Source organism: Pieris napi, chromosome 3 (assembly GCF_905475465.1).
Source record: "Pieris napi chromosome 3, ilPieNapi1.2, whole genome shotgun sequence".
Taxonomy (NCBI): Eukaryota; Metazoa; Arthropoda; class Insecta; order Lepidoptera; family Pieridae; genus Pieris; species Pieris napi.
Window position 1 is genome coordinate 7382032 of NC_062236.1, and position 72089 is coordinate 7454120.

Sequence of the window (72089 nt, forward strand, 5' to 3'; positions counted from 1 at the left end):
AAATGATTATTTGTAAGGTTTAAACATAGTATCTATGAATCTAATTTTTTTGAAAATGAGTCTGAATTATTTAAAAACGAATTATATTTTACGCAAGCTACTAGCAACTATGACTTCAAGTGGTTTATGTCAATAGTCTTAAAACCCTTTTACCGAATTAAAAAGTTTTAAAAAACGTTACAAAAATCTTTAAAAGTAAAAATCATTCTCTTCTATAGTCTAAGAGGGGATGTACCGGAAGCAATACCTCAAAGATTAGCATACGTCTGGAATCTACTTCTAGTTGTTTGATAGTACCTACTAGTACCTACACTAGTATACTAACACCGGGTCTGCAATAAAATAGCATCAAAATACACCCAAAATTCAATTTAATTACATAGCTTGTTCCTTTGAATTTTAAAAAACAGGTTCTCTTTAGAACTCCGATATCATTGTTAGGGGGTAGTGGGTGTCACCCAGGGGAGAGGGGTCGAGGGCACGAGGGTCGGCTTAATTACCGCCGCTTTTATAGTTTAAATGAGTTCATTTCGGAGCCGGCCTAACAAGCGGCGTAATACCTATTTAAAACAATTTTGAAATTAATATACAAAGTGATGTTCAAATATCGATACAATAACAATCATTTATTGTACAATTTATTAGTATTCAGTAATATTAACACTTTAAAAAAAATAAAAATCAGTCTTGCTGTGCTGTTATATTTAATTTCAATTATTAATTAAAATTAATTTGTAAGCTCAAAGTACTTTACAATTATTCATTCAAGATAACTCAAAATTAAAACTGTACCCTTACTCTGTAACTCAATAATGAATTTGATAATTTCCAAAATTCAAAATTGGCCAACTTGTATTGCAACAATAATTGTAAACGCATGTTTTTTCAGAAAAATTGTAAGTCATGACAAAAATATTAAGGAATTATTAAATTACACGTTTCAGCGTCGTCTGTTTTCATATTGTTAAACCCCAGGTTTCAATTATTTAATTCTGTCAATGATTAAGTTGATTTTAGATTTTTTAATATTGGTATCGCTATTAAAATTTACAATGTACTTCCACTGGTTTGTAGACTAGAACTTGAAGATGCATAAGGCAAATGCGTAGTAAGTGAGTTTTAAAATCTAATTCAATATTTTAATAATACTATTAATTTCGAATTAATTGCCATAACTAAACTACTTTACAAGTAGCCGGTACAGTTGCACGGCAATATTTATCGTAAATTACTCGGAGTTATTTAATTCTGTATAATTTCCCATCACTATTTATCAAGCAAGCGCGGTCGCCTAACTATTTTGTAGATATTAATTAAAATCCCTACAAGTTAATATTAAAGAAAATTACGCAATCTCCGCTCTGTGAGTTTAATGAATTTTCACAAAACCATTGTTTCAATTTCTCCCGATTAAAAGCGGCCTTGTTTTTATAATTAACAAGTTAATTTTGGTTTGTTAACTAGTTTTTAATTAAAAAATATTGGGTAGAAATATTCGACCAAAATAATTTTTAATAAACAACGTTGTTCTTTATATAATATTAACATTGTAGGTTTTTTAGAGCAGTGTAGGTCTAGTACCTTAAGTGTGTAACTTTCAACATTGGGGTCGTGCGTTCGAATAACGGCTGTGTACCAGTAGATTCTTGTCTCCATTTCGTAACACTCGTACGGTGTAGGAAATCATCGCGTACTCAGGCACACATGCTCTTAACTTGCCCATTAGAAAGACAAATGTTAACGAAACAGATACAGATTTCTGAGGCCATAAAAGGCCACGTCACTGGTAATTATGTTTTAAATAGAGGTTTTCATGTCTCAATAGTGACAGTATCACTATTGCGTCGAAAACTTGTAGAAAACTTGCATCAAACTTATCGAATCTTAGATCCAACAGCGATATCTAGTCGATGGATGATTGAAATATCATTAAGTGTTTACGACAGGCCTGTCTTAGACATTCAGGCTATTTCAGGAAATGATTGTCCACGTTATGAAATAATAAATTATACAGCATCTTTTGTTTAAAATAAAAGATGCAGTATTAAACTGGGCCTTAACAGACATGTTTTTTTTTATATTCGCGTCGGCTTTACTTATTTTGTCCTCATTATTTACTGAGATTAATAAGTTTAATAACTGGTTAAAAAATATATAAATAAATATCAGTTCGTACCTTCCAATAGCGATAGCGACGGTGTTATGTTTCGATTTATTTCTATTTATCCGTAGCAATGTCACCACATTGGGATCGCGCAGGAGAAAAACTCAATATTGAAGTCGGGATGGCAATCGCTATTGCTATTGGGAGTTATAGAGTGTGCAGACACTGGCAGAGGCTAAAGTTTCCGGTCTTGTTGGTATTCTCTTATATCTGGATCTTCACTAATCTACTACACTTAACGTCCCGAAATGTTTCTTAAATATTCAAAAGGAATTCTATAGTTTCTTCTAAATTATAATTGTAACGTATATTTAGTTTAATATAGTATTTAGTTTTCGTGCTAATAACTCAACATTCAGATGCTGATCCCAGCTGTTACTGAATATTGGACGAAACTAAAAGTCTTAAAGCGATCAGAATCAAAGTTCGAAAAGACCTCTCACTCAACGTAACGTTTCAATAAACGCGCGCACTCAGTAAACGAGGGTGGGGGCGGTTAATAGCCCCCCAATTATCACCCTATTATGTAGTTTCAAACAGCCATTTAAGATGATGGCCCTGCTGGGAGCTCCAATACGATATTTACTATATAACCACGTGGATTTACTTGGTTATATTTACAGCTTTTGAAGCTTTTGAAGCTAGTAGAGGAGACTACAGCAAAGCTAATATTGAAATAAATAATAGTTTAAAAAAATTAAAAAACACGCTTTTAAAGCACATCAAACTAAAAAGTGAAAAGTAATTCCTAATTTAGCCTGAAAATGGTAATAAACAAAAAATACTGGTATTATTGTGAAAAAGCGTGGGTTGCTCGATAGACGAAAAATATGGCACAGAGCGCCCCACGCTTTTTTATTTTTTACTTAAATTTTTTTATTTTTTTTTATTTTTTTTTCGGATTACTGCATTGTCATCGATCTTTGACAGGTGCGCAAAGTTTGAATTAAATCTGTCCGTTAAAAGTGGGTCAAAATCGAGTCCGAAGGAATCGGTTACATACATACATACAACATTGTAGTTGAAGCTAATATAAAGCGTGTAAAAAGAAAATACATCTTAGTTCTATTTCTTTGGAACCTATTATTCTATTTTAATTCAGCCCTTGACATGATAAAATACCTATTAGGCTGCACAGATTCTTCTTAGCATACAAATGTACACAGATGAGAAGCCTTGGGGACTGCAATTTGCATACAGAATTTTTCACGGAAAATTGACCTTTGAGTCAAAAGCAATAGGAGCCAAATTCTCTTGTGTTGCCTTACCTTACCTTGCCCATTGTTATAACTTCATTTGCGAATGTTTTTTTCTTATTGGAATATTGATTTAAAATACCTCGTAAGTGGGAATGCTGAGAATTTTTACGATTTAAACGGAGAAAAACGATAAATACTGCGCCGTGCGATTTGTATTCTTAAATGTATTTATGGAATGATTTAACTCTAGTTAAATAAGTTCTTAACATACATTTATCGATTAATTGATGTGTCGCTAAAGAGCAGAAGAGTCTATGAGGATTTTATCAATCGTATAGGAAAAAGAACAAGTCAAATTATATGTTGTTTTGTGTTGACTGTGAGGCATGGCAAATATTGCCCGCTACTTTGTGCTCAAAGAGAATGAGAGAAAGAGAGAAAAAAAAAATGTTTTTGTTCTATACGACCTCTTTGGCCTTTCTAAGCACACGTTTTGTAACACGTACAATCTCTAGATCCACAGTGGTCAGTGGGGTAGACAAAAAAAAGTGTGTGTGTGTCAACTACGTCGCACGATTGGAGTTTACTCCTTACGAACGATAAAATGGCGATAATGTTCTGTTGCTGTCGACCATATTTTCATATTAAAGGTGGTAAGAATATATGTTTTTATAATATAAATATTTGTAGTAGTAATAAAACGTACCTACATCATCTATGCCCAAATAGGATTTTCTTTCTGTGACCAAAGTTACCTTTATAGTAAGAGAAGAATAAGAATGAACAATCTTTTTAAGTTTTAATTTCACTGACCATTACTATTGACAAAACTCTATGGCACGCTAGACAATCTACTTTTATTTTTTACACCTGTCAACACTGACAATATTGTAACGTGGCTGTCAAAACGTTAATTCAAAATAGAAAAGTCTGTGTAATGTATTCCATCTCATTCTTTTACACGTTCAATCCATTTGTCTCTTTCTACATAAAGCCTCAACTTTTCGTGTTACACATAACGCCTCAACTTTTCGTGGTACACATAACGCCTCAACTTTTCGTGTTACACTTGATTTTACTCCTCATAAAATTTCCGTACCGGGCCTTATAACTCAAATCGTTTCTTAAGGAGTAAACTCCAAAAATAACTAAGTTTTTTCAAACATTTATTTGACGCATTTAACATAAGCGTTCAGCCCTAGCAGAGATTTTGATACCAGCATTATAATTTCTTAGATATGTTATCTCTAACTGCAATATTATAAACTAAACTTTACACAAACCACAGCATGAACCAATTAACTTAATTTTATATATCTGTTTATCCAAATTAATTATTGTGATAACATTTTTATTGTTATAAAGTATTAATGCCGCGGGGGTCAACATACACTGGTCGCTCGGACGTCGTGGTGAGACAAAATTGAGTCAGAATTGGACCCCTGTGGTCTCAATCACCGCCCATTAACTTTATTACATAAATATCACAAATAATGTGTAAATATTACTTGCGGTAATTTTGTATGGAAATTTGTGTATTCAAATGGGAGTGGTAAGTCAACATATGGTTTGATTTTATGTTGTATTAGACTCCATACTAGCGCCGTAGTTGAGCCTTAGGCCTAAAATTCAAATAGCTAGCGATAGCGATATTTATATAAAGACTGTCGGTATTTCTTAGAGAGCGATAATATGTTGATTTTCATACATTTCGCTAGTTTCTCGCTAAAACACCCAATGTTACCTACTCATAAATCTATTACTTTTCGCGAACTTTGTGTACTAAATCTCATCGGAACATTGTTTTACATTACATACGACTTGACGAGAAAGTTGTTCTACTTGTCATAATGGATTAACCTTTTGACAGCAGTTTAAAAATATAAAATTCCGTTACCAAACAAGCTAAATTACCAAACGTACTACACCGTACAATATGACAATAATTTATTAACTACTCATCAAAACCCGGATAATAGCAGTTTAATAGACAATTTATCCATTTTATTAAAGTAATTATTGAATTAAAGAACCTTATAGCGATGTGATAAGGTTTTATTTTAGTATGCAGGGGTCAAGTTATAGTAGCCATCAGTTAGTAAGGCATAGATATCATTGTCATATTTGAATCGCGTGCCATGATTCGGCGTTTTCTATCAAAGCATAGCAGACCACCTATGCATTAGAGGGCATGGTGATGTGTAAAGTCGATAATAGACTCTGCTAATGACATAAGTATTTAAAACTTCTACGAAATTAAAACTTAAGTATTTTCTCATAAATCTTTCTTAATCCGCAAGTGGGGCAACCAGCGTAGAAAACCAGCCTGGTCGGTCGTGGGCAGCACTCTCAATTTCACTTCACGTCATTTCAGCTTCCTTCGCCTCTGCAATGATGGTTCGTTACTAGGTCTGTTTTCGGTGGTCACTATTACCTTTAGGGTTTTCAGGCGATGTCTTGTTTGGCAATGTGACTTGGATCCCTCCGGAGCGTATGGCCCACTTCCCCAATTCCCCTTTCAGCCTTTTATAATCCTTTTAATTGGCACTTCTATGCATAACATCTTAGAGTTAATGATTTTACCATACAAATAAAACAGATATGTATGTAAAGAATTAGTTTTACTGGAAATAATTACATGAAATTATAATTACCTATAATAATCAAAACAAAACGTTAGTCATTTTACGAATATAAAACTCGTGAACTTATAACAAACTTGCGTTAGAGCTATTACGCACTGTCGACTTGTCGCCGGCGACTCGGTCGCCTCGGCGACCAAAACATAGGCAACTAGGCAGGAGACCAAGCCGAGCGACAGTATTCCAAGTACATTCGTATATATACGTCCAGTCGTTACGACAGTTGCACGCAGTGTGAATGCTTCCATTTGAAGCCGTGCTCCTATTGGTCGCCAGCGACCGAGTCGCCGGCGACAAGTCGACAGTGCGTAATAGCTCTTATGATGACCTTCTGTCGTGATCGATTATACGAAGTCTGAGGTAGAAAAAAGGTTAAACTCTAAAGAACCTGAAATTAGCTCCTCAATACAAGGAATTATCGATAACGATACACATCACTAGCGGCCACTAAAAAGCATTCCGAAGAGGCACAATCAACGCACATTGAATACTTATTTATTGTCCGAGTGATTTATTGATTGCGTTTCTGTCAACACTGGCACTTTATACTGAATACTTCATTTGATACGTATTTTTATCGATAGCCCGATCATGAGTCACATCACTCGTTAAGTGTATTTAGTGTACAAATGATTCGATTGGCGGTATCCTTTAAGTTTAATTGAAAGTATTTAATAATCGAAATGCTATACAATGTTCGTTAGGTTAATGTACCCTAAATAGGAACGTGGGCTCAAGAAAACCACGTAATATTATTAAAACGTTCTCTATCCCTCTAATTCAGTGAGCTTGAGCCTAATGGATCCCAACCTTGAGGTTTATCGTCCAAACCTGGTTTCGTCAAAGGATTTTTCTATGTACGAATTACAATATTTCTATATACAAATATAGCCGGTGTCAGGTATTTATTGATTGCCGTTGTCGTTAAAGAAAAGATCATGAAGACAGACAAATCTGTGACCAAAGAGTATGGATTAAGCTTTTTTATAGTAAAGGGTTCAAAGAGTATTAGGATTTAGTATTGTCTTTGATTGACATAACTTTTACACATTTAAAGAAAAAACTTTTTAACCGGATTAAAGTTATGTATTTTTATAAATTTACAACTATTTAACATAATTTTAAATTTATCCAACGTTTCGAACAAAAGACGTTTTAGACAAAAGGTGTTGGATGTCAAAAAGTATCACAGCTGTAGAGAAAGTTGCATTATCTGTATTTATTTCCCCGGAGTTGGTATCGACTAAAAGATGGAGGGTTTTTGGCAAAAATGGCTCACGGTGTCCTCTATTTTCGCGGATTGTTTTTCTTTTTGAGATTTTAAATTATTAGGATTACAAATACAACAGTATCCAATACAACAGTCAAGTGCGCTTTCTTTTAAAATATCTACATGTACGTATTACTACTCATTCATTGATTTTGCTCACTTCTACCGTGCATGCGTGACAGTTTTTCCTGTTATGCAAAACTTAACATTAACAAACCATAAAGAGTATAATCGTTTATAAGAGCCTTAAATAAAAATAAATAAATCTATCTAATAGTGGATTTGTATCGCATATGCAAAAGTGTGTCTGCCCCATGTCGCTTAAAAGCCTATCTACATATAGCTAAGAGTTCATAGCTTTCTTCTCTGTTCTTCTATTTATATCTTTTAATAACAGTAAACACGGCTAATTGAAATTATGGCCTGCTTCATAATTGCTTGTAAACTTTTTATAAGAATAATTTATATTACTGTTGAGTTCATGGCTTGATAAATTGTCCATTGCATAATGGCATTTATTTTTAAATTTACCTTTTTCAACACCAACGGACGAATGAATTATGGGTGTATTAATGTACGTTTAAATGTCCGTAATAATGAGCTTAATTAATGATGGATATTATTATGTTTACCTGGTATTGTTTTCGCCCTGACTTCGTCTAAGTACATAGATAAAATACTTTATTGGATTAACAGAAAATATGTGTGATCAGTTTAACAGTTTTCTCATAATATCTTTATAATCGACGACTCATTGGTCTAGTTGTTAGTACCCCTGACTGCGAATCCATGGGTCCCGGGTTTCTAGCCCCGGCTTAGACGAACATCGATGTGATAAGCATATGGTGTTGTGCTTAGGTCTTGGGTGTTTAAATATTATGTATTTATATGTCTATCTATCTATAATATGTATGTATAGCCGTTGCCTAGTTTAGTTAGTAGTTTTCTGTCCGCGATGGAAAGCTGGTGACCACAAGACTTCTATATTCCTATAATAGGCTTTCTATTATTTCCTATATACAGCCTTCAAAGATGATAAATTCTTCCTAAACTCCACTCAGTCAAGAGAGAGAATATCTTTCCTTTTTTTTAAATTAATTTCTTATATACATTTCTATGGCTTTCTCCTTATAAATTTCATCACCCTGAATAAAATAATATCATAAAATATAGATTATTTTGTTCTATATTAATGAATTAAACACATAGGAATGGCATATGCTGCTCCAAAGGCGTAGCACATACACTTTTTGTAACTCTATGGTTCATAAATCATCATAATTTGGTTCTTATATACTCTATACAGACATAATTACCAATATTTTAATATATGATCTCTATAAGAACTTAATGATACATGTAAATATGTGAATAAACTCATAAATTATGTATTAATACATATCAAAGTAATTTATTCAATGCGTTTAGTGGTAAGCTTTCTGGCTTCTATTTGTAAACATCTTGGCCATGTAATATATTAAGGCGAAAGTTCTTTAAAAGCTAGACTCTAGAATATAGAATGCAGTATACAATAGGTAAATTTTTTTGATTTTTTGTGTCCGTCACATATCGCAAATTAATAATAATAATAATAAAAGCCTTTATTCAGATAGAAAATTTTACATAATTTTAAACTTAAACTATTATCACTAGTGAGTCGGTGACACCGACAACCCATCTGTTTGCCCAACTTTGGCAAAGGCCTCCTCCATTTCTTTCCACTCTTCTCTGTTCTGAGCTTTCCTGGTCCAAATTTTCCCAGTTACGGATTTTATTTCGTCTTCCCACCTTCGAAACTGTCTACCTCGTTTTCTTTTCTTATTTCCTGGGTACCAATATATGATCTTTTTGTTCCACTTTTCTATACCTCTTATTATGTGACCAGCCCATTTCCATTGCAATCTTCCCTTACCCTCCAAATATCGCAAATTAATACCAATTTTTAATTACGTCTTACTACTGTTTTAAAGTAAAATACTCATTCCAGATCAGGACTGGTTTAGGTTTCGTAAAAAAGGTTGGCAATTTGACGTGCATTTTACATGAACGAAAGATATTCTATTTAGACGACTCATTGGTCTAGTGGTTAGTACCCCTGACTGCGAATCCATGGGTCCCGGGTTCGATCCCCGGCTGAGGCGAACATCGATGTGATGAACATTTGGTGTTGTTCTTAGGTCTTGGGTGTTTAAATATGTATTTATATGTATATCTATCTATAATATGTATGTATATCCGTTGCCTAGTACCCATAACACAAGCTTCACCAGCTTAGCATGGGACTAGGTCAATTGGTGTGAATTGTCTTAAAAAAAAAAAAAAAAAAAAAAAAAAAAAAAAAAAAAAAAAAAAAAATATATAAATTAACACCTGCCGAAAAATCACACAGTGCGATAAAAATTTGTCTCAAAATTCAATATTCAATAGTTTTTGTAAAGGCATTGTGCCTAAACGGATAATGCGAAAATGATTGACTTCTCATTGTGAGAATTTCGAGTGCATTGTACCGAGTCTAATCCTATTTTATTGAGTCGTTTTTGTGTAGGTGGTTGGGGAATGCTTATAAATGAAAATACACAGGATTTTAGCGTTTAACACAATTTATATTGAATTTAAAATGTAGAAGTTTTTTGATTTCCCTTTACAAGCCATATGATTTCTTAATATAGCATATTATTTAATTATCCCACTGAGACAGAGGGCAAAATGAATAATTATTGAATATGCCTTATATTTATGACGGTATTACATGCATTTTGGAAAACTATAAAGGAATTCTTGTTAAAAGTTCTAATATTGGTTCCACGATTATAATGTATGAAACAAATACTTCTTATATATTATTAAATTTACTTTATTTATTTACTACAAGATGCCAAACAATAATGATAATATATAGTCTAACATAAAATTTTAACAAATTTGATTTCAAAAAAAAAAAAACATCTTACATTCATATCTCTGTCTTCCCAAGCGTGTCACAAATATATCCAGGATGCAGAACTGTGGAAACGGTTAAGCAGCGAAATCATAAGTGGAATTGGTGACTGCTGATGAAGGACAGTAAGTGAGCACCACTCAGACGTAGGGCATGTCTCCGAGATCTGAAATGCTTTTGAGCCTCATACAGTCTAAGCAATGCTGGAAGGATCTGCATCTGTTCTACCCCTCAAGACGTTGAAAAGATACATTAAAAAAATAGCCGATCAAACGCGATAAATTTTATACAATAGTTGATGAAACATACACTTATATTAAAAATTAATTATCGTGAAAAAGATTTTCTTAAAAGACACACTCATTAGTCAGGATTAGATTCACTTGCAAGGTGAAAGTTCGAAGCTCCGATTGCCTCTCTTCTACAAGGTGGCATTTGGTACATACAGAATATTAAATTCTGACAAATTCTGAAAATTAGACAAAAGGATCAAAGCGCATTGTTTACAAGTGAGCCCTCAGTTTGAGTGACATGTCTACGGGTGGCCGAATCTGACAATACCGATTGATTGGCACTTGGCAATACCAATTTTCCAAATGTATTTCTAAAATCCATACAAATTGTATTAAAGCCCTATCTAATGGTTGGAAATCAGAAGTTCCTAATTCTATTTTCAAAAATATACTTGTTAGAAAGAATTTATCTTAACTAAGAACAATTAAGCTAAGCCTAAGTTCAATGTAATCTCAGGATTCAAACCTTGTCTGGTTAGACAAGAGATTAATTTATACGTTTATGATTTAAACTTCGAGCCAGCAACAGCAACGGCAACAGCAACAGCGATAACAACACTGAACAACATCGCTACACATGGTGCTGGACTGTCCGGCGTATGGGACATCCAGGTACGAACTAGAGTAGAAAACAAACGTAGCTCTGAAAGCTGCATTGCCCAAGTTAATGACACACCTCGAACACAAATATATCTGGAGAATTTATGTGAACGGATAGTTCAGCATTATAAAATAAAAAATATTAATTATACAATTGCATTTTACGGATTTACATGCCTACTGTATTGACCATCTTTGTGAGAGGCTGGTGCCTATAATAGGACTGTAGAAGTTTTGACTGAAAAAAAAAAAAAGAGCTCCTTCAACTAATCATACAAGGCCGCAGACGCACGTCCTGGTTGAAAAACTTGAGACAATGGTTTGGTCAAAGCACCAAGTCATTGTTTAGAAGCGCGGCATCCAAAATTAAAATAGCCATGATGATCACCAACCTTCACAAGGAGATGGCACTATAAGAAGAAGAAGTCTTGACTGCGCCACCAGGTGGTTCAGCATCCCGTATAAGATATAGTCTATAATAAAGTCCCTTATTATATAAAGTGTAGAAGTCAAAGTAGGCTTTGTTTATTTCAGCCTTAATGGAAAAATAATCTTCGATTCATATCAATCCCAACTGGTAAAAAACCTTGCGGTCTTCCAGCCTTATTCTCAAAAAAAAAATATTAGTTTATATTTGTATCTACCAGTTAAATTGTCTTTACACTGTGATGAAAAGTGACAATACTTTTGTAATAGTGAAATTAAATTTAAGTCCTCTTTATAAATACTTACCATATTAAACGTCTTTTGATTTACAACTGTTTTTTTAACCTTGACACGTTAAACTATAGGTGTTAATAGATAGCGTTAATGTTAAAAATAGTAAAATATAACACAGGTCAAATACTGAATGTTTTGAACTTATTACAAAAAACTACATTGGATCAGTTTACAAGCAAAATCTTATTGAATAATGTATTATGGGTAATAATACATTATTCAATCTAATATATAAAATTATCGTGTTTGTGGTTAAACTCCTCCGAAAGGGCTCGACCGATTCTCATGAAATTTTGCGTGCATATTAGGTATGTCTGAGAATCGGACATCTATTTTTCATTACCCTAAATGTTTTATTTTAATTTTTATATATTTTTGTCTGTTTTTATTTTTTATGATACAGCATTAAAAAATTCATACAACAACTTTCACCCCTCTACAATCAACCCCTATTTTTTTAAAACGACGTTTGCCCGGTCAGCTAGTATTATATAATACAACAATAAAATATTTAATTCCTATTAAATAAACAAGAAGAATTTGTATAGTTAACACTCGCCCACAACAAGCAATAGAATTTTGCCGTCTCCCATTGATTTTAACAAAGGATCTGTTATAAGTCAATTATACTAACAATAGGATTATAACGGAGTTAACGCGCGCTTATCTTGTCATTTTTTGTACTTGTAATCCGATATTTGACAGTTTAAAATGTAGAGTGACCCCGAATTGGTGTTGAAGAAAAGATATAATAACAGAATTAAGAAAGAAGTTATTTCAAATTTGATATTTTTTTCTTTATGGCTCTGGCACGATTTGTGCAAGCCAGCGTCAAGTATGAGATTTTTATAATTCGTGCTTTTGGCCTTAGAAATTCGATGATGTCCTTCATGTACGGTTTAGGCACTCGCCCGGTACCGCACAACCCTCCCAAAGGCCGAGAACAAATTTAAATTAAATTAAAACTTGCCTTCGAACCGGGAATCGAACCCGGTACCCCTCACCTAGCTGCCACTTAATAAGACCGCTAGGCTATGAGGCCCCTAATTTGATAATTGAAACTCACTAATTTTGTATGAGTCAACGAGAGTAGACAAAAGCCATAGATGCTGTTAAAATGTCTAAAATTGTGACGTAGAATATTAATTACCTCTTCACTTACAGATACATGAAATGTTCTGAACAAAGAGATCATTTTAATTAGTTAATTTCTCCAATAATAACTGAAAAAAACATCCAATTAACAATAATAATTAAGGTAACTTAACATTGTTTCAATAAAGTAAATGTCGTGCACATAATTTTCCAATTAAACAATAATTAACAATAGCGGGAAATGTTGTCTATGATAGTTTATAATCTATTGATAGACACTCGCATACTTTTTGTTGTCATGTCATACTTACCTTCCGCGAGAAATTGTGGAAAAATACGTCATTTTTAATTGCAATATTTGTGTCTCTTACTTGGCTTTATTGTTATATTATTACTGTTAATAACTGGTCACACCTTCGGTCACGGTTCCTTTTGCGTCGATCCAACTTGTGCAATTCCTACTTCACCGTCACCGTCATTCGATGATGACAGCTCTGCCATTAGCTGTGCAGACCTTGCAGAGTAAATACGTTAAGAAACAAATAACAATAATATAGATAAACATTTTTATATTTGCATGTAATTTTATATTAAGTAGTTAGTTTAAGTTCTGTGTGAGTTTTAAAGTTTTTTATAATGTATCGGAACTTTACGTCAGGGTTGTCGGAAAAAAACTGCTTTAGTAAGACCGTGTATTTTTCCGTGGTGGTTTACTGGTATAATGTTGTCTTGTACGAACGTGTACCTACTTATGTACACGCCTTAGCGTATTAAGATAAAAATCTTTTCAAAAAATTTATTCTACGTTTGTAGAAAAAACTACACTAACAATAGATAATACTAAAGTGTTAACTATATCGGACGGTGGCGCGCGCATCGTAAAAATTTACTCTCATAATTTTTCCCTAACGCACCAAAAGCAGTATAACTTCAAAAATCAACTTACCACGGCATTCATAATCATATAACCTGTATATTTCCATCACAACGTAAAGAAAATATGACAGAAAGGGACAAATAGTTTTTTGACTATAAAACAATGTTGACTAATTTGGATAAAGAACAATAATATAGGCTTAACTTTGATCAGAAATCGATGTTATTCTATTTAATAGATCGAAAAATAGTATACAAAAACAAATAGATTAATAATGTATAAAACAGTGATAACATATTATTAACATATTATGGTCCCATTCATTAATTAGTTTAACTATAATAAAAATATACTGATAATTTTATCAAAAAACACACACATAAAACATGGATATCTAAATGTCCTGACCTATAGATTAATGCAATAATTTTTAATTTTAATTGCAATAATGACAATTATTTTTAAGTATTTAACGATAATGGTATTTTGTTTTCGATTATTATCCGTTTATTTTCGGCGGCAACTAAGAGATATTTAAAACAACTTTATGTATTCTATATTCAAAAAGTGTCAAACATCTGTGGTTTTTCCGTTAACCCCAAATATATTTTCTACCTATTATTTTATTCTATATTCAAAAAGAGTCAAACATCTGTGGTTTTTCCGTTAACCCCAAATATATTTTGTACCTATTATTTTATTCTATATTCAAAAAGTGTAAACATCAGTAGTTGTTACGTGAGGCCCAAGTATGTTTTCTCAAACTACAGTAGAACCTCTATAAGTCGAACATCAAGGGAGACGCCAAAAAATTCGAGTTATAGAGTTTTCAACTTATGGAGGATTTCGACTCAGGCGGATTTTGATTCGACATAAAGAGTTTGAGGTTTATTCTTATAAATTTTGAGAGCAAGCAAACACGTGTTTCCATGAGTCATAAATTTATTATTGTATACTCCTAAAATGTTTTCTAAGAAACAATAGTGTACTCACATTGTCGGCAAGTTCTTAAAGTCGGTAACTTATTTTTGTTCGAACAAAAGACATAATAAATTCAAAATGATCAAGTTGTAAAGGTTGTAAAATAAAACGTTCCTATGTTCGAGATACAGAGGTCAAATTTAATTTTTCGAGTTATAGAGTGAAAATATGTACCAAAATGGCTTGGAGGGACTCGGTGATTATTTCGATTAACAGAGGGTCAAGATTTCAAGTAATGGAGGTTTTGGTGTTTTAAGTGAAGGGAACAAAACATTTTTTCGAGATTTGGAGGTTTTTGACTTATCGAGGTTCGACTTAACGAGGATCTACTGTATATTATTCTTAATTCAAAAAGGACGCCCGTTTCATGCTTATATTTTAAAAGCTTTTTTGATCAGTGTAAGTTAAATAAGGTCTATGGGTATGGGTTTTAACGGAAAAATACTTTTCAATATTCGAAAATCCAAAGCGCTTTTTATTGCCTGCCTTTTATACTGGTTAAAAGGATGGTGTGCGGATGTATAGATTGACATGACTGAATCACACTAATGCGACAATTTCTTCAATATAGGATTAGAAAAGATCTAAAAATCCCTCTGTAGTATGAATTGGCGGTTCGTTTATTTTAATACTATGTAATAAAAGTAATTCCTTGCATTGCTTTGACGCTGTCTCGCGATCAGTATGTAGAAGCGTGTTTATCGTGTATGTTGAAATCTGATGACAGTTGTACAGATTTTGTTGCTAGTTCTGCATGTTTTTTTATACGACTTTTTGGTTTTTAAAACTGTGATATTCGTGAAATTGATGATTTTTAGTAACAGCGACCTTGGTGTTTTTGCAGTCTAAACTAATTGAGAACAAGTTTTTGGTATTTTTGTAATAACATATTTATTCATATAACGTAGGGTAGGGCGGGGCTAGTTGAGCAATTTTTCACTTGCTTGGATATAGCTCCTCAATGATAAGTCTCAATGAGTTGTTATGTGTCCTAATGTATTAGTAATTTATCCCTTAACAAAAGTGTCCATAGTATTTTTTTGTAACAAGTCCAATATAATAGCTACAGATGTTTAAATGCAGAAAGTCAAGTATGCTCAATGTACCCCATAGGTGGGGTAAGTTGAGCAAGGGTATGGGGCAAGTTGAGCACTAAGAATGTCTAGGTCAAACCATGGGTTCTATGTTAACTTGAGATGAAATAAAATATGTGTTAGACAGTCAGCTTTTTATTTATAGTCTTTTATTGACAGAACAACAAAATTTAAAGAAATTTTCTTTGTATAATTAACCGAAGCTAGAATCAACAAAACATGAGCATCCATATCTATCCATTACTTCCGATAATTTCTAAAAAAGATTACTATGGCTGGGAGGTTCTGGTTTCTGTATGGATAGCTACGATTTTTTTTGTTTTTAAAACATCATCAACCATTCTTTTCCGGAAATCTTTTTTGCAATTCAGCTTGGTGGAATTTCAGCACACTCTTAGGCAAGGCGATGGACGTCTTTTGGAGAAAAATGCCATTTGTAGCAAGAATTTTTTCAACAGTTCTCTTGTGAGAGAGGATATACTTCCCTCGGTGTTGTATAGCCCATAAATGAATCATCACCTTCATTTAATTTATTTAAAAGTCAACCAATACCGAATTCTTTAGCGGCGGTATTTACACTTTTTCCCTCATCATGGACAGCCTTTGCAGCATTATTTAAGTATTCAGTCGTGTAAGAATATCTTGTAGTCTTCCTCTTGTAAGTCCGCATCCAAACAAAAAATAAAAGATTCATTACTCATCAGTTGTTTAAGTGGTAGAGTTAGTTGAGCTATAGTTGCTAAACTTACCCCAACCCGGAATTTTAAAAGAAAAGTATGATTGTAAATAAATGCCTAGAATTAGACCCAAAACCTATTTACAAATTAAAAATACAATAATCTTCTGAAAGATTAACACTCTCCTGATTGAAAACAGAGAACATTTGACAAAGACAGACGAAAACTTGCGATAAACAATGTTTTTACTTTTTGGTCACAAAATAAACAAAACGCCGTGACACTTCACTCACTCGTCGAGCTGCCACTAGCTATCGTGCGATGATTACCTCTCCTACGACTCCTTCTTTTCGCTATTTGATACTCCCGCGTAAGGTGAATAGTTTCCGAGATATTTCGATTGCCCAACTTGCCCCTATGCTCAACTAGCCCCGCTCTACCCTACCTGTATAGTTGTATTTAGACATTTAAAACAAATATTAATTCTCTTAAGCATTTAAGAAATCCAGTTTAAGATGACTAATGGCCCTCAAAGTTCATTTAGCACTTGTTTACAATATGCAAGCTTTTTCTTTTGAAAAGCTTTTAGAAACATATTTGCATTGGAGACATTACTAGTGTATAAAAGAATCCTCGTCCTTTATCAGTATTAAACCAAGTATTCTTAATTAAATTAAATAATTATTCAAAAGGAAATGATTATATTTGTACGCCATTAAAAGGTTGGCCCTTAACGAGGTATCGCTACCGTGAGTAAAGAACAACTTTTTATTTCGATGCAGTTCATGTTTTGTCCTTATCACTCTTAAACGCGTTTTATATGTTTATCCCTATCGCACAGGGCAATTAACACTCTGCAAACGGTAGCGATGAGAGAAATTAGTTAAGACTCTCGGACCCAATTCTTTCGTCTGTGACATACAAAGATGTAAATTTTATGGAAGAGTTTTAATGAAAGTCTAGTTTTAAAGTAAATATATAATTTTTAAATGTAGGCGTTGGTAGTCCTCGGATATTAAATCGAGAAATATAAATTTAATTCATACAATGTCTTTAGTAATGCCTTAAAGTTAACAAACAATCTTTAAAAAGGTTTTCGTTTACAATCATTCCGCTAAATTACTACATTGTGTGAATTACATTTTTTCTTCATAATTTTTAAATAGACAACAAACAATTTAAGATTCAAACTAAAATAAATAAAAATATAAAAAACCTTTGTTGTACATAGGGTTTTTTTCATTCTTTTGTACATTATATTATTAAAATTAATCAGGCATTTGGAATCCTCAAAATCCTCTTTACTGTAGAATAAATACAAATAACCCATTGTAAATAAATATATTATTTTCATCTATTTTAGAACCTAGCATCGTTATTCATTACTCTTAAGATTTTAGTTTTTTTTATAAATTTTATTTTTTTTAATTAGTAATGCACTTTACCCTTAGTATTTATTTTTGCTTATATTATATTGCCTGAAAAATATCACTTGTCAGCGACAATGCCCGTTGCCACCTTAATTTACGATTCCCGAATGTATGAACCAAATACAACAACATGCGACAGTGTCAATAAATAAATAAAGTGCACTTCCAGTATTTTAAATCACACCCGAGCTGTGTTTTTTTGTCACCCGTTTCAATTTTTATTGTTTTTTATCTCGTTTCGTCCCGTCAAGTCATTAGTGCTCTTGTTACTCGGTTAAGTGCAACCAGTTCTGATATCAAGGGCTCTTAAATTAGATACGGGAGCTACAAAAATGCCTTTTCTGAGTAATTTTATCAACCGCAGATTGTGCCCAAAACGAGAATATGGTATTCATAAAAGATGAAGAGAGATGGCTTAATTACGCAACGTTCACGTTTCGTTAGCAGTCACTTCCACGGTGAAGGTTTAAAAAAGCCGGGATACGCTGTTCATATCTACGATATCCTCTCACAGTCAGGCACAGAATTATCAAAACGCGTGATTATGTGTATAAAGTTTAGATCAATATTTCCCATATGCCACTTTAGCCGATAGGCTATATTATAGATAGATATACATAATACAACTAGCTTAATTAGCCGTTCAATTAACAGCCTAGCCTTTTAACTAAACGGCGCCGTTTAACTAGCGTCCTGAAAGATGTTCAGCCAGTTGATCGAATAGCTAGGCAAATGACAGATCGATGGCGTTTCATTACTTGCCTAGCCTGTTGACTGTTAATGTAAATTATATCTAAAATTCATCAATGAATATTAAAAAATTAATAATTATTATTCACTTAAGAATTAAATGAAAAAAAAAATTAAAAAAAAATTTCAAAATGAAAAACTGAAAAACTGAAACTAAAATTCCAAATAATTTAAGTAAATTTTTGAACACTGATTTAGATTATGTTCAAGTCTAGATTCTGACCTGACGTATTTTTACGAGGCTACTTTTTAAGTCTGAGCAGAAAGCTTTGGCTCGCAATTCGAAACAAATTACATTTATAACTGACCTGGTTAAGCGAATTGCTTCAAAAATAAAACACAATAAACTGATAGTTTTATGGCTGACCCAAGTCTTATCAGGAACCCAAATATTTTTAACTTTATGAATTTTCCCTCTAATTGTTATGTCGAATGCATACGCGATAACCTTTGTGCAGACTTGTAATCTTTTAGATACGTCAATTTCAAATTTATAATTCAATTACGATTAGTGTAAATACTTGAAGTGGGTGTTACTGTGCAGCAGAAGTTGTAGATTGAAGAAAAGCTGGAGGAAAAATAAGATCATAAGCAATAAAGATATCATTTATAACAACGCAAACAATATTTCGTACAAGAAAATTGTATAACAACCGTTAATAAGGTTATATTACATACGAAAGAGGTAACAACATATTTTTACTTTAGTGTTGTGTAGTACGGGTAGTGGTGAGTGAATGAACCTCGCTGCGATGTTCATTTGTTTATTTTATTTACACTTAGTAGCAAAATCACTGATCCGTCCCTTTTTATATTCGCATAAATACAATTTGACAGAAAGAGACAAAAGACTTAAAACGGTGCAATATTTTTGAGTTTTTATGAATAAATGATGTTAATACGAAACGTTTATAATATGCGGAGACATTCTTAATATGTTATGACGTTCCTTCCAGCTTTAAAAACATGTATTTTCAAGGCTACTTCAAAATAACAATGACAAACTTTAAAGCTGGACGTATTTTGTATTTTGATTAAAATTTATTTGGATCGAGAAGCATTATATCTATTTAAAGAAAGATCCTTATACTTGCTATTGGTCATTATGTAAGAAAGCATTTCTATAAAAAACGGTATTTAAACCATATTTTATTTTTTAGAAATTGAATTTTGAAGAAGTCTAATCTTATTATACCTACGTCGTTTTTCGAAGAAGCCGAAACAGTTATCAGCAACAGGCTCCGATTCAGATAATTGTGTTATTTATTAGCGATAGATATATCCTAATTACACGGCTACCTCACTTCGACCACTTAACCATAGTAGAGGAAATCAACAAGCGTAAAAAAAGTAATCGACGGTACCATATTGTCTGTTCATATTTTTTGAAGTTATACTTCTTTAGGCGCCTTACGAAAAATTGATCTGAGTGAAATTTTACGATGCGTGCGCACCGTGACACAAAATTAACAGAATGAAGTTGCCCACGGAAGATGCTACCGCATTGGACATAATTGAAAAATAGAATATAGAATTTATGTTACACTTGATGTAAGAGAACAATAATAAATATTTATTTATTTAATTTTCAAATGTAAACTGAACTTTATTGACTATAATGACTCCTTTTCCAGTCTTTGATTATTTAATTGTAATTAATTATTTGCATGCAATCAAAAACTATTTATAATAATGCCAAAGAAGTATAACTTCTTACTGCAACCTCGCGGGTGTGCCGACGTTTCAGGGAATGGTATGAACTTTTCTTGAAGGCCCCAAAGTCATATCGGTTCGGAAATACAAAGAGGTGGAGCGCGGCAGAAAATAACAATTGAAACTCTGTATAATACTTTAACTTCGCGTTTGAGTTTTATTCCTTTTAAAAAAAATGAGTTTTAAAACAAATGTTGAATAGTCCAGGACCGGGTCTACTGGGCTTACTAACAAAACAGTAAGTATATAGTCAAAAACATTACGAAAACAGAGGCAGAAATATACTCTGGAGGGCTTCAGCGACCAATAAACATATTAAAATAAGCTTCGCTCTTACGTTTTCTGTATTTAACGACGCATTTCACCTTTGTCGGCAAATGGACAAATTATTTTAATTTTTTTACGATTCAAACACATCGGTTTTAAGAGGACTCAATTAGGTATTGGAAATCTTCCAAAGGTCCAATTACCATTAAGTTAAAGAATTTAAATATTATTTTTTATGTGAAAATATATTTTGATAAAGAATATTATTGAAGTTATACTTCTTTAGGCGCGTTATGAAAAATTGATGAGAGTGAAATTTTACGATTGCGCGCGCACCGTGACACAAAATTGTCAGCATGAAGCATGTATGAAGTTTTTAAACCAGCCGGGCGCCGAGCGTGCGCGAGCGAGATGGGAATAAGACAATCTACAAGTAAACAGAAATAGAATATGCGTGAAGTTAGCAGCTATGCCAAGAATTTTGAATGACCATAATGACATTTACCTTTTAAACAAATAAATTTTCATTATACAAGTGCGAATTTTATATCTGCGTCTGAATTATAATCAGAAGTGATTTAAATTGAATATTTAAATAAATACTAATTAATATTAGAAAATATTTGTGAAAAAACTATTAACTAGAAATATTCTACGACCCTATATCAATAATTGAGAACAAAGATTTAAGCACGAATACTAATAAGGAGAAAATGAAGGCTTGGAGCGATATAACAGAGAAGTAAACATTTTAATAAGTACCTGGATCTCAAAAAAATGACCACATTGTTTAATCAAAACATGTAATTTTTTTATTGTTTAATTGATAATATGTGGATACCGTCACAGACATACGATTGCCTATTACAGTGTCACATACTTTTCTTGGCCCGCGGCGGCTGAAAATTGGTACCTACTACCATTTTGGTGCGTACAATAAATAATTTTACTATCTACCAACATCTAATAAAAATCCAACTAAAATGTATTTATTCCTTGTATTATTAATTACAATGGCAAAGTTTTCATTATCAAACGGTTCTGATTGCTGGAAATCTTAAAAGATATTATATGTATTAATAGTACAGGTAACAAAATCTATAATATCAGATGTTTCTAAGTTTGTGTCACATTTATTTAAGCCTAGAACTGTATTTTCTATATACTACAACACTACTACATTGTTTTATTAAGACATTTCAATAAATTACTAAGTTAGCCTGAATTACTTGAAATTATTCCCCTTATAATGGTTAATTTTTATTTACTGGCAATACTAATTAATATCCATGACGCTCTTACCAGCCAAGAAAAGTATGTGCACTGTACAAGTTGACCTGAGATACAATAAAATAATATTGTTGACGCTAATATTTTTAAAATTTGGCGTGAAACTTTTATCGCGCGTCATTTGTCATTTTTATATCTACCTTTTTATTAAGTGTCAGCTTGTACGCATCACGTTTTTAAAATTGTTAAAAACAGTTAATAAACGAAAAATATATATTGGCCTTGTTTTAATTGTTTTAAGGCCATAGAATAAAATTAAAAAGAAGAAAGACTTAGACCTTCATGGTGAGTTCTATGAAACATCACAGATTAGTAAAAAATATTTCTCTTTTTTTTTAAAATAATTTTATGGCCTGGTAACGAGCCTTTAAGCCAAAATATTTCTCTATAATTATACCAAAAATAATAGAAGTCAGACTAATCTATGATTGACAAGAACAAAGATGTTAATTATCTAAACACGGCATTGTCCTGCCTTTTTTTGAAACCCCCTTTTTACTTTTTTTAAATTACTACTACTACTAGGACTAGAACAATGCACTCTGCTTGCTGCACAGCTCATTTAAATTTCGTTTTACAAAATGCAATAAAGCGAAGCCAGAGCGGGCCGCTATAATTTAGAAATGATTGATATATTCCGAGTTTGCTTAACATAATCAAGTAATAACATTATTGCTTGGATTAACAGTTTAATTATTTATATCCGTTGTATCTAATACAAATAATTATAAATAGAGTAAGGGATGTCAAAAGAGAGAAATTAACATTGTTCAACGTTAATCTGGTAGTCCAGTTTCCTGGCTAGGTTTGACTCTTTTAAAGTTTACAGCACTGGAATTAAGGCTTAATAAATATTAGTTTAAGGCTTAATAAATACAGGTTGAATTGTAAACCAAATTCGTATTGTAAACCTTCGGGCTTTTTGAAGTCCGTGGGGGTCTACGATTTTGAGTCTCTCATGTTCCTTATTATAAAAGTGTAATGTTTTTATCATCTTTTTACTAAGGGTTTACAGCCCTACCAATGCTTTTCGCAAGGAGAATTAATTAAAATTATAACTTATTAACTTGATTTCTTTAATAATTATACTGTAATTTATGAAATAAATCATTATTTCTAATGTGAAAGTTGGCGATAACAGTATTAATACTTATAATGTTTTTACGATAATTATTTTTGTAGTAGGTACCGTATTTTGTTTTGTATATAAACCTCAAATTGGGCACAGAGCAGAAGAAACGTTAGTGTATCTGTCTCAATGTACTTACTTTGGAATTGACGAACCAATAACATAAAAGCGTATCACTACATGGTATAAAACAAAGTCGCTTTCTCTGTCCCTATGTATGCTTAGATCTTTAAAACTACGCAACGGATTTTGATGCGGTTTTTTTTTAATAAATAGAAGAGGAAGGTTTATATGTATAATAACATCCATTAAATATGGATGGAGAAATACTGTTATTTTTTAGGTTTCTAATGTGATGTCGTAAATCGTAAATAATTACATTTTTTCCGCTTACATTGCGAACCCTACGAGATTTATCAAAATAATGTTTATGTACATTGAAAAGGTCTACAGAAAAATCCCCGATGGTATATGTCTATCTCTCATGGATATCTCACAATAATTTTTTTTTGTCATCTACTTTTTACGACAAATCATGGCTAATTTTCAAAGCGATTTTAACCAATACAGCATTAATCCTCATCCAATTAAATACCTTAAATACATTGTTGATTTAATATAGATCTATATGGCCCTTTACAGCATATGATTTAAATGAATATTTTCGAAGATATTACAAATTTAAAAATTTTGGGACGCAGCGCGTCGGAGGCCGCGGTTCTCCCTATACTCTATAGCACTTTGAAATTAGTATCAGCACTGCATCCGTGCGAAGCGGGGGCGGGTCGCTAGCTTATAATAAGTTACTTAAGTCTACAGTCTATTGACAGAAACTGAAGTGACTAATAATATAAAGCTAACTTCTTAGTTGTCCAAATTACCAAACCAGTTCTTAAATGTTATCTAAACACATAAATTATGGACGCGGCTCTACCTACAAATTGTTTCTTTCCATAAAACTAAATGAGAGTTTTATAATGAACTTTAATGGGCTCCAAACTATTAACAGCTACCGGAAAAATCTCGGGATAGAGACATAAAAATAAATAAATATGTAGATTGACTGATAAGTGTATATGTGGATTAAAATGTTTGGGCTTTGGCAGCTTAAGGCGAAGCTTTTACTCATAATTCATTTCGGTAGGTACTATTTCTAACCGTAAATATTATAATTGGGTCTAATTAAGATTGTTTTTATTTGTGGATTGTCTTTAATACGGAGTTGAGTTAAGGAAGAAGAAATATTTTTTTACTAAACTGTGCTATTTTATAGAACTAACCATGAAGGCCTTTTCATTATAATTCTATTCCGTTGCCCTACGCAAATTAAACATTTTAAGTAAAAGAATATTATTGTTGTTTAACATTGAAATAAATATAATAATTTTCGTTTATCAATTTCGTTGATGGGCTCACACACACACAAGAAACTGTAAAAAAACTACGGGTTGCACGCCGGCAGAAGTGAAAACTTGAATATTAACTTTGTGCATTTTTGATATTTTGGAATGGTTAGGGAATAATTTTGCACGCATTGCTTTAATTATCAATATAAAAGTACTATCATTTCTGTTGTAGAATACAATATTTATTTATTGCGCTATCGTACACAAACATGACAATTTATATTACATTAAATACGCCGCGCCAGCTGTCTACTCTCCATCCGTCTTTCGAATTTTCGATCAGGTCACGTGTCCTGACGCAAGTTTAACATTTTTTACCCATTCCAAAAAAAGTGTACAACGCCGCTAAAGAAGTTTTCACTTCAAAAAGCATTTTTATAGCCGAGGTAAAAAGATTGACAGATGATATTTTTTATTATTTAGGTTTCTTTAACCTTTTTCTTAGCCAAGAACTCAACGTTTAACAAACTCACGAAGAACTCAAAGAATTAGTATGTACAGCTTGAAACGTTTTCTTAATAGCATAGTATAATCATTTGTAAGGAACGCGTCAATAGCCTACCTTACTTAGGTAAGTACCTACCTCACCAATAAAAAGTTTATAGAAAATCTAAGCATTCATCCAGTTACAAATTTACATCATTATATTATACTTGAAAAAGCGTAAAGTTTTCTGCAAAGTTATATTTTACATATTGTAAAATGTGATTCATTTACCCTCGTGATTTAATTATCGATTATGCAAGAAGCGTCCCCTTAAATCATAAACACAGATAAGCTTTTCCTAGATAGTCCCAGTTAATTGGTTTAACGAGTCGGCATCTGTACATTATTTGGGTGGGCACTTACTGAAGCACCTTAATTTTACATCTCTATCAAGACATCTTAATTAAACTGTTTCTTTTTAATTAAATTTAATTGCATTAGATTCGGATTTGATTAGTCTAAGTTTATTTGACAAAGCGTGCTTAGTTCAAAAGTCAATAAATTCATTTATTTCGCGTAACTGTTTGTTCATCTGTTCAATTTTTTCGTAGTGTTCGCATGAACTTTTAGTAGGAAAAGAGCTTAATAAGACTTTATGACTTTGGCCAGGCTATGTATGTCATCGTCACTTGTTTTAAAGCTCGTTTAAGAGCATATCTCTCATTTCCATTTCATTTAATGGTATAGATTATATTATACGTAATATGCCTTAGTGAGTGGCTTTATTGCGTTACTTTGCTAGGGATTTTGTTAAAAAATGTGTGTAAAATTACATTAGAAAGACTGTGGTATCAAGAATGTAATGTCTGAACTATGTTAATTATTGGAGAACAAACTAAAAACTAAAGATATAAAGCCATGCGCAAAAGTACTTAACAATAATTATGTAAGTGCGAAATAGGTTACAACAATTATATTTTATAATAAGCCACATTTTTAATAATTTATGCATTTTATAATAGATGTTATCAGCGTATAATTTTTTTACGGTATTAAACATTATAATACATGAATTTATGTAGGTATTTCTTAGTAACACTGACATTATAATACTTTAAATTAGTAATGTAATGAAGCTATTACTACTCTACTCTTCACCAATATTAAAACCCTCAAATAGCAATAAAGTTTCCTTTCATTTTCAAATAAACAATAATGATGGTAATACCCTACTAAACCATGGAGCAGCATTGACATTTTACTTAATAGTGTTCCTACTTTACCCAAAAACTATATGGTTTCACAGAAAACTAATAACCTTCAATTCAAGCACTATAAGTGTAGTCTAGTATACGTCTAGTATACGTACTGGAGACAGATAGACATTGATAACTTTAAAAACAAATGCCTTTTATTGTTATACATTTGAAATCCAGGTACTTCCGTAATGCTCTTGTTCAACCAGTTAGCCTTTGGGTAATTGTTTGTACAGGTTCTGTCACTGTTAAATTTTTTAGTGTTATTTATTATCTTATACAATATATGGAGACATAATTAAATAAATTAATAATTTAAAAGTGTTTACATTACGTAAAATTGAGAATAAAACCGGAAAACGTATAAAATGATATCGATAACAATATCAACTACATAACTACCTTAAATTATTTTATAACGACGCTGTAAATTTTAAAAACTCTTAAAATAACAATAAACTTTTACAAGCAACAAAATTACGTTAAAATGTGTACATTAAAATCAATTTTAGGATCGGCTTACACTGAAATTTATTTTATTGCTACCGAGGCACAACTTGTCAGTAAGCGTACTACATCAAACAATTTGATGCATTTTTGGTTCCACAATGATATTACACTTGATTACCGTCAAAAAGTAGCCAGTCTTCTATCGCACATACACAACGCTCACACGACCCGTTTCCATTTTCCTTCTTCCTATCTTGTTTGGACGGCTAAGGAATGAAACTGTCTCTTTGTCTATTTTTCTACAAAGTTATAACCCTGTTGAAAAGGAGAGCCAGTGCGCATGTTTAGTCTTTAGATATACAAAAAAGGGACACATAATTTTAAACCTTAGTTCTGGTTTAACTACCATTAAAGCACAAATTCGGTTGCAGGAATGTCTAAGCTATTGAAATAAACATAAGCGAACTTTACTTTAGGAATGTAAAATGTCTATTATACATACACATCATTATCATCATCATCATCATCAATACATCCCCTTGTGGGGCTTTGTCTCCTCAAGTATATTTCGCGTTCGCAATCTATTTCGTCCATCTTCCATCTAACTTCAAATTTTTGCCAGTTTTTTTAGAAAAGATCGGACCGGTTCTTTATAATAATCTATAATAATAATAATAATCTATTTAGGTTCATAGATATCATATACACTAGGTTATCTAGATATACTATTCTGTTCTATACGAAATTGAGCAAGCATATATTTGTACTAATTATCAAAAGTTATTATCAAAGTAGCGAAAATTGTGGGGTACAAACAAGTTTTCTAAAATGTTGGTGATCGTCAATCCTTACTAAACTCATAGTTCACAGTCAAACTAAATCAGCTCATAAAATTTTACTATCCATTTTTATGTTTGTTTGAGGTCCCATATCGGTCTGACCCTTCGCTGCGGTTCGATTGCCTAAAAGTTAGCTTTTGAGACTGTCTTCCACTGTAAGCTTTAATAATCTACCCTACTTAACTAACTCATCATTATTTATTGTAACATTTATTCAGCGTATTTTACCAATGCGGGATTTTTACTGTCTACTGTGTAGTTTTTATATAAACTGAGTGCTACTAATACAATTCAAATGCCTTTGTAGGCAGATTCGCGGAACACTCTTGATCTATTTATTGCCCAACGTATCATTATTAATTTGAGTATAAGATACTATTGTCTAAATATGTTTATAAAATTATTATAATGTATGCGCTCCTAGGAGGTCGACCTAAAACTCCTAATCCTATCTATATCTATGGTTCCAAATCCCAAAAGTTATCCATAATAATATTTTAATAATTCTTCTTTTTATCCTATTTTTACATAGCACAAGAACAGAGTTCCCTTTAATAGTGACTGTAAGTAGTGTTATTGGACACTTCCTTATGTTAAAAATCCTTTTTAGTAAATTAGGTTAGACTTAAATTACTTATTTCAAGTTAGGCTAGATCGTAATGTTCCATGATGTCTTAATAAAGAAATGTGCATAAAAATCCTATTTTTACGTAAGTTGCGAGCTGTAAACAACACTGCAGGCAACTTGATCAAAATACTAGCTTAGCTATATATAGTATAGCTTTAAGTATGGCTTTGTTATTAAAAAGCCGGATAGCGGTTGCACAAAGGAGCCGAACACATAATTATAAATACACGCTCGGACGTGTAAAGGTTTACAAAGAAATAAAACTTCTGTTTAATTATTATTTCTAATTATTTCTAATCAGTTATATCCGTGAATTCACTCAGTTGAAAGAGGAGCAACTTATTTTATATAATTTCATTTAAAAAATATGGACCAACTAATGTTGAGTGATACCATTTTGCACCGACAACGGCAGAAAGCTTGTGAACGCTTTGTAGAATTAAGTTATTTTTTTAGTTGAAAAATAGTTCTAATCAACAAAATCACGAGTTTGACAAAGTTTAAAACACTTATTTACATAATGTCTGCGAAATTTGTATGATAATTGTTAATAGTAATATCTACGCCGTCATCACAAAAAAATCAAGGTTACAATAATAATGTATATAAATAGCATTTTCTTAAATTAAATTTATTTTCTTCTATACTTTTGTTACGATTTAGACAATTATACCATATTTAAATTTAGGTATATGTAAGTGTTGGCCTTCTAGATGCAGCGTGCGATTCTCATCCCTGAGGTCGTTCCACGATTTAGACAATTGTATAATTATACCATATTTAAATTTAGGTATATGTAAGTGTTGGCCTTCTAGATGCAGCGTGCGATTCTCATCTATGGGGTCGTTTGATCCCAGGCTGTGCACCAATGGACTTTATTTCTATGTGCGCATTTAACATTCGCTCGAAAAGTGAAGGAAAACATCGTGAGCCTTAGAACCAAAAAGTTGACGGTGTGTGTTAAGTACAGGAGATTGACACGTTGAACAGATACATTACTCTGAGGCCAAGACTGGAGGATTTAAAGCAGAAATGGGAAAGAAATATCATCGTAAAGACTTGGGGGCAAAAAATAGTCAGATAAAAGAGCAGCATCATTTCAGCACAAACACTTGAACGTTAGGGAATGAACAATAGCTAAGTAGCAATGCCTTATAAGAGAGTAAAGATTAATTAATCATCTTATTTCTAGACCTAGTCGATTACTAGACAGCATAACTTTTCAAAGCAGCCAGTCTATGAATATCTTTCCCCGCGGCTACATGCGCATTAAAATTAACTACCGCCTCCGCAGTTAGTCAAACTAAAAAAAGTTTATATGAATTACAAAATGATAGCTTATACCCTATTATGTCTTAACTAATAACAATTAAATGTTTTGTTATCTTCACTCTTGTTTCACATTGGATAAAAAAAGAGATGAAACGTTATATTTCAGGCTTATGAATAGCACCGAAATAGATTAGGTTAAATACATTTTCATCTCCTTCTGTCAAATTATGATTACACTGTGGTGAAAAGAGACAGAAGCAATTAGACTGATTTAGTTGTTGAAAATAGACACAATTGGAGCGTGACTAGTTTTGATCCTGAGATAACGACACTAGTCTGACACAAGACGTACTGACGAAGATGTGTACCTCAACGACTAAGAATATACCCCTCTAAATCATATCACCAAAATCATCGTTTCGAATATCCTCATAACTAATTCACCCCAAGCCTTTGATTTCACCTCACTCACCCAAGTGAAGTGATTTCTTGTTACAAGCTTGAAAAATATTTATATGAAAATTGAATTTAGAAAAATACTATGTAACTCACGCCCACTGCGTGCTGAAAAATGTATTTATCAGAATAAAGCAGTGAACAAATGAGATTACATTTATCTCGTCATTCTAATTAGAGAACATAATTGAACGATAGACCGATCATTCATTAGTCGTTCATTCATTGATGCAAATCGTTATCTGAGGAAGTCATAAACCACTCATCCCTATCGTGTCAACTCGCACTGCGCAGGAGTTGAATATGTCGATACTTGCACTGCGGTGACCATGATTTATGGATTTTATCATACAAGAACTCCTTCGACATGCAACTAAATCGTGAGGCAACTAGGGCTGTTCATTAGCATTGGGTTACCTTTCAGCCTTTGTATATTATTTCTATTGCGCAAACGAAGGTAATATCTATTAGTTCAAGTTGATATACATTCGAGTTAATTTACAGAATCTTTCCATTTGATCTGTGTAAAAAAGGCATATAATTAATATTTTAAGGCTGATTTTTAATGACATTGACACACTTAAATATAATGGAAAATAACGAATATTAGATAATTCCAAATTCAATTTTTTTACATCTTCTTGCCCTATCTTGAATTTTCAACAACTCCAGGTCTTCGTGAATCGCTGCCTTCTTCAAACCATCAACATATTCCTGCCCGAGTGAATCTCCAATCATTAATGAGAGCCTTGCAATGACATACCATTTGACAGGGCTTTAAAACAGCGAATGTGGAAGTGGGTGGCTACGCTCCGGAGGGATCTAATTCACATTGCCAATCAAGCTGGAATCCTGAAGGCAATAGGTGACCTGGCTGGTATTCTACACTGGATGCCCTCTGCCTCACTTGGGGGATAAAGGATCTCAAGTCAAGTTAAGTCAGTCACTAATTAAAAAAAAAGGAACAATTATTTAATAACTCGAAGTTGGTTGGTAATTTGAAAATATGTTTTAATTATATCATCATGGTCACCCTATTAAATCTCTAATTATAATTGTACAGATGTATCGATTGATTCACATCTTGATTCCCGTTTGCTATCAATACAAACAACTCCAAACTATGTTTAGAATGTTCAGTACTTTCAAAATCTTTAATGTTTTTATTCGATTTTTGTTTATTTTCTATTTTAAACGACGCACTGCTACGAGTTACACAAAGAGTTTTTTGCGGGAAATATATATATATTTTATTTAAGGACTGATTTAGAATAATAAGGACTGATAAGAATACGAAACTCTATACTAACTACTTTTGTATACATAATTAAAAATTTCTTGTACATTTTAAATTGGTAATATAAATATTTTTATACTAGCATACCTAGTAAAGGACCCGGGAGTGCCGGCAGAAGGGAAAACTTGAATATTAACCTTGTGCATTTTTGATATTTTGGAATGGTTAGGGAATCATTTTGGACGAATTACTTTAATTATCAGTATAAAACTATCATTTATGTGGTAGGGTATATTTATTTATTGCGCTATCGTACACAAACATGACAATTTATATTACATTAAATACGCCGCGCCAGCTGTCTACTCTCCATCCGTCTTACGAATTTTCGATCAGGTCACGTGTCCTGACGCGAGTTTAACATTTTTACCCATTCAAAAAAATATATAACGCCGCTAAAGAAGTTTTCACTTCAAAAACCTTAACATCTATCTGCAAATCTAAACCATTCTCGAATTTTAAACACACAACATTTCGTTAAAAAAGGTCTGTTTTAGGAGGACTTTAATTACAGACGCACAAAAGATTAATAAAATAATATTTTATTTTAAACAATTCCGTTCAAATTAAATCCACATTTTTCTAAGATATCTCACTATAATATTAAATTTTTAGATAAATTTAATAAAATTAAAGAAGTTCACGAAACAATTATTTCACGGGCATCGAACCATGTTCCTTAATTACTTTAAGGTCCTATTAAAATCCGCGGTATGAACTTTGCAATACAGTAATAAATATTGAATTCTGCGAACTTGATATAACGAACATAATTATTTATTGACGACACAATAATTATATTGTAACAATTATTGTTCGCTAAGAGACACATTAAGATAATATTATCTCGAATGCAAATATTTGTGTTAACGTTTTTAAATATTGTAATAATTATTTTTATGCCATTACAATTGGTGATGTCATTAAACATTTATTATTATTTGCATTTATCTCAACCGCCTCTGGGAATCTTTGATCTGTTTGAATGTTGGGAATAATAAGACTTGTTTTTTTAATAAACCGTCTTGGTGGATTGCTAAGCTTTAAAAGTGTAGGTAAAGAATTGCTTAACGAATATGATTAATTTGGTTCACTTCAAGATGAATTCAACTACTAATTATAGAGTATATTAATAATTATCTTACTTAGTAACTTATTACTTATTTTATTGTGGATTATATACCTACCTTTGTATATGGATCACTAATAAATAAGTAATATACAAACTACAGTTGGAGCTAGTTAATCAAATGCTATGTTTGAAGTTTAATAATTAATATTAGATAATAAAAAGTATAGAAGACGTCTCTTTCATAGTTATTGTTATAAAAAATATTTTTTCCAAAGATATCATTGCATTATCGAAACCCATATTGAACTGCGATTTTTTTTTTTAAATAATTTTTGGCATAGTCAAGTTGTTCTTCTGCACTATAAATATTATATCGCCGAACCCTGGACCAGCGTTATACGCAAATAAGCCGTTGTAGCGAGTATTATTGTTATTACAAAGCCGACATTAGCACATATTGAAATCCTCAACAATCACTCATATAGCTATTCAAATAAAACAATTAGCTGTATCGCTTTGAATCCGGAATGAAGCTGGCAACATGACAGATCGTTTCATTCCCGCCGCCATCTTTAACGCCTCACATGTACGTGCCTAAGAGAGTGTGTACACTGTCTGCAAGCGAGCCCCATTCGGGTCTTATATTGCTTTGATTTAAATATAATTAATTAATAAAGAAACTCATAATATATATTGGAATTATTCTAAAATAAAATTTATGTTTTTAACAGCAGTAATATATTCTTAAAACTTAAAAAAATCAAATACTCTAAAAGCATTTCATTTCCATCAAAAATACAACAAATGAGGACAGCAATATCCAGCTCCCAAAAACTTGTACAAAAAACCTAAAACTGTACTGTAAAATAAAATAAAAATTGCCTGTATTCGCGTACTACATAATAAGGATTAGGTACATAGAGTCCATGTCTAAGTCCATGTTTAACATTAGTACAGGACCTTCGACTGAGTGAAGTTCTCCAAATTTTTCCACTTGTCTCTCTTCCTCGTCACCATTTTCCAATCCATCCGCGCTATTATATTCCCCGGTGGGCGTCCTCACTTTTAACTGTACTGTATTTTTTTAATTAATAAAAAATGTTTAAATAAACTTTACTAACCCAAATAAAATCTGCACATTTCCCCATAAGGGGACTTTTCAGTTTCAAGTGTCCAATATCCCTTATCGAAAGCGTTTCAAACCGCGTAATTTAGCTCACAAAGTGAACCTCTGTGGCCTGAAAATTAACAAGCACGCAACATTTAAGTGATTAATTCATGTAATTAAGAACAAGCGCTTAGCGAAATTAATAAGTTATTTTTAATTAGAATAATTATGTACGATGTTTCAGATTAATTAGCCGCTAATGGACTTTGCATTTGCGTTCAATCGTTCGTGAATTTAAGTTTTTTAATGTTTATAAGATTATATGTAGGAATGGCGTTACTGTCAGCTGTCATTGTAATATGTCACGGATTATAAATTAACAACGCGAAAGTCAAAACAGTTTAAAATCGTTAATACTTGTCAATTCGATTTTCCAATGTTGATCGATTTAGATATACTTACTCCACTGACTCTGCGACCCAAAAGCCTCCGAAATGAAAATCTTCCAGGGCTCTCTGTCCTGTGCTTTCCTCGATTTTGTAATATACTAGCTGGTGCACGCGACTTCGTTTGCACAGGATAAAGTAAAATTTGTCCAAATGATGTAGCGTGAAAGACATATTTTGTCTAAATTAAATATCAGAAGCGATAAAATATCTATTTTCATTTAGGAATCAATTTATGACTACCAAATGTGCATTTGAAATATTTTACCTATTTTTATTGTAGTTATAGTTCACAATTTTGGCTATAATGACTTACACATAAGATAAAGTTATATACTGTGGTGGGCTTTTTTGTAGGATTATTTAAGATAATCATTTCCATAATACATTACATATGTGTAACTCTATCGATTTTGGCAGCGCACGCCAGAATAGCTCGCAGATGGTAGATTTTTTCCTACTTACTTGATATTTTGGACAATTCACAAAATATCTTTATTAGTTGTAGCCTATGTAATTGTATTCTGATGTACCTATAAGCTATATTATTGTAACGTTTCATTAAAATCAATTCGGTAGTTTTTACGTGAAAGAGTAAGAAACATCTATCCATAATTACAAACTTTCGCGTTTAACATCTATTAGTGGGATAATAATAAAACAATTTTTGTGTTAACTTGCTGATGTAGTATAGATGTACTGTGTCTTTAGCGAAATAAGGATGGTTTTTCATATTCAATGAAGCGGCTTCAAAGTATTTTCTTTAACTTCGAATCCAGTATTAAAAAAAGACGGCATAATATAGAAAACATGTAACGAAAAACACATATAAGGTGAGCGGACTTTAAGTCTCCTATAAATATAAGGTAACAAGGTAGAATGGGCCACCAGGAAAAAGAAAGAGAGGTCACGGTGCGCAGACGAACTAAAAGACGAAGAAGATAGAGAGAGATGAAGTTAGTTGGACGAGGCCTATACCTACTCTTTATTAGGTAAAAATGTTTATTTTTGTATAAAATATTAAATGTATGTAAATATGAATGAGTGTTGAGGAATAAATTAGGCTTAATTATTAGAAGAAACCGGAAGTTATAAATGATTTCATAATCCAAACTTTATAAACAAACAGATAATTTAGTAGGGGAGTGTAAGATCATGGACTGACGTCATTACACATATATGGGACAAACAAATCATCGGTGTAGGTAAATTATTCTGATAATATTTACGATCATGTTGACAAAAAATATATACAGGCTGAAAATGTAGATGTCATTTTGGTCATAAATCTATTGTTACATATGAAATATATTTAATTTGAGTTATACTTAATAACTTAGACAGTTATTAAGTGGCAGCTAGGTGAGGGGTACCGGGTTCGAAACCCGGTTCGAGGGCAAGTTTTAATTTAATTTAAATTTGTTCTCGGCCTTTGGGAGGGTTGTGCGGTACCGGGCGAGTGCCTAAACCGTACATGAATGACACAGTCGAATTTCTAAAGACAAGTACGAATTATAAAAAATCCTATACTTGACGCTGGCTAATAACAAATCGTGCCAGAGCCATTAAAAAAAAAAAACTTAGACAGCATCAGATACATGTCTTTGTGACTTTTGCAATAAATTCGTGAACGAATATATATATACGACTTACTTGTTTAGAAGGCTAAAAGTACTCGGGTATCCATTTCTAACAATATTACATATTGATAAGATAGATAACCTCTTTTTTCAATTCTATTAAAAAATTATCAGTCTTATTATTTTAATTACAGAACTGATTTGCTTTTTATTACCAAAGCGTTTTTAATAGAAAGAAATGAATGTGTTAAATAAGGCTAATTTAGGCCCATATTCTAATACGTATCTCAAGTTGCAGTCTCGTCTTGAGTGTCAATGTCTAAATACTGAAAAATGGTTTGACAACTCCTGAAACTAGATTAAAGTTTGATTGACGTTCTGAATACGAAACAGCCTTTATTAATAAGCTATTTATTAGCTAAGTGTATACATAAACAAGGCTTCCATCAGAGTTAGAACATTTGTTGTTTATAAATCGTGTTAAAGTATTTAGGCCAATTCGAACCAATTCTAAAACGTTTAACTTTATTAAGAGCTGTCATAATAGTTTATATAAGAAATAGAATTGACAGTACTCAAGACTAGATTGTGACTTAAGATAGCACTTGGCCTTATATGTTTTAACGATATATCTTTCTCGTATCTACGCATAGCTAATTTATAAAGTTTATTGAAATGATTTGTCCATATTCTAATCTCAAGTGACAATCTCGTCATGAGCGACAAACTTCATACCTAAAAAACAATTTGACAGCTCTTGAAACTAGATTTAAGTTTGATTAACGTTCTAGAATACGGCCCTTAGCATGCAAAAAGATATCTAATTCGATCATGGTGTTGACAAAATAATAGTGTCCAATTAATGATTATCCTTTTGAAATGCAATGTGTCGATTTTTTTAATTCCCCATTTAATAAAAACACTCTATATTCAGTATCTAATGACCCGACCCCACTATCATACAATTAACTTTAATGGTTAATATTTAAATTAGCTTCACGCACAGATGAAATCGTTAAACCACTATCTCAAATGGCCGTAGATAAACTAAATTAGGTCTATATTTTATTTATAATTAACTGATAAAATTATATAATAATTATGAAATCTGAAATGTGAGGGGGCACGAAATGTTACGATTCCCGTACAACACCTTTGATTCTTTTGTCGAACATTTCTTAGGTATTGGTGATTCATTTCTTTGGTATTTGGTTTAAGCACTCTTTTTGCGTAGCGGAAACTTCGCGCATATATTTTTATTAAGAAAAAGCCTCAAAACTACGCGTCTACAATTATTTAAATTATTCTTGTTGTTTTAATCTGTACTTAGTTTTTTAACTTAGAACAGTTATTTATACGTTACTTGCTTGACATGAAAAGCGTGCAACGATCTGTTCAATACGCTCGACGTACTAACTAACAACGTATATTACATGTGCGCTGGGATACGGAATTCTGTATAAGAAAACGAAACGTTTTCGCGTAGGGCATTTTATGGGTTCCAATAATATACTAAGAGTATTTATTTAAAATAGGAATTTACTACTAAAATTAGTAGCCTAATAATTACTTATTTTAAAAATCATCTGCACCCTTCCTTGTACTAAATATTTACCCAAAGACTTAATAATATTCATTGGCTTTTTAGCAATGTAAGGGTGACTGATTGTTATTTATTTTACGGTATTACTGATAATTGTTGCTTTATTGAATAATTGGTATACTAAGTATCCTATTCAGAAACCCTTTGGTATTCACCACATTAATTTTAATGTTGCTAGAAACAGCTAAAGCAGCAACGATAGCGCACGTAAGGTTTGCTCAGTCAAGTTAATACTGGACATATATACTTAATTTTTTTTAAATTCAATGGAGGTCAAATTAAACTACAAAATCATTTAAAATTATTATATTAGACTACGAGTACAAACTTTATACATTATTATTTACAATTTAGGTTTTGTACTGAATACTAAATATTTTAAATTAATACAATGCTTAATTTTAATACAAATTATTGGCTAACAGTTGTATTCCGTTGACTTGTGACAAAAATTAATAAATGTACGATTGTGAATGCAATACAATTGACTAAATAATAATATGACAAACTTTTAAAATTTAATTATTTACATTATAATTAATATTTACAAATAATTTACATTATAATAGATAATTTGATTCGGCCAGGTTGTTTTTTCGTATTTATAAAACTACATTAGAACTTTTATTGTATGAATATCAAAGTCATTTATTGTTGCATTAAACTGCCGATTTAATGAATTTCCTATGCGGGCTCAAAGATGCAGAAATTAAAGTGACGGGTACAAACCGATTAACAATAAATATTTAACGTATTTAAGTTATACTTCTTTAGGCGCGTTACGAAAAATTGATGAGAGTGAAATTTTACGATGCGCGCGCACCGTGACACAAAATTAACAGAATTGTTGCCCACGGAAGATGCTACAGCATTGGACATTATTTAAAAACAACAATCGAATAATAATAGAATTTATGTTACACTTAATGTAAGAGAATAATAATAAATATATATTTATTTAATTTTTCAAATGTAAACTGACTGTATTTCTTTTCCAGTCTTTGATTATTTAATTGTAATTAATTATTTGCATGTAATCAAAACCTATTTTGTAATAATGCCAAAAAAGTATAACTTCTTACGCGCGTACATAAATACACGCACCCTTTTTTTTAAAGGATTTCACATGACTGAAAACAAATACCACATTTACCGACTTTAGAAGAAAGTGTCGATCAATGAGTAGCAAACTAATCACGCAAATTCCTTTCAAATGCAACAAGGTTAATCTTAAAAGAAGAATGTTATCTTCAATTCACTGTTGACTTGTCTGCGTGCTCGGTGATGGTGATCCCTGGGGTGGCATCGACAAATGGGTCATCATGGGGGGCAACGGCCGCCCCATTAAATGGTGGGGAAAGTACTGCTGTAGCGGATGGGGGTACATGTGGTGTGGGTGTCGGGAGAACTGTGCCATCTTGAGTTTCTCGATTTCCGCCTCTTGTACGCGTTTCGCCTTTGCTCGCCGATTTTGAAACCAGATTTTTACCTGTAAAATTGATGTTGTTAATGTATGTCGTTTTGGAACTAAGTTATTAGTTGCCGATTGTCTATTGTTTTTTACTAACATACCAAGAACAGAATGTTTTGACCTTATCACTCTAACGTCACTTTGAAATAAAAAACTATGCCATGTACGAGTGTGTTGATTAATAACTCGGTGTAGGCGCTATGCATGGCTGCTACCACGTATTATGACGTGCTATAAGCAAAACTTTCCACAGAATATTACAAAAAAAAACATAGATTAAAAATAGTTTTAATATGTGGATAATATACTCGTTAGTATTGCTTATTATGTTATTGTAAAGTGCGTGCGCTCTTATCGATTAATTAGTTAATAACAATCAACGCCTCTTGCCTAATTAATTCATAAATTGTTTATGATTTAGTAGCTCTGTCCGACCGAAATGACTTTATAAAAATGTTACTCTAAGTCAAACTCTCTCACTGAATAATTACATACCTGAGTCTCAGATAGTCCAAGTGACGAAGAGAATTCAGCCCTTTCAGCGATGCTCAAGTACTGTTTGTCGACAAATTTGCTTTCTAAAGCGCGTAGTTGCTGCGCAGTGAACGGCGTGCGTGGTTTGCGATTCGGCTTGTGTTTGCGTAGGTTGCATTTCAGTTTCGGAGGCTCGCCATTGTGGTCTGAAAAGAAAGGGACTGTTGTAGATTTGTACATTTGTTATCTTCTAGTGATCGTATACAGCTGATATGCATCATAAATAACAATACAACCGCTTCAACCTTTTAGGTCTGGGCCTAAGATTTCTGTTTCATGATCATTTGTCAATCTTATAGGCAAGTAGGCGATCAGCCTCCTGTGCCTGACACACACCGTTGATTTTTGGGTCAAAGGCAAGCCGGTTTCCTCACGATGTTTTCCTTCACTATCGAGCGAATGTTAAATGCGCATATAGAAATAAAGTCTAATGTTGCACAGCCGGAGTTCGAATCTACGACCTCAAGGATGAGAGTCTCACGCTGAACCCACTAGGCCAACACTGCTATCTACCGTAAAAATACGAAAAATGCATATAGGTATTTAACGACTATATAGTTGAACGCGTATCTTATCAAGCTTGGTTTGTTATGAAAATATTGTCAACTCATATCATATTGAAGACCTGATCCACCGCATGGTCCTTCGTATTTAGACAGGAACTCACTGTACCACAAATTTTATATTGATATTGGCAATAACTTTTGGGAATTGGTCAAAACACAAAGTTCTGTATATTGTCGTATTCATAAAAATAATTATGAAAAAAGTAGCAGATTTTGTGTAAGGATCCGAATTCTAGAACCCTTGATCTTCTAGAACTCAAGATTTTAGTTGTGATTATTAAGCGTTTACAGCATGAAATGGTAGACGTTAGAAACTTTTTAACACACAACATTGATATGTTTAACATAGTTTTAATTTCCTATTTATCAATTTTAATTATTGTTATTACTTATAGGTTAAGAATATTGTAAATACTGTATATTATGAAAATAAATTAAACTAATGAACTGTATTAAATGTACTAAATTGCCTACTAACGCAATTATTTAAATTGCTATTTCTTGAATCAAAACAGTGCCATAACGCTGATTTAGATTTTGTACTTCACATTTGAAGAAATATTTGATTTGAATAATCCAATTGCATCGTCTAATTAAGCCAAGTATTACAAGGATAATAGTAAACAGTTTTATTGTTGGTCGCATTTTAATTTTTAATCATGAACGTTAGATAAGGTGCACGCAACATCATCCCACTAAGTGTGCTCTGACCTTTATTTGCGCTGATAACAAATAGGAATAAAATTTAATTCTTTATTGTATTGAATTTTCTTTGTGTGTTCAAAAGAAATTATATATTCTTAAAAAATTTAGTTTCTACTTATGTAGAAACTTACTTGAATACAGTTTGACAGTTTTTGTTAATGATTAAAGTTTTATTCGATTTTAAGCTTTATACATAGGGACGAAGAGCTGTTTTTTTTATTTAAAGGAATTATACATTTCTTTTAAAAGAAACCTAGTACCTACCTTGTTACTAACTTCGGCATGTTTTTATTTTTTATTCGTTTCTGTCAAATTGTGTTTACGCTATGTTAAAACGAGACAGAGTGTAGAACGGTGAAACACTGATGATTAAATGGATTAAACCCAAAAACCTGTCGCGAACAGAATGTAAAGGATCAATAGCAATTACAATTTAACCGTTACATTTGAACGAAAACATATAATGCTAATTACGAAACCTTATCAGTAAGTATTAAACGCAATGTTTATGTTTCCTCGTACTTTTATCTATTGATTGCATTTTTATTCATGTTTTTTCTATTGGTCACAGTTTGATAGTCAACAACACCTAATAGATGCATTAAACTTCAAATCGCTTAAAGCAAGTGTATCAGTTTTAAATATAATGTACAAATATTTTATAATTTTTTTAGAAGGAAATTCTACGTAGTATACTAATTTACGAGTTAAATATATGAACGTTATGGTTTTAAAATTAAATCAGTCTTATTTGTACATTGTTTAAACCACTTTCGTTATAAAATTTTTGCGTTTTTGTTTGAGTTTTTTCTAGTGGTCACACTTCGATAGTCTTAAAACAAACAACAATTATTACTGTATTGAGAAACTTTAAAACTGATTAAATAGCATAATCCTTTTAAATGGAAATTGTACGTAGTGTTCTATTCGAGTTAAAAACATTATTGTTTTGATACTCTAATACATTACCACTTGTATTAACAGAATTTTCCGTATTCATAAAATCTGTCTTAATTGTAGTCAATTGTTTAAGCCACTTTCGTTAAAACAGTTTTTGCGTTTTATTTGTGTTTTTCATGTGGTCACAGTTCGTTCTTAATATATGCAACAATTATTACTTAATTAATTCATAAAAACTTAAAATGGATTAAATCGCTTAAAGTAAGTAAATCAGTTTAAAATATAAGGTATACAAATATTTTATAACCTTTAAATGGAAATTTTACGTAGTATTCTATTCGAGTTAAGAAACAGTATTGTTATTAATACATTTCACCTTACAACATGTATTAACAGAGCTTTCCGTAATCATATAGTGAGTCTTAATTGTATTAAATTGTTTAAGTCACGTCCGTTAAAACAATTTATCGCAAGAAGCATCTATAATTTGCTAGAAAATATATAAATACCATAATAAAAGCTTCAGCAGTTTTTATTCTCATAATTTAATTACTTCAACAAGTTATCACAAAAATAATTACCCCCTTATCAGTTGCAAGTTTAATTATGAGTCGGTGATTATTTCTGAGATTAGCTACTTTTATTACGTACAACTTACCCATTAGCCTGTAATTAATACTTCAATAGTACCGTTGTGCTAAATAGACCAATTTGAATGGAAATCGGGTAATTAACATGTTTCATATAATGTTTACTATTTAAATACACATGACGGGTTTTATTATATTAACTATAAAATTCTCGACTCTAAATCTCATCCCATCTCATCGAAGATTTCAACGGTCTATTTAAAAAGTATTTTTATAGTTTCTACTTTTTTTTTATATACCAAAAAGACAACCAAAAAGGGCAGACTACGCAGCCCCTAGACACCCATTTTTAGTGGGTGCGTTGCCGGCCTTTGAGGGAGGAGTAGGCTCGCTTTTTGAACATTTGGAGGTCGTATCTCTGAGGGAAGACCCCCCCCCGGGAGCCGATTCCACAGTTCGCTAGTTTGCAAAAGAAAATGCCTTGTGAAGCGGACTGTGGAAGACCTCCAACCATCAAGATGATGCTGGTGAAATTTAGAGGTCGTAAAATACTTTATATTTTTAGCTTGTACACATTTTATATAACTGTATATAAGAAACGCCCTATGACACTGTTAAAACAACACTTTTCTGTTATCACAAAGAAATAAAATGTTTAATAGAGATATAAATCGGTCATAGTATGAAGTAAAGGCAATTAAAAAATTGTTTTGACTGGTTTACAATTTAATTAATAGTAAAATTAACAACACAGCATTAACCGTTTAATTGTTATTAATTATCGAGCTATAAACTCATAAAAACATACTTTATTTACGTTTCATTCATTCAATTAAGTATTAACGTTGATACTATTATTTTTATATAAAATAAATCCGTGGCGCTACAAACTTTTTAGGTCTGGACCTCAGATTTCTTCTGTTTCATGATCATTTGTCAATATAATAGGCAAGTAGGTGATCAGCCTCCTGTGCCTGACACACGCCGCCGAGTTTTTGTGTTTAAGGCAAGCCGGTTTCCTCACGATGTTTTCCTTAACCGTTCGAGCGAATGTTGAATGCGCACATAGAAAGAAAGTCTATTGGTGCTCAGCCGAGGATCGAACCTTCAGGGATGAGAGTCTCACGCTGAAGCCACTAGGCCGACACAGCTCTTAAATATATCTTTATATAAAAAGCAAAGTTATTTCACTGAAATCTTTAATTACGCAACGGATATTAATACAGTTTTCATCAGAGTCATTCAAGAGGATATTTTGTATGTTTATTTATTTTTTCTCTCTCTATATGTATTAGAGAAGGGACATAAAACTCCCATAACTGACGAACATGCATGGTGAATATCATACAAATGCTAGAGAGAGAGTTATGTCAATACCGTGGAGATCCGTGGTCTCAGCTTACGCCTTCGGGAAAAAGGCGTGAGATATAAAAAAGAAATATAAACAAACACTGCACTTCTTGTACACTGCCACAGGGACCAAACTTTTTAAATTTGTTTTGAATTTCTTTTTAATAATTTTTATTGAAAGAAAATTGTAAATACTTGGAATCTATAAAATAATTTAAAAAAAGTATGTCTAAATGTGTTCGTGTAAAAAATCGCGTTAACTGTGGTTGGGTAATGTATAGGTAATCCATTAATCTGATTGTAATGAATTTTGATAAAGACATGTTTGTAACATGGAATGTAAAGCTTATGTTAATATTTTGAGAGAGTCATCAAACGCCTGTGTTTAGTGGTAAACGCAGTTGACTATATGGAGGTCCTGTTCTCGATTCACGGCAAAATAAATTTTTACAAAAAAAAAAAATGTGTTTCTAAATTTGTATGTTGTACTGATAATATACCAATGGAACTGAAGCAGATATGTCTGTCGCATATGCGTTATGGCTTTTATTAAGTTTATTGAAATTTTAAATGATTGCTTTAAATATTCAAAAACAGGAAATGATATTTAAAAATCGCAACTAAAACATTGAAAATGAACGGTCGATTTCTCGGCTTGTTAGAGACGTCCTGCGCACGCGCACTAAGTCATGCTCCTAATTATAGAAGCATTCCCAATCAATTACCGCGAAACAAGACATCAATGTAGCGATAGCAGTGCGTTAAGACATTTAAATATATAACTTTAAAGTATCTAGTGTTGCCAACAACTTAAATTCGATAAGATTTTAAGTTTAAATATGTTTAAAACTGATTTCAGTACTTTTGGTTGTAATGTGTGTTTAAAAAAAAAAGTGTGCGTGTACTAGGTACACGTAAGAAGTGAAACTTCTTTATGACCTTATTTTTCGAAAAATGATCTACTATATGCAACTTTACAGAAATTGGTTAAATAAAGTTAAATTAGATAAAGTTTAACAAAAGGCTTTTATTATCATAGACATGAATACAAATAAAATTATTTCATTTTAACTTATTACTGTACTACTATGTAGTAGGTACTAAGATTATTACAGAATTTCATTAATTGTAATAGAATTATTAGTATTACTATCATTGTTATCGTTATTTTTGTTACTAATGGCTTCGAATCTCTTCGGATCAACCGTGGTAGGGACAAGAAAAAGATGGCGCGTAACCGAAAAATGTGACAAATGTGTGTAAATTTTTTTCCAACGCCGATAAAGAAGTTTGACTTCAAAAAGCAACATGGCGCGTAACCTGCTACAAAATTTCTCCCATACGTCGATAAAGAAGTTTCACTTCAAAAGATGGCGCGTAACGGAAAAATGTGACGCGTAACGAAAAAATGTTACACTAAATTTTTTTCCAACTCCGATAAAGAAGTTTCACTTCAAAAATATAATTATTTATAGATACTACAATGTTAAGGAATTCCAGGCTTTTGGCATCTCTAATCAGCTAATATATATTACTAAAGCCTCCGTGTCCTGGTGCTTAACTCACATGGCGTTGCTGGAGGTCAAAGCAATTGTTCCGGATGGCGTTCTAATACCACTTGCCTTAAAAAATATCATCTATTGGGCATGTGTAGACGTATCAGTGTTCAAAAATGAATTATTGTTTAAAGTAATCGCTAATACGTTAATTAAAAAGTGAAACTATTAAAATCAAAGGGCATCAAAGCTGAATGTTGGCGCGCATCCAAAATCCTTAACGTCCCATTGAACAGCTATTTGTAGTTCAAGCTGTATCCTATGCACTTAATAGACTCCATGACTGGAGCCACGAAATTGGCTATAAATCGGAAACTATTTACGTATTTTTCTTTGACAGATGACTCTAAAACAAAAGACGAACGACGACGACGAAAAGATTGATCAAACGAACGCGCAATTGTCTTTCGTTTGCAAAAATGTTGAACAGAAAACAAAACTACTAGTGAAACAAATAAAAGTGCGGAAGTATTTTTTTACTTAAAATCTGTGTATTATATCAGAAATGAGGACCATTAAACTTCCAAAATTAATTCACACTAATTACATATTCAAAACAACAGATAACAATCTCTATTCAACGACAAACCCTGCTCACAAAAAAATTCAAAAATAGAACGATTAATAGATTGAACAATAGTTTAAAAATGGAACGCACAGATTAAAATCTATTTGTACAATTGCCTAGTATTTGTCCTATTTTAAGGCCAAATTCAAAATGGTTCCGAGTTTTGTATGGCCCATATTTTAAAGCGATTGAGTCGGCTGATGAATGGCTTTTAGGAGACAGTTCGTTTGATCGCTAGATAAATGTTGTGGGTGTATTCGAGAGGAATCCGGGAAGACTTGTTAATAGCTATAATAGTTCTTTGTGATTTAATTTATCTTCATCTATCTTCCTTCCTTTGCGATTGTTTTTTACTAGCCTTTGTCTAATGATGACGAAAATCCAAATTAATATGTTAAGCAATTATATTTATTCCTACAAATCGAAGACTTGTATTGTAACACCCATTAAATTACTACGTAAGCGAATAAGAATTGAAGATTACAACTTCAAAGTAAATGAAATATTTAAATTATCGTGGCAAGAGAGATGTAAACGCTTTGCTCAACCGAGAATTCTTGTTGAAACAACAAAACGTCAGTAAACGAGCGATCGTTTAAAATATTGGAATGAATGACATACCACGCTTCGCACGATAAATGGCGCTGCTAACACAAAAAGCAAGCACGCTCATTAATATATCAACTGTCCTTTTAGAAGCCCATTCGATTAGTACTGAACTATTTAAAGCCTACAAAATCTCGACTCGCTATTAAATGCATTCGAAATTTGAAAATTCTTTTAATTTATAGTTCGAAATTTAAATTCGATTGTACAGCGTCGTATTTCTTTTGAAATGTATACATATTTCAAAGCTAAACATCTGCATTCGGTATCTTGAGACAATTAACAAGTAGGTACAGACAGCTACCGTACATGTATTTTTAAAGTCAAGTAAATTAACGTAAAGCCGTTACACGCGAGCGACTAGATTAGAATTCGTAATTTTGAAATTGGAACTTTACGCGGTATTTTATCTTAATTAAGTGTCTCTATTTGTATAAAGTGGACAATAAATTTGAGCACCATTAATTAAGAATGCCAATGTTCTCGTTTTGCTTAACCAATACCACTTTATTATAAAATCTAAATGTTATTCAATGCAGGAATGCCGTTAAACGCAATTCTTGGGAATTTGAATATCGAATGTCTACTTTATCATACATTCTGCTACCTTTTTTTGTGAATGATTCACTTTTAATAACGAACTGATGCGCGCATTTTAATGTAGATTACAAAATAGCCTTTCCCTAAAGGCCAAAGTCCTTTCTTTATTATTTTAATTTAAATATAATATTGTTCTTATTTAATTGTTTTATGTTCTTATTTAACTATTATGATTGAATAAAATTTGATTTGATAAAAGCCCACGTCATCATTTATTAAATCGTTTAGGGGGTAATTAGTCCGTGCATGAGCAGCCTATCGTTATTTCAGTTACCGCCGGCAGCTTTGACGTCTAAACACGACATTAATACACTTTCGACTTTTTTCGGCTGTCACATAATTTACTTTTTTTTACGCTGTGGCGCATTAGCTATTAAACGAGTCGTGTTTGACATCGGGATTAATATGTTGAAATTGTTCAGTGAGAGACAGAAGCTATATTTTAACATTAATAATGAGGTTTTAGTGAGGCACGGATTTTTTGTTTTTTAATAATGTTTAATCATTTGAAGTTGGCAAACCTTGTAAAGTATCGTGTTTATTAACATGTTTTTAAAGTTCCAAATTCAAATTGAAGGGTTTTCAAATTGCCGTTTTCTTTACCATATAAAAACTTCTTTATACATAATTCATAGCTTAAGCGTTATTGTATCACTTGACTTGTTATTCGGAAGACCAGAAGAAAGATTGTGAAACAGACTATTAGTTATTATCGTAAAAATATGTCTGACTCTATGTATCTTACGTCTATAAGCAATTTTTCAAATATATTATGTCAGGTATTAATAAATGAACAACTTAATGCTCAAACATTGCACAGCGGGAAGCCTAAAGCCGCATTTACATTTATCTGACGTGTTGTGTTGTGATGCATCAGAACGGTATCAGTTTCATACATTTATTATGGAAGCGTTCACATTTATTCAATGCGGTGTGTTATGACGGCTTCTGATGTGTCGTGTCACAGGCGATCCCGGTCCGCGTCAGAAAGGGTGAGGTGCGGGGGGCGGTGCCGTGAGACGTCATACCGCATCAGACTAGTGTGCACGCGCCAGTGTTGTGTTATTACGCGTCAGAAATGGACGAAGAGCAACTAATTGAATACATAAGACAATTTAAAGTGATTTATAATCCAAAATGTAAAGAATATAAAGATCAAGTTATGAGAGCAGCTATTTGGGAAGAGATAGGAGAAAAAATTCTTCTTCTTCTTTTTCTTTGTTTAGTTAGAAGCGTTGCCAACGCCAATATATCCAACTCTTCTTCAAAATCTGAATCTGAATCGGATGATTCTTGAAAAAACATTGCAAATGTGTGAACTCTCTGGGAGTCAAGACGGAACTGATACAAAAAACCGTCATAATGCATCATAACACGTCATATCAATGTGAACAGTAGCCATCACGACAGAGAGCATCACAACACAACACGTCAGATAAATATAAATGCGGCTTAAGACTCCCACGCAGTCGCCCACAGACGACTCTATGGTCACTCCACAATGGTGTATGCTCTATGGTCACCATAAAGACTTTATGGGCAAACTAATTCTAATAAAATGTATGACAGATCAAAAAACTAGAAAATAATTTATCTTATTTTGATAGTTAAAATTATAAACGATAATAGAACTAAACTTAATAAATGGATCGCGTTTCAATAAAAAATACACAATTCTAGAAAGTTAGCGCTAATTTCTTACAATTAAAACATGCGAAAAGGAATGGCGTGTTTGTTTTTTACCAAGACCATTTATTACCATTTACAACTTAAAAACAAACTCTTAAATAACATTAAATAATTTAAAAATAAACGGCAACACCGAACCATAAAGTAGCATATTCCGAAACATTCAAATTTAGAATCCATTACGATTCTTAAAACTCAAACCAGTTTCGAAGAATTATATAATTTATGTTCCAACAACGCACGATGACAAATTATCTAATTCTCTACGCTCGATAATTTTAATTAAATCGACTTTAATAATAAAATATTCAAAGAAACGTCATCGATTGAATATGAATTGTTATTTATTGGTCGAATTAAATATTAAGATTAAAATCGATTTTGTCGATTAGTCGATTCGTGGAATTAAGTTTATTCTTGAAGAATTTCCAAAGAATTATATCGGTATATTTGGTTGATTAAAACAAACTGTATTCAAAATTTTGCCGCGATATAAATGGGACTTTTTTTTATTACCGGCTTATTTTAAATAATAATAGTTTGTTTTATTGTCATATCTACTTATGTAGGTAGGTAGGTACTTCAACATATTTAAAAAAAATACTTTCTAAATTTTAATTATTTTATATGTATTCAATAAATAAGACCTAGTTCATGATAATAAAAGCCGACATTAAAACAGTAGCGTTAATAAAATCTAAAGAAATCAAATTTGTATTTGTGGAACCGGTTGATTTGAATATTTAGCGAATTAACATACAAATTTGGAGCTTATATTATATTCCGTTATTATACAAGACTATAACTTTCGTCAATTAGCCTTCATTCATATTAATTAATTTGACATAATTGTTGAATCAATTTATTTTATATAAATCATAAAATGGTAAAAATTACCATAAGATAGACCTTTGTTTTTCTTCCATACTAATAGTAGTTTGACACACGAAAGTTGAGGCTATGTTACTTCTTGACACCACGGGTCTAGTGAGAAGATTGAAAAGGAAAAAAAACATTCGAATTAGTTTGGAGTCGGAGTGCACAGTCATAGGGCCGATTTACATTATCTTAGTGTTTAGGAGAGTGCTTTAGTACAACTTGAAAGGCAAGTTCTTTAGCGTAGCGTTTACTAAAGCAAGTAGCGTTTACATGTTTCAACTAAAGTACTATCCTAAAGCACTCTCCTAAACACTAAGATAATGTAAATCGGCCTTTAAAATTGTTTTGTTTCATTATTTTGTATTATATTTTTGTATACACAGTTCATCTAAGGGAAGGAGGCTATTGAAACACTGTTCTCACTATATCAGGAGCCACACATGTTTGTTATATCCTAAACTTAATAAGATTTATTGATTTTAGGGCCTTTTCTAGTACTACAGGTTCGTAAACAAAATACGCAATGCGTGTGGCTAAATTTATTTTGTATGAACTCGTAATGACACTACTTAAACTAGCCACTTAAATGTTGTATCGTTCGCCGTTCTTCGAAAAGCTAAAAATATCTCAATTATGCTTTGAGAAAATGCACCTTATTATTACGACATTAAAGTTGTGCCAATATCAGTGTAATTTGTAAAGGAAGTACGGATGGCGTGATTGCGCCCATGGGCGTATAATTCAGTGATGTTATCAGATGATTTATTATATACTGTCATCGTGCGAAAGATGTTTGTACGCGTCACTTGGCGTGGTATTATCAGATTCTAGACCTTATCTTATGGTGTCAGAGTTCTATATGTGTATGATGCAATGGACCCCCCGTATTTGTTCTACGCTATATTAAAAACGTAATTAGTAAAGTTAAAAGTCGAAGCGTTAAGTTAACTGTTTGTTAAATAATTAATTCCACAGTATCAAATTAAAAAAAATCACGACAAAATTAATCATCCAACTAACGCATTTGCTCTACAATGCAAATCGTGAAATTTCATGAAAATTAATTGCATCAGTGGCTCGTAATTAACAATCGATATAAAATCTTAAGAAATCCTGACATTCGATCGAGCGATTCGCACGCAAACGAATCGTTTAATTCGAGTTCCCCGCCAGGCGGAGCCACGCGTCAATAAAATACATGTAAAACTATCGCAAAATGAATTAAAATTGTGAGCCAATTAGGAGAACCAATGGTGCGAGTATCGAGTTAAAAAACCCTTGAGGCGACGCGATGCAATTTGTCACTTATTACAGGGCACTATGGTGTCTATTTCAATGCATTTGGACTTTGCAATAAGGTTTCGGGTTACTGATTAGGGCTGTCAAAACGTCTACAATATGATTTGACATTATTTTACCTCATATCGCTGTGCAATATCGGAATTGTAACTATGAAAGAGGTTTTTATGGCATTTCATTAAGCTTGTAATCATACTTTCGGCCGACCACAGTTTTGCCGCCTAACATATTTTATACTCAAATACTTGTCAACTTTAAATAAAGCGTATGGCTTAAATTAATTAACGTACCTATAACTTTAATTACTATACAAAACAAATACTTTTAATCCAGTCAATCTTATATTTCCAGTGATTGGATTAAAAACTCTGACAACCCTACAAATTCATCGATAAAAGTACAGTTATTTTGATAGACAAATATGGAGTCTTATCTGTGGTTCGCGAAGTAATAACATTATACGCTGCTAATTAGCTGAATGTTTAAGTACCTACACGATAGGTATCCTAATTGGTTACCTGATTTGCTGAACACAAGTTTTATCCTTATTGCTTTAGATTACGTTTATATTATAATAAATCGCTTGATATAAATGTGCCCAGCCAATATCGACACCAGGCGTTTCAATGGTAAATAGCTGTTCTATACCTACACCACTAATGGCTAGTGAAGAGGCAAATAAATATGTATTTATAAGTAATCCTTCAGCTTCATATATACATATTATAAAAGAAAATACTTCCAAAGCCAAAACAGATTACATTGTTAAACAAAATTTACGAAACAGAGAACAATAGTTAAGAATTTAAAAAAACTGAAATCAAGCATTAAGCTACAACTTAATATTTTAAAGAAAAAATTGTTTCTTTTGCTAAATGAAGTCAAAGTCTTCGCGCTTCCTAAAACAATTCCTCAAACTCTTTGGTAAAGTGGAAAATGTCTATATTTTCATAAATTGTATTCCACAACTTACGCGCGTACTATTTGTATTAATAATGTGTAAGCTTAATCAGTATTCTCTTCCCAACATCTCGTACCAAATATTATGTCGGGAGTCCAACCCCAAATATGCCTTTTGGGTAAACTTAACCACGAAGACCATATAGACCAAGACTATATGACTTCATTATAGTTCTGTCAAACTTCAAGTTAACTACTTTTACTAATTAGAGGAGAGTGACCAAATATGGAATACCATTTTGATTTTTAGGCATAATTTCCACAAGTGTTATAAATAAAAAACTTTTTGTGGTAATTATTAACAATCATATATTTGCACTTAAGTTTGTAATAAGTTTAGATTTTATTGATTAGTTTAAGGTAAGAAAAAGTTTAAGAAACTAAATAACGATTTAGGTACCTAAATATGGAATAGGTACCCCAAATATGGAATACTATAAACACTATCAAAAATTAACCTTAAAATACACGAGACTCTTTGGAAACTTGGTATAATATAGAAAAATACACAATTTTTTAGGAAAATCACAAATCCAGGTCATCCATCCATCAAACTCTGGCACAGCACAATCATTACATGCCCAGAGTCCACACATAAGATACTTGATCCATGTTTCCCCATGAGTATCATTCGAAAACAGCACACCACAGAAAATACACTCCGAATTTTCAGATTCTGGAGCTGTATATCCTATCAAGGCATCGGGTTCACTGTCAGTATCAAACAGCATCACCTCCTCATCATCTAAATTAGGCTTAGTCTTCTGTTTTGGTTTTTTTCCTTTTGATATTTTCTCATTCTCTTTTTAATTCTTGTTTTGTTAATTTGTTTGTTTAATTTTGAGTGTAGTAGCTGCGGCTTCTCCTGGAGAAAATTCGTTTTTCTCACATAATCAAAACAAAGTAGATCTTGACACATCAAAGTATTTTCCAGCTTTTAAATACCCCATGTTTCTCTCTTACTAATTTTATTACTTCCGCCATATGCTCTGAATCCATTCTTTTCGCTTTTCTTTCGAGTTGACGCCCGCCATTTTGGAAAAACATTAAAAAAATATATAATTAACAAAATCATCATGTCAGCTGATACTTCAGAGAACCAATTATGGAATAGTCCATAATTGGATACTGTGATCTGTCCATATTTGGATTTTCCAAAGATTTCAAACTGACATTCAGATTTTTATATTTAAGAAAGTAATATCATCTAATACCGCTAAAACATACAAAAGAACGTCTAAACGGTCTCTAAAAGCTATAAAATCAATAATGTGTGCACTTTCTTTACGAAAAATATGCATTTTTAACATACCTTAGAAAGTTATGCGGTAGCGACAAAACAAAAAACTGTCACATTGACGAAAGCACTTGCTCAACTGACATGCTACAACTTGTACGCGTAAACGGGAGTAAATAGAGACAGAAAATCATTGTTTATTGCGTATGTGAGTTTGCATTTGGGAGAAATAGGGGTATTCCATATTAGGGATACTATCCCATATTTGGTCACTTTCCTCTACTACCTACGGATACTGAAAGATCTGCTTCTGGTTCTATGTGTGCGGATCGCGTGTTACGAAAATCAATATTGAAGTCAGAATTTCTATTAGTAACAGAAAACTGTTTTTTTATCGTGGGGAAATGCGGGAAACCCTCCTCCTTGTGGTGGAGGGCTACCTGAGCGACTGTCCATACCCACGGCGCCACCAGCAATCGCCCGAAGACACGGTAACAGCCTTGTCCGTATCCCGCCACAAGTTACAGAGCAAGCAAACAAATATTCGTAAACGTACATTGTCTTTCGATCTATGACTTGTCAACCATTAAGCCTTTATCCTTTTTAGGGCTTGGTCTCGGATTTAGGTATTTGCTTCACGATTGTGATCAATCTAATAGGCAAGTAAGTGCCTCCTGTGCTTGACACGCCGACGACTTTTTGGAGGCAAGCCGGTTTCCTTCTCTCGATGTTTTCCTTCACCGTTCGAGTGAATGTTAAATGTGCACATAGACAGAAGGTCCATTGGTGCACAACCAATCAAACCTACGACCTCAGGGATGAGGGTGGCACGCTGAAGCCACTAGGCCAACACTGCTTTATTATGTAAAACATTCATAAATTATAGAATTTACTTGCAATCCGACATTCACACTGTAACAATCGTTAATCGAATTCTTTCAACCGATCGCATTAGCAATTTACTATAGGTAATAGACTATTATCCTGGACCATAAACAAATAGGAAAATACAGGTAATAAGAGCATTAACGCGTATTATAGTTCGTAAAACTCATACAGGCTATTGTGCTTCGATTAAACTGGTTTTATGTATTTTTTCATTTGTCAGGGTTGCCGCAATTGTCGTTTTATGTTATGTTTAAGATTTAAAAGCGTAGTCTCGGATATTTACATGGTCATACTTTGAAGATACCTAATATTAAATTAATACAAATACCGTAAAATTGTTATTAAAATATGTATTGCCTCTTTTTCTTTAGAAAATTTGTGAAACAAAACAATGTTTAGGGTTTGTTAACATAGTACATTCGGTAATATAGTACATTTCTCTCTTGAATACGTTTATATTTGCAAACTAGAGAATGAATCTCCACTTTTTTTTTACGGAACAGGCTGTTAAGTGCGTTGGCAGAATTTTAAGAATTGGTACTCTCTTTTTTTGATGGAATCGAAGGAGAATTGGATTGCCGAATTTGCGGAAAAACAATTGCGGAACGGCGGACGTCGTGACAGGGATGAAATTTCCTATTCTGCCGTGACGTCTGACGATGAAACGCTCCAGGTATTAATCGGAACAACTTCTCCGAACACTCTCCATGATAAATGCGCTAGAAGATGCAGAGCCTGCAGAGATGTGGGGTCTCCACATCTCTACGCAACGCCTAAGATGGAGCTGCTCGCTGTGTTATTTTTTCTTTTAGCTGATGTTGACTGGAAATGATTGTTTAAGCAATAAAGCCGTCTATTGCACTGTCTTTAGAAGTGTTAATAAATAAATGAGAATTGGTAAATCGGTTGCGATGAATTTTTACACAGCCCTATTAAACAAACCGGTTATTGTAAACTTTTTAATCTAACAATTGATACTCTAGCATTTTTTTTTAATTATTGTAATATCATAATTATTGATTTTTGAATACTTTTACGATCAATCAAAATTTATTACAACCGTGTCGAACTCAATCAATGTATTCTATCTTTAGTATAATTAATTGAAAAATCTCTTCTTCTGTCTAGATATTTCTACAAATTTGGCTTAAAATTCAAACTTAAATTAATACAATTTAAGTTCGAAACAAAAAATTAGTCAGTTAATTAATGAAAAACGCGAATAAAGCATGTATCGTGCAATGTCGCCATTACATAGTGGTGCATGTTATAATACAATTTTGTTTTGCAATTTTTATCAATTAAGCCCTCGAATGAACAAGTATTCTGTAAATTCATAGTATTTTATGCTGTAATGTACCTTTAGAGGGTTTTTGCACCTTTTATCGCTTTAATTCCTGTTATGCGCTTCATTTAAATAATTTGCTGATAAAACTAGAATGTTTCGACATTTTCAAACAACGACAATTAAAATTATTAATGGACTATTTGAAGTTTATGGAAAGGAGCAAGGGAAAGAGGAAGAAAACGCCCCAAAAAAGACTGAAAGAAGAAACAGAAGCAGCAGTTAGCAGCAAGCGAATGAAGACAGAAAGCCATGGACAGCGATATTTGGAAAATGCTGGCGGAGACTTTTACCGGTGATGGGTTTCCGATCAATGGTAGGAAAGTTGGGATATTAGGATAGCAAGAAGATAAAGTACCAAATAGCTATGCAACACATAAAGTATTTGGAAGATAAATTGTGCTATTTAACACTTCATCGGACTCATAAATTAAGATGGACTTTATGTGACGAATAGCGCTATCTGACAGTCGTGAAACGCAACAATAGTGTTTATCCTACCAATAAGTAATAAATAGCTAATTTGGAACTTATGTAGAACTTATCCGTACATTGTGAAACAGACCCTAAGAGTTCTAAACTACGTAAACTGTACGGATGATTCCGTTATTTACAAATGGCCGAAACAATATTTTCAATTAAACAATACATTATGTAATAAGTTACCTAATTGTAAGAAACGTAACGTAAAATACCTAAAATAAATTTATTAGTGTAACTCAAGTTTGAGTGAGATTCAAAAACGTGAACTTTGAAGATACAGTATATTTTTGACTTATAATTCAGATTACGCTACGGGTAATAATCAGTGTCAAAACGGAATAGATTTGACTGATTGTACAAGGTTGTATGTAAAACGACATATCCAAATTGTATATAAAATCTTGGTGTTACCAATAGTGTGTTTATACAAATATTTTATCCATACATGCAGAACACAGGATCTCATATGATCATGAAAAAACTTCAAACAATATTTTCGTGACGTTCTATATACTTAAATATAACTAATTTAAGAAATTCAGATTTATATATTGCTAGTATTTTGTTCTTTATACGAAGTATTTGTTAATTGAAAATAGAGGTTTAAATACTCAGTTTCTCTGTTTAGTTAAGGTAATGCTATTCAAATGATAGTGTACCTAGCTCCGACATGTTTACCTACTTTCAGTTAACGGAATGCTAAACACTTTCATTGCATGTATGCATAAACTATAGAATCCCATACATAATTATCTGCAGGCATTTTTAATACGCATTAGAACCTAAAACTCTTATAATATATATATTAAATCTTTACTTTTATGGTAGGTGCATATAATAATACATATAATAAAAAAACTACGAAGTTCTTATAATTCACTAAACTATAAAATCGTTTAACTATTGAAGCTTTGAAATTAGTATTATACTTAATAATTATTTATATGGCGCCCATAATCTCTGATTAAAATTAACAACAACATTAGGAAGTACCTACTACTGTTGTCTTAATAACTTAATACTACAATATTGAACAAAGAAAATTTTCAAGTGAATTCCAAAATGTCTACAAAGGGCTTGATCCGAAAATCCTTCGAAACCAGCGAAACAAGCTCAACCCTATAAATATCAAATCTGTCGAAATGCGAAAACAATCGCGCACAAGATGGCCGACTTTGCATTTGTTAAAGGATTTGTTTTACATTCTCTTACAAATAACAGTCTAACCCATTTAATGTTCTACTAGATGGGTTCAATATTTATATAAATAGAAGCATGTTTATTGCTGAATTCAGTCAATAGGCCCCGCTAATATATAATATATTAAATCCCCATTGATAAAACAGTTACCAAAACCAAAACTCTAGTGATACTTGAACGTATATAATTTTTAATAAAATAATTAGAAAAATGAGCATTTTTTATAATTGAAATCCAACAAGTAATAATCCTTTACGATACTATTGGCGTTATTACTATTCTAATAAGACTAATCGTTGAGCCATTTAGCTACAACATTGTAGAGCAAAACTAATAGCACATCATAATTACACCTATTTAGCATTATATACAAACACATTTAGAATGAAATCTCATATAATTGTTCTTAATTAATTCAAATTCGCAATTAAATGTTCATAATTATGTTATTGAGGTGTTTCATCATAAGTATTTTTATATAGATGATACGAGATTAGATACCATAAATGGCAAGTCTAAACCTTACATTCTTACTTGATATTCTAAAAAAAAATAAAAAACCAAATATCATACTTTTAAATATCTACGGGACGTTATGTATTGGATTGTAGGTACATACCGAAGTCTAACTTAGCAATGTCTGAACTCTAATCTTACCCTAAGAGCATCCTTGAATAGGTACTTCTAAAAGTAAATCCTAAAAGTGTACTTAAGTCGAATAAAACTGGGACCAAAAAGCCGACTGAGCGAAAAAACCTCATAAAAAATATATATTATCGAACAATACAACTATATCTTACGGATTAATTTAATAGTCCTAATAGCATTAATATAAAATAGTAATTCTTTCATATATACTTATAAATATTAAACGCTTAAGAAAATCAAGTAAAAAAACTAGAAAGTAGCGTTTAACAAGCATTGATAATGTCAAGAGAGCAAAGACAACAAAAAGTGATTGATGATCTGTTGACTGTGTTGTTTTAAATTACTGTTGAGACTTTGCTTACTAGTTAGTTCAACGGGAAATGTTCTAATAAAAACGTTTGAAACTATACATTGAATGAAATAATTATTGATTATTTAATAATAAAAAAAAAATATTTATAATCAAAATTAGTATTTACACCGTAGACAGATCGACAAGTCTACTAATAAAATAAATCCGTATTCTTCCAAGATTCAAGCGATTGCAGTATTTGCTATTTCATGTCCCTATTACAAATGGCAAATCCTTTTTTTATTGGTTAGTATTCAGAAACAAATAGATACTAACTAAACTATAAGTATACGTTTCATGTGTAATTACTTTATCAGTTTCTATCTATGCAAAAAAATTTAGCTTACCTGTTAAGTGTCCTCCATAATGTGACTGGAAGAGTGGTCCAAAAGACGGTACCACGGGAGAGGGACCAGCCCATTGCAGCCCGTGATAGGCCGCCGCCGCCGCCGCCAATGCGCTGAACGGCGTCGGTCGAATCGGCCCTAATCTCTCCTTATCATACGGCGTTGATCTATCTTCATCATCGCTGTGCCCATTCTGTATGTCTTCTACATCTACTATCGAGTCTTCCTGATTAACAGAATCCTCGTATTCTTCGTCCGACGATGTCAAAGGCGCAGACACATTCAAATTCAAGGGTAGCGTTTGTGATGATGGCCGTGGAGACACAGATTTTGCTCCCGGAAGCTCCGGTTGTGCCCCAGGCGACTGTCGTAAAGGTGATTCTGGTATCGTTCTGTGGTGCCGGATCATTTCCGTCTCATCGACTTGGTTGGTTTTTGTGTCCGCCAGAATAGATGCTACGCTGAAGCTGATTCTGGAGGCTTTGGGGGGCTCGGTCGCCTCCACCGGGCTGCTGGGATATCTAGAGACACTCTGTATCGCCATATTCACTTCTTGTTCCTCGTATCTTTGCTTTAACATTGAACGCCAGTCAGTTCCATTTAGCACAGTTTCACAGTCGCGATCGTTGGATCGTGTACGCATGCGGGCGCGGTCGGAGGTTGACTGGCCGGCGAGAAGCGACGGTTACCCTCGCCTCATTGGGGGCACGGCTCGGTCTGGTCCCGCCTTCTATAGGCCGTCTCACTCAGCCAATCGACCGTTTGAGAGCGAATTGATCCGAGCGCGGGTGGAGGGGGGGCGATTTAGCACGCTCTTATCTCGTTAGCCTCCTTTGTGATACTCGAATTTTTTGTTGGAATCAAAACATAATTACCTTTTGTAGGGGTTCGCGTGTTTTGATCGTGCACTTTATGTCCACCAGAAGTATAAAAATATAATGAGCAGTGAATGCCGCTTGTTAAATCCTTTTGAGAATCGGTGCCTTTTATGTGATTAGGGGCAAAGGGCGACGTTTAGCTGAAATTCTGTTTACGGATCCGTAACAAATTAGCAACTGATTTACAACTTGCAATCAGGCGTTTAGTCGTGGGATTTATTGTCATTATAATATTGTAATTCATTACTAGAGGCTGTCAAATTGTTGTAATGCTTTAAAATGTAAGACAATTTATCCTACGATAAAGTTAGCCTACAAATCTATCTATCTAGTATTTGTTAAACTCAAGAAAGAGTGAGAGTTTATATATCTAATTTAAATTAATCGGAAAATAAGAGTGCTTTAAATTAAGTTCGTTAGTTTAGTTTCTTCCAATATGTAGCCAAATTCATAGCTTTTACTATTCCCAAGATATTCTAATGACCTTCTAAATAAAATTGCACATGCATCATATCAACCGCAATCAATTTGACCTAAGATTAATACTGAAACTATGACAGTTTTTAATTCTCTACGACGTGATAATAAAAGGTATTAAGGTAATTTGTTTACTTTTAAAATACCATCCGTATCACCTCGACGTCCGTCGTTCCACAACTGAGCGTTTCTTAAGGCAGTTTTTGCCGCGCACCACCACTATGTGGAACCAGCTGCTCACTGAAGTATTTACCAATTCGACTTACTACAGGGTCCTTCAAGAGAAGAGCGTACCAATTCTAAAATGGCAGCAATGCAAGCCTTCTGGCAATGTGTGTGTCCATGGGCGGCAGTATTACATAACATTAGGTGTCCTATAACATAAAAAAAAATCGCACAGAATTTTACATTTGTATTAGACTGTAAATACATATTTACCATTTGGGACGTACCTATTTAAATGTTTTACTAACAAAATAACTTGGCTTTTACCCAATATGGTAGCTTATAACACAACCTCTAGGTAAACTAATTTAATCTAAATATAACCTAACAGTAGCCTATCTTATGAATATTGTAGCAAATAAACTTTAAATTATAATGAATAAAATATTAGGTAGGTAATTTCAAAAAAATCAGAAGCTAAATCTTGCAAAAAAAACATAAAAGTAATGGTAAAACACTTTAAAAGCTGCATATGCATAACAATAGACTTAAATTAAAAATATAAAAAAGAAATCAAGCTTTCTTACAAAATAGTCTTATTAAAAGATTTTAAAGTTTAATTAAAGAAAAGAAACGAGTTTACTTTTGTAAGGTGTACGCTAATACGGTGAAACTGCGACAAATAAAGAGGACAAGATATATCTATATATGTTAATTTACAATGCACCAAGTAGGTACACTTCGTTGGAAAGGAAGAAAAGATTTAAGAGGCCGGCGCAAAACAATTAATGCCTCATTTCTTAATTAATAAGATAGAGTCATTGTCTTTTTTTTTAATGTACATTGTGTTAAAATAAATTATATTCTATGTATTTATAGAGGAGTGATGGCCTAGCGTGCGACTCTCATCCCTGAGGTCGTAGGTTCGGTGCTCGGTTGTGCACCAATGTGTGTGCGCAATTAACATTCGCTCAAACGGTGCAGGAAAGCATCGTGAGGCATCCGGATTGCCTAAGACCCAAAAAGTCGACGTCAAGCACAGAAGGGTGATCACCTACTTGCTTGTTAGATTGATACATGATTATAAAACAGTAACAGAAATCTGAGGACCAGCCCTAAAAAGTTTGTAGTGCCACTAGTTTTTTATTATTATAAGATTCGTTATTAATAGCTAAGCTCAGACCCCAAGGAAGAAAAATAATAAACTTAAATACACATCCCGAGAATAACCCACAAAACGTCACCAGACGTTACCCTAAGCATGAAACTAACCCTAACAATTATCTCTTTCCCACTCTCCCAAAACCCTCTCACCGTCCCTTTCATACATTGCAATAAATAGGTATTTTGTATTCGGAAGGGAAAATAGTTAATTACGAGGGGTGCGAAGAAAAATTGAGTGAAATCTATATACGGAAATATATACTTTATAGTCATTGGATAAAGGTCGTTGTTGCGTGTAATTAATCCAATAACTTTGTGATTTGAGGATTGACTGGTTTTAGTTGATAAATGAGGCTGTGATATTAATATAGTTTATTATCGTTAAACGATTCGGTCACGTCTCGTAATAATGAAAGATTTTCTTATTATTGCATTTGGTTTACGCTTTTAAATCACTTGTAACGGAATTAAACGTCAGTTCTTTCTCACTATAGCAATTTAATGTCGAATTTATTTAGAATTTTTCAATAAATTAGTTCTTGAAGCTCCTAATCAGACAAGATCCTTATAATATAAAGTTTCTTAAACTAAAAAAATATATACAACGGTATATGTACGTGTATATATATGTAGGTATAGCGTTAAGTATGCGATTCTCAATTCTAAGGTTTTGCGTTCATATTGTATACAATATATGAAGCCTGCCTGCAGATTTTATATAGGTATATAAAATCTGCGTATATATACGCGCTAGGTATATACGCGTAATTATTACTTGCGCATACATCTACCAGGCGCAGTAGGTAGGCTGATCACCTGCTTGCATACAGAACAAATCATAGAATATTTGTAGCCAATGGGTTGTCCTAGTTCTAAGTACTTACATATTGTACACTATTTAGTGTTTTATGTTTCGTTACACGTTCATAACCTTTGGTATAATTAATGCGCATTCCGGTGCTTCTAAATCATTTGCTCGAATTCCGGACATACTTCTGTGACTATTACAAACATATTTTCCCTAAACTTCAAGATACCACATCATTTGACGCACATGTTCGTACAAAAAATACATATTTGCTAATTGATGTTTTTCTTTGACAAGAATGCTAAAGTGTCGGTTTAACCATTATTTATTCAGTTCATTTAGTTTTTATTCCGTCTATGTATGGGAATAAAAAATAGAAAACAGACACAAACACAAAGAGGTCGGAAAACAGTCTAGTAGATCACGTGCCTATTAGCCCCTAAACAAGAATCTAAAATTCGCGTTGTGATCATAGCAAAAGATTAAAAAGACTGCACACACAAGTTTGTATACTCTAGAAAATTTTCCGATTTAGATAATTTATTTGAAGAACCTAACCAATCATGTAGAATCTCAGACCACCATCCAACTTTGAAATACAAATATTAAAATTTTATGGCAAGAAAATCTACGAAATGGTCACATTGAAAGAAAATCGTTTCACTTCTGAATGCGTTGAAACGTCGGGGAAATAATGAATGAATTTCATTTCGTTCTTACTCGTTTCCCAATAAAAAACGGACTGAATTATGTACAATTATTTCCCGTAGAGCCTAAACATTACATGAAAAATCAGGGGCTAGTAAATCAGAGAATCGTTCCTCAAATACTCAGCATTCCATTGAACACCTGCGGTCTATTAACACTAATGTCAAAATAGAATACCATTTAAAAATATTTCGACTAAATTAGCCAAAATAATTTCCCCTTTCCGTTTAGACAATTTTAGCTCTTCTAGCTGTGGTTTAAGGGTCATATTACGTTGTATTCTAAAAGATGGAATATGTTTGTGGTTTTGTCTTCTGCTTAATTGGTAAGGAAGTATCCGTAAGGATAGGGATGTGGGTTTATCGATATAGTGTCATATCTATATTTAAACGAAACTAAGTTTATCTTTAATAAAATGTTCCCACGTCTACCTACCACATAACCTATATGTATATATCAATTTTGAAAATTCTCGTGTCACAATGTTCGTTGCCATACTCCTCCGAAACGGCTCGACCGATTCTTATGAAATTTTTTATGCATATTCAGTAAGTCTGAGAATCGGCTACTATCTGTCTAACTAGTGATAAGGGGTGTCCTAAACAATTTTGGTTTTGGTTTTGGTTAATTTTCACTCCTCTACGATCAACCCCTATTTTTTATTATTGATAGTTATTTTTATTGAACAAAAAATGTTTCCTAGAAATAATATACATGTCATATAATATATATACATGGCAAACGTTGTTTTCGGGTCAGCTACTATACCTACGTAATAAATATTTAATTTTTGTGTTTACTAAGTCGCACAATTTGACGCGCGAATTAAAAACAGACACACGCGTTGAAAAACGGTTTTTGAGTCGCTTAACAATTTGTGTTATCTATGTCATCATTTCTGATGAATAAGTAATTTGACTGGCCAAGAAAAGTAATAGAGTGAAAAGTAGCCTTCACGCAGCTGCCTATTCTTCTTATCCCAGTATTTTGTTGAGTTATTCCTTTATTGAATTTTTAAAGCAAATAAGTGAGCCCTTATGCCAATTCGATACAATTATTTCTTGCCATTTTAGGAGACTTGATTCTAGGTTATGTAATTTAAACTATTTTGCTTCAGTTTCTGTGACTAACAATTTTTGTTTATGTAATAGGATGATCACCTGATGTTAAGTAATATCGCCACCCATCACACACTCACATTACCACATTACCAGAAGGCATGCAAGTGCGTTGCCGACCTTTAAAATATTAAATTGTATATCTTTTGGTAAAACTTTCGAGTGGTAGTATTAATCTAGATTATTTGTTTACGAGCGTCGAAGAACACGAAGAAAATGTTTAAACGTACAATCATAAGAAAATAATGCTTCACAATTATCGATATGTGAAGAATCACCATGGATAAGCAAAAACGTGTGCCACAGACAATTTGTATCCAACGACGACTCGTGTTACAAGCTACCATAAATCATAATTTTTTATAAAAAATGACCCGACAAAAATGAATGCTAATTGACATCTTCCTAGTGGGACTTGTTAATTACTATGGGTAGAAATGATACATTAATGTGATTCTAAATAATCTAACCATATATTTAACACAAATGTACATAACAAGGCGTATATTATTATATTTTCTTTAAAAATAATATTTCTAAATAATTAAAACTTAAAAAAAAAGGTTTTTTTTTATGGCGTCTAATCCTATCAATCAAAATAAATAATTCTTCACATTGTTTCTTATAAAATAAAGTTTTGAATCAAAATACTTAAATAACTACTTTATCTACACTAATTGATATGTCCCCAGACTTCTACAATCTCACCATTCATCATTCTATCTACGGTACAAATACGGTGTATTTATTTTATAATTAACGTTTTATTTTTTTTTCTGCGAAATTTTTTAGCACACAAATATACTTTTTTCTCGAATATCTTATTTTTGTGCATCTGTATTGTTTCCTGAAAACAAATATATTTACTTCACATAGTATAGCTTCATTATTAAAGAACGCGTTTTGGAACTGAGATGCTAAGTTTGAACTTATAAGAAAGAAGGTTCTATGTACTACAATAATAGGTATGACTAACAGTGCATCGTAAGTTCATTGATCCCGAGTTCTCTATGTATTACAGTTTACGGATATCGCGGGATGTCATAGTTAAAACGTAACAAGAAAACACGTATGTCATATTATCCGTCACTTTAATAGTCCTCTAATGGCTATTAACGTGAGTGAGTAGCGTCTCATAAAAACATAATCCAAATCGTTTAGTCGACGTGTGCGCAGCTAAATCAAATTGTGTTTATAAATCAGGCGCCATGAAACATTTTAAGTCTTTAGTGTCATGTGTGCTTTTTAATAATTCATGTTTCCCGGACAAGATATGGTTAAAAATAATTCAGGGAACAAACATCAGTCGTTATGTGATAGGTTTTTTTAGATTTAAATATCACTTGGCCACATAGCGTGCCTTCTAAGTATTTAGTATAAATTCTACAAAAATTACCTTTACAGTGAATATAGTAATATTAAGTCTAAAGAAAACACTTTTTTACCGGATTGAAGTTATGTATTATTATATTAAAATCTCAAGATAAACAATCCGCGAAAAATAAGAAAATAGAGGACACCGTGAGTCATTTCTGCCAAAACCCTCCATCTTTTAGTCGATATCAACTCCGGGGAAATAAATACAGATAATACAACTTTTTCTACAGCTGTGATACTTTTTGACATTCAACACCTTTTGTCTTCCGTCACCGTGATCACGCTACGCTGTAAAGCACGCGAAACGTCGGAAAAAAAATTAATTATCTATATATATAAAAATGAAACCCGTTTTCCGTTGTCACGACATAATATGAAAATGGCTTGACCGATTTGTCTGATTCTTTTTTATAAAATTCCTTGAATTATGAGGATGGTCCAGGCAAAGAGAAAAATTAAAAAAAATTGAGTGAAAAAGTCTAAAAACAACACTTTTCTATATTCCGATACAAAATATTCGTAATAATATTTAAAGGCAATTTTAACTTTAATACCATATCATAAAGTTCATGTGTTAGTGGAGGGGTTCCGGGAAGGTAAATTTTTATTTTTTGACATAATGTATTTGTTGTATTATCAACTTTCTTTTTTTATCTTACTAGCTAGACCGGTATCCCGAATAGCAGAATTAGAAAAGTAGGTATTTAAAAAAAATAAAGAATCGACTGTTAGGCGGTACGATGTTCGCCAGGCCAGCTAGTATAAAATAATTGTAAAAAAGTGTTTTCTTTAAATGTGTAAAAGTTATGTTAATAAAAGACAATAATATTAAGTCTAATTAGATCTACTTCGCCTAAAGGCCGATTTACATTATCTTAGTGTTTAGGAGAGTGCTTTAGGATAGTACTTTAGTTGAAACATGTAAACGCTACGCTAAAGAACTTGCCTTTCAAGTTGTACTAAAGCACTCTCCTAAACACTAAGATAATGTAAATCGGCCTTAAAACCTACCTAACCTACTAAAACGTTAATTTGATGTGTAATCCACACAAATCCCAATATGTCCTTGCATAGCTAATTTAAAAGAAACCTCCCTACAACGCATTTATATTACAAGTATTTGAATCAAATAAACATTAAATAATTGGCACATTCCCAAACATCGAAACAATAGCCTGAACACAATAAAGTGCAAAGTGCGGGCGTGGCGCAACAAAAACAACTTATTTGTTCGATTTCAAAGTGGAATTTTAATCGGCACAGATAGAACTTTTTGCCCAACCGCATTCCCCTCAAATATTCCGCGAAAAACCTTTATCGTCCCAATTAAAATAGCGAACGCAAGATGGCTTCCGATCCGCCATTTTGATGCGCAATAAAAACACGCCCGCCCGCTAACAATATTTGTATGTTTTATTAATTGTTTTAATTGGTCAACAGGAAGCGGTAATGATGAAATTATTTAATAATAGACAATTAAAAAATAGTTACGATTGTTAACTATTTAAATAACATTTCAATTAACACATTTTGATAATTAGCAATTAAAGTACAAAGTACATGCTTGATTTAGTGCTACGTTTTACTACGTGAAATATATATATATAAAAGTAGATTTCAATATTTAAATGTTATATTTACTGAAAAAGCTACATAGTTTTATTGACATGTATTATATGGTACTTATAAGCACCTCCTAAGCTGGGAATAAAGGGTAAAGTTCGTTCGCAAATTAGCTTGCGAAGCTTTTGTCATGCACTAAGCTGAATTAGGGTAATATACAGAGTTGAGACTTGGCGCTATGACTCCTGTCTGGTAGTAGTTCGTGCGCACCTTTACTTTGGAATGAAAAGTATTTGTAAGTACTAGTCTAAACAGTGTATGTGTACCAGTGTGTATGTACCTATGATCCTAATAAAACAATATCAAAGGCAAATAAAAATACAAAGCATGCAATAGAATACGTTATAAATCCAATTCCTTTACTAACGTTGTATGCAGTTATACATTTTTCTAAATTTTTGTTTCTAGAATTTTCTATATAAAAATAAAATCATACGTTTGTTCTCTATTCGTGTTTTAAACCGCTTGTAACAATGTTGCCTGTATTGAGTCGCTTTGACAGTACTAACGAGATTACACAGATTGCATCGTTATTATATTGTTTCTCTTTGTTATGCTCGTTAACTGACTCTGGATTTTAATGGGAAAGGGGGAATAGGGAGGAGAAGGGGACAAAAGGTTTTATTTGCATCGATAATGTCCGTAACTTTGTGCGGAATTAGAATAATGGCGATCTTTACTCTATATTAAACCTAATTAAATTTTACTTTTACATTATAATTTTATATTTAAAATAACGTATGTGTACCTACTTAAGTTCACGCGTTAAGTTATACTTCTTTGGCTTCTTTGGTAACAAGATAAAAAACTTTACAAACGTTTCATTCTACGTTTGTAGAAAAAACTATACTAACAATAGAAAAATCTAAAATATTGACTATTGCTAACTTCAGGGTGTCGGTTTTTTGTGACGGTGTGCGCGCATTCATAAAAATTTACTCACATCATTTTTCCCTAATATAGAATAGGGAAAAATGATAAACTAAAATAACTTCAAAAATTGCATTGCATGTTCAACTATGGCCCCGTAGAATGAAGACTGCAATTTTGATTTTTTGTAGTTTACAAGGTCACCCATTACCCCTAAACACAATCAAACTATCAAAAACTATTATATAAAAACTACGACAAAAACATTCACATTTATGATTAGGATTTCATGACCCATTAAAATATATGTATGAAAGTATTCAGATAAAAAGTACGATATCGAATGTCGACGGAGCGTCTCGCTCAAGCTCGGACAAGGTTTTGTAGGCGTGACAGCCAGTTCATTAGAAACAAATTTGTGCATTGTTAGCCTTTGTGGAGTTTTACGAGCCGCTTCTTATGACCAGCTGACCGATAGTACAACTGAATTTTATAGATATTTCACAATATTTAAAAATCACGGTAACTACATTCTTTATTTTTTATTCTTTTTAAATTATTGATTTAATACGTAATATGTATTAAATGTGTAAATATTTATTTAAAGTTTAAGATTTGATTTATTAATGTCAAGTACCTAAATTAATCTTTTCACTCACAATATCCTAACTACTACTCAGTATTTTAATTCAATATAAATTAAATAGTGCTAACTACAACTCTGCGTACTGTTAATATGGCCACAAGTGTGGCCATAATTACATATACTGGTGGAAATAACTTTTCCCGTTTTTATATAAATGCAAATAACTCAAAATTGTAAATATATTTGCTATATTTTTCTTTGTAGTTTGTACGCTAGATAGATTTTTACATCTATCTTGCGTACAAACTACACTATACACTTTACTAGTACCAATGCTTAGCCCAGTACCATAAAATATGTTCAAAATTTATATCAAACCTTAAGGCCATATTCGACCCAAGTATCTACTTATCTTATAATATACACGAGTTTAAAATTCAAAGTATTTTATGATAGAACACATCCCTAAATTTCTGTATAAGTACATAAAGCAAAAGTAAGATTATAAATAAACTATATAAATAAAATAGCATGTATGCATTCAAGTCTTCTAGAATATTTTATCTGATTTTCCCTATACTAGATCAGCGGTCAAAGCAAAAGCACTTGAAGTTAGACTCGATTTTAACACCACATGGCGCCTCTTTCACGCTAAATCGGATTAGAAAAAATAGACCTATTTCACGCCTGCTATCTATTCAAAAACGAACGGAACAATTAGTTTCGATTTCTATATGATTTATTTAAGAATAAGGACAATAACTGTTGCCACCGGCTGAGTGTTCTTAATGGGTGGGTTTTTTTCATACGCAAGAACTTTTAAATTTTTATGTCTTGCTAAGCTTTGCTTACTGCTGAAGAATTCTAAATCGGGAAACATATGATATCATTTGCACTATGGATATTAAGAAGTAATGTTCGAAGTCAGATAAATCCAAAGCCATAAGAATTTTATATCGTTACTTGCCTAATTAAAATTGTTTCGAAATACCAAATTTTGCTCTACACCTTCATCTAATAGATTGACCTTATTGACTTATAACTTTATACATTTTTGCCTACCTTTAAATAACGTCAAAGAAAATGTGTGCCTATAGAAAGCTCGGCTTTCAGAATCGTTTCCCACAAATAAACCCGTAAAGCAAAGTAATCGAACTAATGCGGTAAGCCGGTAGCTTATTTAGTGAAAACAAACACGCAGGCTTTGACTAATTTCCGCGGCGGCCTACACAAAGGCTGTTTACTTTTCGGCGCCCGCGCACCGCACTCAGACTCAGAATTTTAATATGTGCCTTTTGTTTTTATTAGCTTTTTAATAATGCTTTGAAAGTTCAAAGGTGTTCCGTAATTAAATAGCACTGTAGCAGTGCTAGCCTAGGTAAAATTTTCAATCCTAAGGTCTGGATTCATAACTTGATTATGCACCAACGGAATTGTCTATCGTGAGGCAATCGACATAGTGACAACAGGCACTTTCTGATCACCTACTTATCTTATTATTGTTAATACATTAAAAATGCTGAGCTCGTGGTATGGGGTTTGCAGTAAACATATACGTACGTACTATAACTTTAAAACATAATTTTGGTTAATGCACAAAAATACAAAACAATTTATATCAAATAATTTCCTTTCATAATAATCTATTGCTATTCCAACTATACACAATTTATGATTGGCATTTTTTCTTCAAAATCGATACTCAATATTGATTACAGACTATAGAATTGCAATCGTAAAACAGCCAGAAGTCACCCGTGCCCTTTGAAGCAACACCTGGTAACAACGGCTAGCTAATTTGGCTTTTTCTTAAACGCTTTTCAATAGACCACCTTGAAGATTTACCAAAATACTTGTTTGTGGTCAATGGGGCTCTTTGAATGGTTAATAGCGGTTTAGATTTATGGGCAAAGGTGGGTTTAGAAAATAAATTACTATAGATTTCGCTTTAAGAGCCACTTGGCATAATGGTACTTAAATTGGATTATAAGTTCAATAAAAAATATTATTTACTTGCTTCTGTTTGCGAATGCATTTGCTGTTACATGTAAAATTGTGTAGATGTGTCTTTGGAATAAAATAAAAAAGCCTTTATTCGAGTATAGTGTAAGTAACATATGATAAAGTATATGTTATTATATTGATATTTGATATTATATACTTGTCTCACTTGACATCGTGTGATTCTCATCCCTTCGTAGGTTCGATCCCCGGCTATGCACCTATGGGCTTTCTGTCATTGCATTTAACATTCGCGTACGATAAAGGACAACATTGTGAAGAAATATGTTTTAGACCTAAATAGTCGGCGGCGTGTTTCAAGCATCTGGCTGATCACCTAGGACCTATCATCACATGCGTGTTAAAAAAAATGATTATTAAATGGATACAGAAATCTAAGTCCTCGACCTAGAAGGTTGTAGCGCCATTGGTTTTTGTGTCATCTTTGAAATACAACATATACATATATTATATATAGCTTTACGAGAGCTATATCGTACAAGGTAATGTTAATTATATGGACAATTATATTTACCTACTTTGTCCACTAACTTAATCACTCCCTCCGCTGGCTCTGTGATTCAAAAAGTGTCTTGACTTCCAAAATGAGAATCTTCCAGCACTCTCCTGTGCCACCTCCCGCCGATTGCTGGCTTTAGCTCCTTGGCTGCAGCAGGTTCTCCTCTTTGTCCAACATGACCAAAGTTTACTGTCAGTCTTTCTTAATACTAATGTTTCAACTTGTCATTAGCCAATTTTTTTACATAGACTTGGTTAATGATTGAATGTATTGAGAGTTTAATTGTACTTTGTCTACAGATATGAATATAAAAAATGGACGTATTTATTTTTCTTTACTATTTTAGTGCATACATTTGAATTGACATTTCCTATCTCCAAATAACTCAAATCCACATTAGCATTTTCTTTTAATCCAAACCATTTTAACTGGTCCATATTCTTTCCTTTTCTATAAAATAAAATTAATTAGAAAGAGACGAAAGATCAAGTAAAACAGTGCAAATAATTTAATATGAAGGAATAATTATGTCTACGTGTAAAACAAATGTAGGTTTAATAATTCTACGAATTTTAAAACTGACGTAATAAACCAAATATTAACGGATTAACGAACGATATTAGTAAACACATTTAATTTTCGTTCAAACATGGCGGCTAGATTGTTTAATTGATGTCAAATATTAGTTGTCACGGCAATTAGTGCGCGGCGCGGGCGCAACACGACCGTGACTACCGCTGTCCTTTAAATTAGAATTTACACTTAAAATATGTATTAAGGAATAAAAAACATACATTATCTTTCTTTTAAGTTCATCATATCTCATCACATCATCACATGTGCGCTGGTAGCGAAGGAACATTTCAAAAGTAGCCAAACACAACAGGCAAGAGATATGAGATACAGTAGAACCTCTATAAGTCGAACATCAAGGGAGACGCCAAAAAATTCGAGTTATAGAGTTTTCAACTTATGGAGGATTTCGACTTAGGCGGATTTTGATTCGACATAAAGAGTTTGAGGTTTATTCTTATAAATTCAAAGGGAATCAAAATTGAACACCTGACACAAAGCAAGCAAACACGTGTTTCCATGAGTCATAAATTTATTATTGTATACTCCTAAAATGTTTTCTAAGAAACAATAGTGTACTCACATTGTCGGCAAGTTCTTAAAGTCGTTAACTTATTTTTGTTCGAACAATAGAGATAATAAATTCCAAATTATCAAGTTGTAAAGGTTGTAAAATAAAACGTTCCTATGTTCGAGATACAGAGGTCAAATTTAATTTTTCGAGTTATAGAGTGAAAATATGTACCAAAATGGCTTGGAGGGACTCGGTGATTATTTCGATTAACAGAGGGTCAAGATTTCAAGTAATGGAGGTATTGGTGTTTTAAGGGAAGGGAACAAAACATTTTTTCGAGATTTGGAGGTTTTTGACTTATCGAGGTTCGACTTAACGAGGTTCTACTGTATCATAACTACCCAAATCATTTCAAGGTATTAATATTATTATTATTTAAAATAATTTTCATTATAACTTGAGTTGACGTCCTATAAACTCTGTATGAGGGCAGTTCACAGTCCTTCAAGAAAAGAGCGTACCAATTCTTAAAACGCCGGCAGCGCGAGCCTGGCAGTTTGAGTGTCCATGGGCGGCGGTATCACTTAACATGGCTCACATGTTTTCCCGTTTGCCTCCTGTAACTTAAAGAAAAAGTGAGCCTCCATCGGGTTAGATCTTGGGTTTCGAGTTTTTCTAAGCTCCAAGTCGTTCCAAGTCTTTACTCATCTGCAACTAATGTACAATTGGGGATATGATAGAAATCTCGTTGGAGTGTTTGGACTATCCAGTTTTAAATTAAGAATGAATTTTAATTCACAAATACTGTATCATTTTATATATTCAGTTGAAAATATTTTTTAATTTATAAGTTTAGCTTAGATTATTAGTATATTAGTAGAACAAAATCAATAAACTAGTATAGTTTTTTTATTATTTATGATTGCTTTAAATTCTTAAATAAATAAAGACTACAAAAACACCAAA

General features: G+C 32.5%; 1 protein-coding gene across 1 annotated transcript; it reads right to left on the minus strand.

Moving 5' to 3' along the window:
• Positions 1-38088: 38088 nt before the first annotated feature.
• On the minus strand, positions 38089-58395 carry LOC125063716 (muscle segmentation homeobox-like). The gene is made up of 3 exons (XM_047670298.1): positions 57742-58395; positions 38935-39119; positions 38089-38457 (listed from the first exon to the last, which is right to left on the minus strand). The coding sequence occupies exons 1-3, from the start codon at positions 58382-58384 to the stop codon at positions 38224-38226; spliced, it is 1062 nt and encodes a 353-aa protein (XP_047526254.1). The 5' UTR covers positions 58385-58395; the 3' UTR covers positions 38089-38223.
• Positions 58396-72089: the final 13694 nt, after the last annotated feature.

Excerpts from the sequence above, each read along its gene's own strand:
- LOC125063716 (XM_047670298.1), bottom strand. The coding sequence starts at position 58,384 with ATGCGTACACGATCCAACGATCGCGACTGTGAAACTGTGCTAAATGGA. Across the intron at positions 39,120-57,741 it reads TTATGGAGGACACTTAACAG|ACCACAATGGCGAGCCTCCG; the intron begins GTAAGCTAAATT and ends CTTTCTTTTCAG. Across the intron at positions 38,458-38,934 it reads TTGGACTATCTGAGACTCAG|GTAAAAATCTGGTTTCAAAA; the intron begins GTATGTAATTAT and ends TCAATTTTACAG.